The following is a 61,547-nucleotide window of genomic DNA, read 5'->3' as shown; positions in this document are numbered from 1 at the left end:
GCAGAATTATATGTACAGTTCCCCATCCTACTTCCATACAAGAATAGGCCCCAGCTGGACTGGGGTGAGACTTTTGAAAAAGCAAAAAAGACAAAATGCATTCACAGCATTGGAATCAACACTGAATTTGTTGATCCTTCACTGAATAATGAAGGACTTTGAATTACCTACAGCCCAAGAGCAATACAATAATTACAATAGCTGCAGGTATTAGTGAATGGAAGATGCAGCAATGTAGCACTTCCAAGATGTGACCATTCTTGTGTCACAATAGAAGAGAACCTTAGAATCTGCATTTAAGATGGTAAAGAACTTCAGATCAGGCTTGTCGAATGCTTTTACAGTTGAAGAGAAGACTATGCATTAAACTTCATAAAACTACTGGCTGCTTCTTTGAAAGAGTAGATTTTCCCAGAGTTCCCTGCAGGAAGTATCAAACTAAAAATTGGAAAGATTTAGAGACATGTAGAAACACCATTAACTGGTTATTAGAAATGGTATGGGTAATTTTTTAACCATGCCATAGCTTGTCGTCTTATTGCATTGCGAGATATGGGAAGCTGGACTAGATGGGCCTTTGGTCTGATGCAAGGCTCTTCTTATGTTCTTATAAATCTGGAAATGTAGCTCTTCCCTACCTCAACCATCTAAAATCATAATTACTGAAAAATTAAAACCAGTGTCAAAAGATTCAAGACCAGCCTCATCCTTGATACAGGTGTGCACCACTTAACAATGGGGATATGTTCTCCAATCCCCATTGTTATGTGATCAGGTCATTAAGTGAACATTCAGCCTAATTTGCAGTGTAACCACACTCCCTGCAGACACTCGCTGGCTGCACAGGTTGCTGGGGATAGATTGCCTCTACTTTGCATTTAAAGCCTTTTTGTTGTGTAAAAAGACACTCTGCTGCAGGCTATAGGAGACCTGGTTGCCTCATTAGAAGCCTCTTTGTTGTACTTTGACCACTGTCAAATATGCAGTCCGTCATTAAACTGAAGGTTGTTAAGCGACGTACGCCTTGTGTTTGTTTTAACAAAATGGGGTACAGGGATGTCATAATTTCCCCTTAAATCATATTGATTTGCTCTACTAGGGACCTAAATCATAATCATAGTGTGCTAAGGATTCATGTTAATTAACCTCATGTAGTTAAGCTGTGAATTTATGTGTAAAAGGTTGGTTACAAAGGGTTAGAAATTTATGACACAGCCGCATTTAGGCTGTACTTACTGTACACAAGACAATGGGAAATTAACCAAACGTGCTAAAAACCTGAAGCTGATATTCATTGTCACACTTGTTAGAAACATCTGAAGTTTGTGATAAAATATATATAAATAAGACTTGTTCTCAAGAAGCAAAAATGTGACATAACATCTACAGGGTAATTTCTCTTATTTCCATTCCTATACCCCTACCCCTGCATACTGGGTAGTATCCAGTTTCCTTACGCAGAGTAAGGAACACTGGATTCTATTGAGGATATTTCAAAAGATACCCATCCATTCTTGCCAAACCACAATCTTCTGTGATGTTTTTTGCAAAAAAAATCATGTCTCCAAACTGAAGTTGACTCTAGAATTTCCCTAAGGCTATACTGGAACTTGCAGGCTACAAAATGTAAGATATTCCCAGCAGTGCCACAAGGGCACAATAGGACTCCACTAAATGAACCAGCCTCGTGCTAGAAATAGGGCAGAAACATGACTGGACTTATTTCCCCCTATCTCAGTCTTCTTAAAAACTGAGTCAATGTGTGGGGCATATTTTGCCATAAAACTCATCAGCCTAATAATGATACTCAAATACTGAAAATCTACATGGCTGCTGAAATTCTTGGGGCAGAAAACAGCTGCCTCTGCTAATCGCTATGTAAGTAGTTTGCTGCCATCTAGTGAACAGAAGCATTAATAGGTGTGTTTAGAATAAGATGTAGTGGGTCACCTTCAGTTCTTGGTGTGTAATCTTAAGATAGTTTCATTTTCAGCACTGAATGATCTTGCATACTAGAAGGATGCACAACTTCCACAGTGTAATCATGGTTTACATTTCAAAGATGACTATAGCAAAACAGTTCTGTGCCCCAACTACAAGTTTGCTCTTAAAATTATTTTCTTTGGAGATAAACTTATCCAGTGAACTAACCAATACTGGAAAGCGAAGAACCACACAACTAATCCAATACATCCAGGGGCATGTTAGATTTGCTGTTCTCAAACACTAACTCTCCATGCCATTTGGTAAACTGCATTTGAAGTCCAGAAAATGTTCAAAAGTAGGTTGCAGTACTGTATAGTGACTCATGATCAGATTTGCACTTCGTTGTTTGAGAAGTCAGCATTCCGACTGGTCATGCTCAAGATTTGAGCATACCTAATTCCAGTTTCTAGTCAGAACGTTCATAGGGAGAAGAACAGCAATGGAAAGGATAACAGAAAGCAACAGGTGCATGATAAGAACGTTACAGAAATGCAATATTGTAGTGGAACCTTTAATGCTAGAGGTACAACAAGGGACCATGGCTGCTGCAGTGAAGTTCAAATCTTATGGAAGAGCCATTTGATACCTATGCTACTGACATTTCATGTTTTTCCTTGAGTATTTGAACAAACATGAAAAAATATTAGAACCCCTAACACAATTCTTTACTTCAGCTTTGCTTGCAGCTTCTAAGCACTTATGTCACATTTTTGTAGTATGACAGCATATCATCTAAACTTTGGTAAGTAGGCTGCTGATTTTGCAAGCCACTATCATGTGGCTGACTGTTCTGTGAGCTGCCATGATGACCCTCAGCTGAACGGGAAGAATTCCTTGTCAGATTCTGTTCCATTTGTTCACAGGAGGATCCAGGTTTATTCCAACTCTGGCTTTTGAAGTCTTGAACTCTCTTCTGACCCAAAAAATAACTGGAAGGAGGTGCAAATTCTGGGTCACGTTCGCTCCTGAGATCAGACTGTTTCTTTGACCACAATCCAAAAGTGAATTCTGTTAGAGGGAAGGGAAAAACACAAACTCAGGCTGCTTTTTCACATTTGACTGAACTGAAAAGTTAGGCAACTCAATGAAAACCAAGCACTTTAACACCAAACCTGTTTGTCCAACCTGAAGAACTCCTAAACTATGGCACATGAATTGTGATAAGATTAATCATGGTTCCTCTGCCCTCTAGTGGTATTGGGGAGAAAAAACCCATTTTCAAAGTCACCAGTGGTGGTGGTTATATTTTAATACAACAACCAGTGCTTTTTTTGTAAATAAAAAGGTGCAGGAACTCACAACTTGTTAATCTTTTATTTATTTATTTATTTATTTATTTATTTTTAAACCATTTTTATTGGAGAAATAAAATATTTTTTATGTTCTTCCCCCTTAAAGATGAACTTACTTCTGAGTAGACATGCATAGGATTGGGCTGTCAATCTCCACATCCCCTTCCCCCTAGCTACTTTTTCTACACATGGGAAAAAAATACTGTACAGGTGCACTTTTAGCGTGCAGTATGTAGTGTGGCACTACTTCAAGGAGAGGAAGCAGTGAATGGATTCCGGAAAATGGCTTACATGAGTTCCATGTAGTAAAATTACTCGAAGGAACAACGAGTCTGTAACTGTGGCCTTAGAGAGGTAGACTCTCTTTTACACATTGTTTTGCACTGTGTTGGCAATCAAGTGCCTAGAGATCAGTACCTTCTCCCATTATTAAGAACTAAAAAAGGTCTTTCTGAGAATGCTTGCCTACAATTTTTGTTAGCGGGAGATTCTAAACTCGTGACCCTTCCAGTTGCAAAATTTTTACACCTGAGTAACTTGAAGAGGGCTAATCTGCTGGTCCTAAGCAACCTGGAGTTACCGTGCAAGTAAATTGTTGTGTTTTAACCTTTATCTTTATTTGCTTTTTAACATATATTTGTATATTGGTTTGTTTAGAGATATTATGTGTTAATTTTTATGCCTAATAAAGGTTTGATTGATTGACAGTAAAATTACTCTAAGCAACTATGGGAGTAAGAACAAAAAAGGAATTCTTACATGAGAGGGGTCCTTAGGTGCACATAGAAACAGCTACGTTTGCAAACAAGCTATTAAATATGATTTAATTCAAGTATCAGAATACTCTGTGTCTTTGGGAAGGCGCTTGGCATGCAATTGTATGTTCTCTGCTGCCCTGAGCAGCTGCTGTGCATTGCTGGAGAGGAGCTGCAAACGCTGGCTGGCGGAGGGCATGCTTGTGGGGGAAGGATGAGGAGGATCTCTGGCAAGGCTGGACAGCACATTGTACACATGTAGAATCCCTTTTCACCTGCCCTTAGCATGTGAAAATGGGTGCAGATATATATCTCTGCCAGGATTTTAAGAGCCCAATCCTAGGTATGTCTACTCTGAAGTAACTCTCGTTCTAGTCAATGGAGCTTACTCCCAGAAAAGTGCCTAGGATTGCAGCCTAAGAGCCCAATCCTATGCATGTCTACTCAGAAGTCCACTTTAGTGAATGGGGCTTACTGTGGATAGGATGGCAGCCTCAGGGCCCAATCCTGTGCCTATCTACTCAGAAGTCAGTCCCATTAGAGGCAGTGGGGCTTCCTCCCAAGAAAGTGTGGTGAGGACTGCAGCCACAGAGCCCCTCCTCTGCCTGTCTACTCAGGCTGCAAGGCTATGACTTTCCTGGGAGTAAGCCCCATTGAACACAATGAAACTTACTTCTGAGTAGACATGCTTGGGCTCTCAGGCTGCAAGGCTATGCACCCTTTCCCAGGAGCAAGCCCCATTGAGCACAATGAGACATACTTCTGAGCAGACATGCCTAGGCTCGTGCTGCAGATTGGCACGGGGGCTGCACCAGCCAGCTTCCTTCCCCTCCTCCTCCACCAAGCCAGTACCTGGGAGTTCCGTGGGTGCCGCAGCTCATCTCCCTGGCTGGCTGGCTGTCCGTCCTCCTCCTCGGCATCAGCGTGTGTCCCCCACCCCCTCCACTGGCTTGGAAGCTGTGCTGGGAAGCAGAGCGTGGGGGGAGGGGAGGCGGGCTGGGCTCAGGCGAGAGCTTGGAGATGGGGGCAGGAGGGGGTTGTTGTGCGGTCAGGCAGGGGCCAGGTGTCCACCCGCCCTGCACCCTCCAGCACCCACCCAGCGAATGCCTCTATTTTGCTCCCCCCCATCCTGGAATGCCTCCAAAGGGGAGGGGCCCCTGCAAAAAGGTGCCAGAACTCCGTCCCCCCGCGTTCCATTAGAAAAAAAGCCCTGACAACAACTATCATGCAAAACCGCTGGGGGATAAGAACAGGCCCTCAGTTTGGCTGTACTTGTCATAAGAGGCAACTGAACAGCCACCGGGTAGATGGGACTCGTCAGCCTGGGAAGGCAGCTCATCTGAGAGAAGGAAAACTCTGATCCCAAACCTCCACTGCCTTGTGGCTACATCCAGTTATGGAAAAGGCTTCAGGAGTCAACCTCCAGGTAAAATCCAGAGCCGGAGTCCCTGAGGCAGTTCATGGCTGAACACAGTCACATTCTGGTAACTCCTGCGACGCCGCTGGAACCAACCATATTGGCTTCTGCCTTTCCATTGGACCATTTCAGTGACGTGGAGAGGGGGGATTTGCTGCATGGGAAACAGTCTATCCTCCATACCTACTTTACCCAGGCTTCGCGCACTGGAGAGGACCCAGAACCACCATTCAGAGCGTGATACCATAGTTTTCCAAGACTGAAGGATGCCAACAAGGCATCATGCAAGAAGACAGGGAGAATACTACCTTTCCCCCTAATTATCAGTAAACAGATGTAGCCTAGCCTTTTGCTAGTCACCCTAGCTTTGCATGTACAGGGAACATTTAATATACAAAAAGGTAGAAAAATGCAATTCCTCCACTGATAATGAAGCACAAAAAAGAGTTGTTTGAGAGGGAACATAATTGAGAAATACAAAGTTATGCAGGGGATGCATAGAGTGGATAGAGAGATGCTCTTTTCCCTTTTCCACAACACCAGAACCAGGGGACATCCATTAAAATTCTGGGTTGGAAGAGTTAGGACAGACAAAAGAAACTATTTACCCAGCATGTAATTAGTCTGTGGCACTCTTTGCCACAGGAAGTGGCGATGGCATCTTGCTTAGATGCCTTTAACAGGGGGATTGGACAAATTTCTGGAGGAAAAGTCCATCATGATTTACAAGTCATGGTAGGTATGTGCAAGCTCCTGATTTTAGAAGTAGGCTACCTCAGAATGCCAGATGCAGGGGAGGGCGCCAGGACGCAGGTTGTGTCTTGTCTTGTGTGCTCCCTAAGGCATTTGGTGGGGAACTGTGAGATGCAGGAAGCTGGACTAGATGGGCCTTTGGCCTGATTCAGCAAAATCTTCTTATGTTCTTAAGGGGCTCTTCTTATGTTCTTAAAATGGTACAGCTCAGCAACTGAGAATATATGAACAATGAACCTTGCAGTGTAACAAGTTTACAGCCCAAGGTTTTTATACCATGTTAAGCCGACACACATCATAAGTGCTTACCTTTGCCTTTATCCCACTCTCGAATGTACGGCACTCCAGGTTTGGTATCTTTCCGTTCCTGAATGACAACCTCCACTTTTCTACTTTCTGCAGATACTCTTTGCACTTCAGCAGGTATGGGTTCAGCTGGTACTGGTTCAACAACTTCTTCCACTGTTTTGACAGAAAAAAGGTCTACTACTAAAATAGATTTTACATTGAGGCCTGAGAAATGCACAAGCTACCACTATTTCACACTCAAGCACTCTCAAAGTCATCTAATCTGATCCACACACATCTCACTGGAATGTTCACTTCATACAAGAGAAAGCTATGATAGATCATCAGAAGTCAATATTGTACTCAACAGCAAATCTCAGAAAGGATACATTGCCTCATTCTCTATATTAAAAAAATGAAGTATTTTAGTATCACTTCCCTCATCTAGACTAAGTATACCCTTCCATTTTTTGTGTTCCAAAAATACTTCTTACCTTCATGATTCAACCAGGCAACAGCAGCTTTTCAGAAGCCAGTTACTTATCAATGTCAACAAGCTGCATAGAGAGTGGCCTGAAATGGGAAGAAGCATTCAAGCCTGTCTAATTGCAATTAACAGAAAGACTTCTAAATATCTGACAAATATGAAAGGCAGCTATGCAGATTAAGCACAGAAAGCATGAAGAATTCCCTATATGATTCAACTGGAAAAATAAAGTTTGTCCCAGCTGCTTCAGCACTATGTACTTATTCCCTCCAACAATCACACAACACACACACACACACACCCCTCATGTGCTCCACAGGCTGTGAATGAAAAATTTTACTCCACCTCAAAAACTATAACTATGTTACTTTAGACTAAGAATACTTTCTAAGTTCAATATAGTAGATATTCTGTTTGCCGTTTAAAATAAAATGCAAAATATATTTGACGTGGACTTAAACTCTGTGTTTCTGATCAATACAACTGGGTCCTTGGGCGTCTCAAAGAAATGTACACACATTTTATGGAACTCTAACCAATATGTACTTCTCTGCAAAAAACCTGCAACACTCAAACATCAAAGGGAAGTAATTGAAGAGATGTGCGGAACCATCCCAGGAAATATGTTGGTTGATGTCTGTGGACTCCTTAGTCAATGATGTCAGCAGTGTATACGAGTAGATACCAATGGAGAACATATTGAGCACTTGGTCTAACTCATTCACTAATTAGTTAATTAACTGGGTCAAGCAACTGCTTCTAAGTGCAGTATATATGTTAATAGTATAATAAATTTGACACTATAAAGTGTATGTACATTTTCTTGAGATGTCCTGCATTTCAATGTTTTGAAGTCTGTGCATTTACCTTCATTTTCGTCTTTGTCACCTGCTTTCAATCTCTTTTTTGCTCGTAGTTTAGACAGCCTGGCCTCTAGAGCAGCCTTGCGCTTCTCCTTTAAATGTTCACGTTTTGCTCTCTGGTCTGTAGTCTAAATAGTGAGATACAATAATCATTCATTCTGCAGCTATTCCAAACTGCAATTCTCACAACACCCCCCAACAGACACATCTACTTTTTCAGCTGTTTCTTGTGACCATTATTCCCGTATTTCAAGTCTTGTCAAAATAGCTTTGAGAAAACAAATGCTTCCCATGATATGACAAATGTCATGCACAGCTGATTAACAAAATGGAATGCAAGTAAGGAAAGAAGTTCTTCATTACTGACACACAACAGAAAAAGTCTTAGGAATCACTTCATGCATCTGCATATTCTTGTTTTGAAATAAATTAGTAAAGGTGCTATGAGATTCTGTTGCCTTAAGTATAAGCTTCAGACAAAAATAAGTATTTTAAATATAGATCTCTCCCAAGTCACAACAAAAACTTGGGTGTCTTGGACATTAGCATTTAATTTCTGAGCTTAAACCTAATGGTTCAAAAGTTTGACTGTGGTAATGCATATTCTTCAATTTGCATATGTGTATAGTTGTTATGCATGTGTGTACTAGTGATTACTATTATAGTGATTCAGGTACCATTACTACACCTCTTAGACCTTCTTCACATGTTATCTGCTATGCATTCCTATGCGCATGGAAGGGACAGGAAGAGTGTGCCAGCAAGCATTACCCCCACTTGATGATGCACAAAGCCCCATCCCCCACTATCCTGTGATCAATAATTGACTGTAATATCAAACACTGCTTGGGGGGGGGGTATGCCCCCATCATCATCAACCCTGGTATATTTGGGCATGTATTACCAATGGAGAGGGCTGCTGGAATTTTCTTCCTGCAATACAGGAAAGCATGGAAGATGATATTGGAGATAGCCTTTTGAAAAGGCTGACTGATGACATTTCAGGCTACTCTGGGTTACACAGTTCAAGAAGGATAGGAAAAAGTTTTAATACAATATTTTTTGTTTAACTTAGCAGCCTTTTTTTTATACATTGACTACACAATGATACACAGAGAGGCTCCATGCTAAAACCACATTACTGCTTTTCCAAAATAGGTTTAAGTTCTGTTTGTAGGCTTCATACCTGCTCTCTTAGCATTTCTAAAGTTTCCATTTGTTTTTTCCTCAAAGCTTGATCACGGGCAAAAGCAAAGTAACCAACACCAAGCTGCCTGGCCTCTGAAAAAAAAACAATTTTACATATTAGTCATATAGTATCGCCCAAAATGTTAGACTCTGTATCCTCACTATAACAGCCCGATCCAACATTAGGGCAGCGCCAGTGGTCTGTGCGCTGCTTGGCAACGGCTGTCACGGAAGTGCCATAAGGCACTTCGCTGCAAGAGGGCACTGAGCTGTGCCAGTGGAGAGGCCAGCGCCAGCTGCCACTGGGCTTCTGTAGCGGTGGGAAGCTGAAAAGAAGCATATAGTGGTAAGCGTCCTAGCTGTTTGGTGGGGAGGCTTTTTGGGCAATGGGAGGGGATGCTTTTTGGGGGGAAGGGCACCCTGTGGGGCAGTTCAGGCCTGGGAGGAGCAGGGATGGCAGCAGAGACTGCTGCTGGATCCTATTCCCCCTCCCCAAGCACCTGAGAGTCTGAAATGGGCTATTCAAATCTGCAACCGCCATTTTGCTGGTACAGATCCAAGTAGACCCATAGGAGTTGAAAGGACGCTACATAGGTAAAGGAACTCATGTTCCCTTAGCCTGAGGAGACCTCCGGCTGCCGCTCTAGTCCTGCAAGATACAGCAGTGGCCATTTTGGCACCACTGTAGCTCGTGGCCCCTGGCAAGCAAAAGACTGGGCCCTAAATCACCTTGCCCATCACTGCCTAAGACAGTGCTGTCACACCTCTATGTATAAATACAATTACATAAAATTTCTATATAAAAGATGGCGCAATCCTATGTGTGTGTTCAGTAGCCTTACTCACACAGAAGCATGCATAAGACTGCAGGAAAAAAAGTTGCAATCCTATGCACACTTTTCTGGGAGTAAGCCCTACTGACTTTAATGAGATTTACTTCCAAGAAAACATGCACAGGATTGTGCTGTTAGCCATCGTTTGAATATTGTAACTAAGCTTAAGTGTATGTGAAATACTTGCACATCCTTCTCCAGTCTAACCCTGCACCTACGTCTCTCTCCTTCCTGTTTTCTCTCTCATGTCTCCTTCAGATAGTGAGCCCTTTGGGACAGGGATCCATCTTCTTACTTTATATAAAATGACATATGTATGGATGGTATTAGATAACCAAAAATAATAATTTCTCACTTTCTGTGCATGCTAAGATGCAAAATTTTTGCTCTTTTTTGAGTACAAGTACAAAAAATAGCAGACATTCTGATCAAATAAACCAGGTAAAGTTCTAGTGCAAAAATATTACAGAAATACTCAATTTTAATTTTTCCCTTACTGTATTATAGCACCTTGGGAATTCTGCATGGCCAAGGCCACCCTGCCAAAAAGCAAAATACATCCTCTCACAAGGATACACTGACCAGCATCTGAAAGTAAAACTGCACCTTTTTTCTTCAGGGTAGCTACACATAAGAGAAAGGCTATATACCATTTTCTCTAATGTCCTCATAATGTATTGGTCCCATAGGTCTCTTTAGGGCTTCTTCTTCCTCTTTTTCCCACTGCTGACGCTGAAGTTCCCTTCTCATATGTTCAGACAACAGAGTCTTCTCTTCAGTGATTTGTCTAGTTAAAACAGAATGAAAATTCCTTAAGAACTGCAAAGTGATAAATGGGTTTTCCTTCTACAACTATGCAACCACCCTAACAAAACTAATACATTCCCATCTAAAAAGCACCCAGTCTAGTTTGCGGACGGGTGCCAAAGAGCCAGCTAAAAGGCCTTAAACCACTTCTGCCAAGCCACCAAGAGCACCCAAGAATGATTTTCTCTACATTATGCCAAGCCCAAAAATAAGGGTAAGAGAGCACCAGCTGGTCCAAACAATAAGCACACTACTCAGCAGCAACTTGGTTGTGACTACTTCACCAGTTATGTCCAGATTAGTTATCAAAAAGATCTATAGTTGAAAAGCAAATAGAGTAACAGTTGAAGTACTTAATAGAACATTTTGTCCTGGCCTGTATTAAGAGCCTTGCAAACCATTAATCCAAGAACAGAAAACAAAACTCATTAGGACACATTAAAATTCTATTTTATAAGAAAAGGACCATTACTTTAAAGCACTGTCAAGGTTTTGCTGGATTGCTAAGTTAATTGCTCTGCAAAGAACACATTAAGAGCCTACATTGAACATTTCAGATTTGGCCAGCATTTCCATCCTAATCTTATATAAGTGAGTTCAAAATATAACAGCAATTTTCAATATCTCGTGTAGGCAGCCGTTTATGTTCCTTCACAAAACATCCTTGTCATTCCTACAAATCTTTGTTCTTAAAATGGCATACAAAACCTTAGATCTTGACCAATTTGACAACATGCACCACGCAGGCTCTAAAATTACCACTTCTGTTACTAGAACACACAATGGAGACATTTCAGCCAACACAGATTTACAATAAGCCATTTTACTGTAGAAACCATAAGACTTCAGATGCTGATTAAGAGCACTGAAAAGGAGTCAGAAAAAGAGCCAAGTCATTTCATCCCCAACTCCTGGAAGTTCTACCCCCATCTTCTTTAGATTAAGAGCATTTTGCAGAAACCACCTACTGTCCTGTCTCCACGGCCTGAGTAGTCTTGATCAAGTGCCTCTCTATCCAGGGAAACCCGATTGCTCAAATTTCTTTGCAGGTGTTTTGACACAACAGTATGTATGGCATGGATAAGTATTGTCCAGCTTGCCAAGAACCCATTTCTTTCCTCTCCACATATGCGAAAGGTTACAAAAATCACTACCTTCATTTGGGCAAACATTACCTCTTCCCCTGAAGGTCTTTATCCATTTGAAGCAGATGAGGCAAATCTTTCTTCATGCAGCGTCTAGATCGGCCTAAGGAATCCACATAGTCAACCCTAGAATTAACAGGAATGTCAGTATGATGTTTGTCCAGACATTGAGATCACATATGAAAATACATACAGAATGTAATCCATTGTTACACTTCTATCATAGTCATTTGCAGCCCCAGATTCTTTTTTTCCTTTGTTTTCCAAAAAGGAAATGAGGTTCCCCAACGTACAACAGCTCCCCATTTGTGTAAAACCCATTCCGGTGCAGCTGTACACCTTCACAACAAGTAGTTACAAAACCATTAAGAAGTTGCAATGACACATTGCTTCCAACTAAACTATACTGGCACACAGTGTCTGCTCCCTGTGGTGAGAGTAATAACACAGCATCGACTTCCCACATAAATATTAAATTGCTACAATGTATTTCAATTATCAGGCCAAGGCGCATTCAGTGATTGCTTCTGCAATTATTCTACCATAAAGGAAAAACTGAAGACAAATGCAAAATGGGACTTCTGTCAAAGTTCTTATTATGTAAAACTGTTTCTCAACGACTTCTCCATTGAAAACTGTTACCAATCCAGAAAAGTAGCAGTGCGTGCTGTCTAATAAAACGGGCAAAGTATTCTTTAGCGCTGAGCTCTGCCAATTATTTATGATGTGCAGACACACAGTCGTCCAAACGTTGATGAGCCCAGCATGTCATACTAATTATTAACCATTAATGATTTTTGCTTCAATTACAATACATTTTACAAGATGTTAAGGACCCAGAAGTGGCAATTTCCACTCTTTTTAGCTCTTTAAAGTATGGTTTTTTTCAGGGGCTCCTGCTGATGAGCATATATTTAGGTTAAACTAAGTAATTTTGTTCAAGAGCTACTCTCATAATTGGAGAGCACACTGAGCTTGTTTTTTTCAACTTTTATTCTCATTATAATCTTCAGGCCACTCAGAAAACATGCTGTCAATTGTCAATTGAATGCCCAAATGACTGGGTAGTTGCACATACGCTTTTTACACCCTGAGATATTTAAATGGGATGATAAAAGAACACATACTCTCTTAAAACTTCCAGGTACGCCATCAGCATATCAGTTACATTGGCCTTGTGGACCAGCAAATAGTTCACAGATCATTTTGAGGAAGAATAATAAGAACCAATGTTTATTTTTAAAAAGGATGCATTTTTAAAACATGAATATTGCTGCTGAAAAGGTTAACTGGCAGTTCACCTAAGGAGTTTTGTACATAACAAATACAAGAGGGTTGAACGGAACTTTAGCTGGATGATTTAAGAGCTTCTACACACACTTCAAACTTATAAATACTGTTTAAAACTAGAATGATAGAACTGTAGTCTAAACTGAAGTTGAGAGCAAATCACGCAACAGGTACACTGGCAAACTAACACCCTTAATGTGGTAAGATGGTGGAATGCCTCATCAAAGATAGGATCTCAAAACACACAGACGAACAGGCCTTGCTGAGGGAGAGTCAGCATGGCTTCTGTAAGGGTAAGTCTTGCCTCACGAACCTTATAGAATTCTTTGAAAAGGTCAACAGGCATGTGGATGCGGGAGAACCCGTGGACATTATATATCTGGACTTTCAGAAGGCGTTTGACACGGTCCCTCACCAAAGGCTACTGAAAAAACTCCACAGTCAGGGAATTAGAGGACAAGTCCTCTCGTGGATTGAGAACTGGTTGGAGGCCAGGAAGCAGAGAGTGGGTGTCAATGGGCAATTTTCACAATGGAGAGAGGTGAAAAGCAGTGTGCCCCAAGGATCTGTCCTGGGACCAGTGCTTTTCAACCTCTTCATAAATGACCTGGAGACAGGGTTGAGCAGTGAAGTGGCTAAGTTTGCAGACGACACCAAACTTTTCCGAGTGGTAAAGACCAGAAGTGATTGTGAGGAGCTCCAGAAGGATCTCTCCAGACTGGCAGAATGGGCAGCAAAATGGCAGATGCGCTTCAATGTCAGTAAGTGTAAAGTCATGCACATTGGGGCAAAAAATCAAAACTTTAGATATAGGCTGATGGGTTCTGAGCTGTCTGTGACAGATCAGGAGAGAGATCTTGGGGTGGTGGTGGACAGGTCGATGAAAGTGTCGACCCAATGTGCGGTGGCAGTGAAGAAGGCCAATTCTATGCTTGGGATCATTAGGAAGGGTATTGAGAACAAAACGGCTAGTATTATAATGCCGTTGTACAAATCGATGGTAAGGCCACACCTGGAGTATTGTGTCCAGTTCTGGTCGCCGCATCTCAAAAAAGACATAGTGGAAATGGAAAAGGTGCAAAAGAGAGCGACTAAGATGATTACGGGGCTGGGGCACCTTCCTTATGAGGAAAGGCTACGGCGTTTGGGCCTCTTCAGCCTAGAAAAGAGACGCCTGAGGGGGGACATGATTGAGACATAAAAAATTATGCAGGGGATGGACAGAGTGGATAGGGAGATGCTCTTTACACTCTCACATAATACCAGAACCAGGGGACATCCACTAAAATTGAGTGTTGGGCGGGTTAGGACAGACAAAAGAAAATATTTCTTTACTCAGCGCGTGGTCGGTCTGTGGAACTCCTTGCCACAGGATGTGGTGCTGGCGTCTAGCCTAGACGCCTTTAAAAGGGGATTGGACGAGTTTCTGGAGGAAAAATCCATTATGGGGTACAAGCCATGATGTGTATGCGCAACCTCCTGATTTTAGGAATGGGTTAAGTCAGAATGCCAGATGTAGGGGAGAGCACCAGGATGAGGTCTCTTGTTATCTGGTGTGCTCCCTGGGGCATTTGGTGGGCCGCTGTGAGATACAGGAAGCTGGACTAGATGGGCCTATGGCCTGATCCAGTGGGGCTGTTCTTATGTTCTTATGTTCTTATGAATAGTACGTTCTACTGCAGAGGTTTCCAAACTTTTTTGACTGGTAGCTCCCTTGACCTGCTGGGCCGTTGGCTGTATCCCAGTAGGCTGTACCCCAGAAGGGCTATAATCCTGTACATTGTATATGGTGGCAGGATTTCACAGTTCCCCAGGAGCCATGACTCACAGCACGGGAACCACTATTCTACTTGAATGTTTTCTGGAAGGTTACAACACAGGACAATTTCCTGTTGGGATACATTCGTCTATCTCCTGAAAGGTAATCCCAGACAGTAAACTGGCGATGTTCAAAGAACTCTCTCATCTGGAGGCAGTGTGGTGTGTGTGTGCACTATAAGTCACTTTATGCCATGACATTTCAGAGAAATCACACACAACATAACAGCACTAGAGCACTACTACCTACCATTCTTCAGTGGGGTCCTGTGGAGGCGGAATTTCTGTTTCAGAGAGTCTTTCTTCTGCATCCTCCTTCTCCGCTTCCTTTCTAGCAGCTTCGTTTGCACACAGTTCCTGTACTTCTCTTTGTTTGTCTATGATCTTCTGAGTGAAATCCACAAGGTACAAATCCTCAGTTTCGTCATCTAAGACAGAAAATCAATGCTTAAACAATAGGCCTCAAAAGTACCCAGGTGAGAAATGAGTCCATATAAAATTGCAGCAATCAGCACTGTTGCTGCCGACACTGTCCTAGACTACAGGACAGCAGGCAAAAAAATAAAAGCATACAAACAATCCTAGTGTGTGTATTCTACTTCACTTAAACAGTTTTCAGTTTTGTAATACATTAAAAGAGCCCCAGATCCTTTGGAACATTTTTCCCCTTTGGCTCTACAACATGCAAATTCATCGCTCCAATTAACCATCTACATTTCAGGCCAGAACCAGATACTAGGGGAGATGCAGAACTTCTGCTGAAAACAGCAGTTGTGCATCTCCTTCCATGAGACATCTAGTAATAAAAAATGTGTGTTGTGGTATCATCATGTTGCAATTTCCCTTCACCTATAGTCAGTGGAGTGGGGGTAGGGAAGGAAGGTCTATGTGGGGCTGTTGCTAATGGGAGTAGCCACATAACTCTCCATACTAGCTAGTTCTGGCTTTGTTAGCCGTTTGTGCAAAGGAAGAAATGATACTTGCCATAAACTACGTGTTTGCCAGACAAGCAGTCCAATTTGTATACCTTAAAATCATCAATATTTCCTATGTAACAAGGCAACAGTCAATTACAGGCTGATGAAGAATGTTTTAAAAATATTTTTAAATTTAATGCAAACATTTTAGATTTATGCGCTTATAATGGAAGTGTGCAAGATCCCTCGAGGAGATAAGGTGTGGTGTCAACAGTGGCCCCTTGCTCTGGCAGGCAAGCATGGGGTTAACACCAAGGCTTTAGACTGCAGTGAGTGTGCTGCACAGCTGCAGTCACTTGAAGGCAATAGGGCCCTCAGGCATAAAAGCAGCACCTGAAGAAGGGAGTTTGGTGTGCGTAGGAGGAGGAAAACTTGGAGGGAGGGAGGGAGCTGAGATGGACTGGACTGAATTAAAGGATTAATGGACTGAGGAACTGATGGAGTACTGGAACTGCTGATGGACTAATTGACTAAAGGACAGATGGGTAAATGGACTTTGGAAACACTGAAGATTGGTGTGTGGCTGCCACACCCAAGACCTGCTGAGGACCAAGGTGCTGCTGTAGTAGCAGTAGGAGCTGCTGGCAGGAGAGGGGAGGAAGGAGGACTTCTGGAGTTGAACAAGCAAGCTACCCTGGTGGTGGGGTCCAGTAGTGCTGCAGGGCAGAACCAGGGCCATTGTTGGGGAACACAGGGGAGCCAACTAACTTAAAGTGGGCATAGGTTCTCTAGACGGAGTTTGGCCTTGGAATCTGGCAAAAGACCACTCAAATAACATTTTCCCACTCAGTTAATGCACTGTAGCTTCACAGGAGTACAATACAATCGGAATACCTCACATTGAGCCACTATTAATGGGTCAACAGTGGCAATGCTTTCAGGGTACTTAGTCACATTATGTTGTTCTTTATTGCTTGACATCGAACTGGATTCACTAACCCAGAGGTGTCAAATGTAAGGCTCCTGGGCCAAATGCAGCCCCTGGAAGCATTTTATCCAGGCCCCATTATAATTGTGCTCTCCCAGGGTGATAATTGGGCTCTCATATCTTGAGAATAAGATCTGCACATTTTCTTTTCTGTCAATTGCAAGTAATGAGTTTCTATTTAAGAACAAAGTGCTTGTTTCTAGCCATTATCTGATTAATGGTGTTACAGTTTGTTTAATGTTGTCACTTCAGTCTTCAGCAGGTACCATGAATACTAACTTTGCCTCTCTGTATGAAACAAGTTTGACACCCCTGTACTAGTCCATCTATCCAGAAACGTGAGCTCTGGTAAACTGCTTAAATAATAAGAAGGCCCAGAACTCCCCATTCAGTCCTCTTCCAATCTTTTCACCTCTCCCCCAACCCCCACCCCCCAAATGTGTGGAAACAAAATCTTTTCACAAGATTTATCTGACACTAGTACTATTTGGTAGGGGTTCAATTTCTTCTCAGATAAAAAAATAAAATCAACTCAGTTTAGGAAGTCATCATTCAAAAAACTGTCCAATTGTCTGCCTTTCTTCTAAAGAGGCAAGCATATCTGGAAAAAAGTATGAGGCACATCACAGGGATTAAGGGAGATTTACTTACTAAATTGGCAACAAATTTCAAGGTGATGGGCTAAAGCAGAGGTCTCCAAACACTGCCTGGGGGCCAGATGCGGCCCGCAGCAAGCCTCTATCCGGTCTGCAGCCAGGTTCTTGTCCCCTGAAAGCCTCTGGCCCACTCAACTGAAAACGACCAGAGCTGTGCTCTGGTTATGTCTGGAGGGTGTTCTGAGGGCCAGAGAGTTTGAATGAATGAGCCCATTCATTCATTTATTCACTCATCGAAGTTTCATCTCTAATTTATTTATTTAAATTTTGTATTTAAATTTTTTTCCGGCCCTCAACACCATGCCAGATATTTGATGCAGCCCTCTGGCCAAAAGTTTGGGCTAAAGAATGGAAATTACTCCATTCTAAATAAACCATTTTGATAATCCATCACGATAATCCAGTAAATGCTTTCTTGCCATTTGAATTCAGACCAAACTAGGGTTAACTAGACAGTTAACACTGCATCAAATCTGAAACATCTTGACATCCCCTTATTTGGTGGGAAAGAGAAAGCCAACCAGTCAATCCAATTCATTCCTTTGCCTCACAAGGCAGAAACAGCTGCTTCTTGTTGTAACCAGGGCTGTGGTGTTGGGGCACAAAACTCCACCCAAAATGGATTCCAACTCCATAACTGTGACACAGCCCTGATTCTGACACAGAAGCAGTTGAGCTAGAGCAATTTTGGGTGGTCAGAGGTTTTGTCTACTGACACCACAGCCCTGCTCTCTCAGGTTATCATTCAGTCAGCAATGGTACGCCAACTATTATCACTAGCAGGACTGTCAGAAAACAAAACCTCCAACTTCACCCAAAATTCTTCTGACTTTATAGCCCTGGTTATATCTGATTCTCATAATCAAAAATGTTTCTTATTGCTCAAAATGTGAAGCACAACTCCCTAGGAAAAGAGAAAAATCACTATTTTTCTAAGGCACAACCAAAACAAAGTATTTCTTCCAATGCAGTTTTGATGACATAAAAAGACTATCATTTTTATAAGAAACAATGCCTTTCTAAATGCAATGATGTAGCTAAAATTACCCTGAAATGCCATTCAAACAAATACCTTAGGGCAGAAACAATAGAAAGAATTACTTTACAAGTAAGCACATTTATTTAGAAGAAAGTCCCACCAAGTTAAATAAAATTCAATGCTTGGAAAGAGTGTTCCCAAGGTTGAAGTCTTAGATCAGTGATCATGACTGGAAGTGACATCATCAAGCAGGAAGAGTTTTCACAATCCTAGGCTGCAATCCTACCAACGCTTACTCAGGAGTTCCACTTACTATCATTGTTAAAAACGTATACATAGTAGCCTATTAGAAGTACAGATCTGTAACATTTCCCCAAATGCAGACACATACCTTGGTAGCATCAAGTCTAATATATTAAAAATAAAATATTGAAATGAATGAGGACCCACCTGAAATTGGTTCACAACCTACCTAGTGGGTCCCGACCCACAGTTTGAGAAACAATGCTTTAGATCAATTAAAATTCCATAAGCTATTTGTTCGCACCTGGAAAATCTCCTTTAGTCATCTGGTCATAGAGTTTTGCTTTTTCTTCTAGTTTCTGCCTTCAGAACATAAACATATAAAACAAGATTAACTATTACATTGAAATAATCCTTTTACCATTTTTTACAGAAGGAAGGTATTTCCTTATGGCCAATACCAACAACCAAAGTGGCTTCCACACCAGGCTGCTCAAGTGGGCCACTGTCACAAGTTTCAATTATATGGAGGACAGTGTTTGTCAAAGCTGTAGTGAACTAGCCCTTAGCAGTGATTTCTTCTATAAGAAAGTTTTTATTGTGTAAGATTGCACCATGACAGGACACCATCCAAAGCAGTACTGCTGGGCTTAAAAAAACAACAACACCTAAAGAACTTCTTGGGGCTGCAGAACTGTGACAGCAGAAACAAAGAATTCTAGGTATGAGAACAATTATGTCTCCAGTGTGCACTCCTTTAATCATGGTTACTATCTTGTTCTTTCCCCATCTATGATTCTAATACTTTTCAACCAAGCTGCCTGCATGTTCCAGGCCACTTAGTGAGACCTTTACAGGCCACTCTCGTTCTCAAACTCACAAAAGATCATTACTATTCCCATTGTAGGAATCAGAGAATGAAGCCAGCAACCCTAACCACTTAGAGGGGAATAGACCCTTTGAACTGAGCAGGGCTTCTGAACAAACATTCTTAGGATCATGTTGTATGGCTGGTAAATTTTACTGAAAAGTTTTTCATCAAGGACACATCTAAATTTGAACTCTAGTCTATCAAGTACAATAATCTGATAGGCCATGTCTTTAGCAGTGAACATCAGATGTACTATAATTAGCAAAGTGACACTGCAAGCATTCTTATTCATTTGGAATCAGAAAGGCTGTTTGTTTTAGCTACTTTTATTCCACACCATAATACTAAATCAACTGAAATAACTTGTTGCAGATGCACAGAGCAAGAACGAAAATCCACTACATAGCAACAGCTCTGAGACACATAATCCTATTTTGCATCGGATTACTTATCAAAGTTTCTCAGGACTCAAGAACTACCTTGCTTTTTCCAAAGTTTGTTGCTCTTCAATCTTCTGCTCAGCATCTTTCTCAGATCGATCCAAGACCCCTTTGTTCTGCTTATTCCAAATGCTTGGCTTCTGCAACACCATCATTTCAGAACAGAGGAGAAATATAAATCCAGAGTTCCATTTCAAAGAGTTTTTTTTAAAAAAAGCTATAGAATATCTGCTGAATCAGTGCAATCATCTTTTCTCCAGCAGCGACCAGTTCCAGGGCCTTTAGAGCAGTGACAGGTAGCTTAAGATTCCCATGCAGTATCCAGCCTACCAAGCCTCTCTCTCCTGTAGAACATTTTGACCCAAAGCTGGCAGGAAACAGCTGGCAGGACGTTTGCCAGACAGCAGCATCATACAAGGTTGCAGAATGCAAGATCCAACTACCTCCACCCACCCTCTGCTCACTTCCCCCCCTTCCCGCCTCCCCCATGCCCCCCGCTTACCTCTCCACTGCTTGACAGTTTGCAGGACCACCAAGCAGCAGAGGTTGGGTGCCCGCCCAGCACCGAGCTACCACCAGTGTTCCACCCGGTGCTGGGGCCCAAAAACGCACCTTACGGCACATTTGCAACAGTACGCACTGGTGGTGAGCTGGTGCGCTGAACCCAGGATTGGGCTCTAATGCAGTTAAAATTTAAATAATGACATACCACATTAAAACAAATGATGATCAGGTTAGATATTTTCATATTACATTCATTGTATTTTTTAGCTCACAAACCTTGACCCTAAGGAATTTCTGGATGCACTAGAAAGCCAAACACTTTTAGTAGTACTTGAATTTCACTTCAATTGCATTCAACAGACTATTTAGCCAAGTAAACAGTATTTTACTTCCTCAAAACGTGTGTTACGGACAACAGCTTTCATCAACTCCAAAGTTGGCCAGGATGATACAACTAAATTCTAGATGGATTTTTTTAAAAAGATGAAAGTGGATGAAAAATTACTTCTGACAAAAAGCTCAGTAGTTCACTCTTATATCAACCTGATGATTAACAAAAACGCCATCTAACTCTTAATACAGAACAACGTATCTGAAGTGTTTCCAGAGATGTAAAATACATAATGAGAATGATATTTTCAAATTGTAAATATTTTGGAGATTAAAGCCAAGGTACACTGGACACACAGAAGATCATCTTCAATTACACCTATCTGCACTTTAAAAAAAGTAAAAGCAATTATTTCAAGTTACATAGAACTTTCTCAGACAAAAAAATACATCCAACAACTTGAGTTTTGAGAAAGACCTATGCAATCTGAACGCTTTCACCCTTTTAAATACTATGGGTTCTAAATAAAACAATGTCTATATTTTTGAAGAAAATTACAAAACTTAAATGACATTACTGGTAAAATTTTAGCAAGTCATTGTCACCTTGTTTATCGTTTTAGGTTTTACTGGGATGCCAGCATCTTTCAGAAGCTTTTCTTTTTTGAATTCTTCCTGTTTCCGAAAAAGTTCTGCTTTCAAGTCTACCAGCTGGGATCAGAAGCAACGAAGAAGGAAAAAGGAAGAAAGAAAATCAGTGATCCACTATCAGCAAGAGACTTCAAAAAGCATTTCCATTGAATATCTTCAAATCCACCACACAGTTTTGGTTTCCATTTCACTGTGCAATATCAAAATCAATGTTTTAATGCCTGGTGTGATGCTTTTCTTTTTCCCTTTGCACTTTATTGTAAAGCTTTGTGCTTGCAAACATCCTGGGCGCCTGAGTGGGAAAGGCGGGGTAGAAGTATATTAAATAAATGCAAAACAAATAGATTCTAGGACTGAATTTCAGTGCAATTCCTGAGCGCCCGTTCAAAGTCCTGCCTTTAAAGGGTGGGGGTGGAAAGCGCTCAGGGTGGGCAGATATTATGACTGCAGGTGGTGGCGTAGCTGGAGGGGGGCAGTGCACCCAGTCTGGCAGGGAGCAGGCAGGTGGCCCCTCCCTTCGGAGCCATTCCCGGCGGGGGGGGGGTAGCAAAACAGAGACGTAAGGCTTTCTCTCTCTATCCCTTCCTCACAGCTGTTTTGCTCCCACCACTGGGAATCGCTCCAAAGGGAGGGGCTGCCTGCCAGCTCCCTGCCAGATTGGCTGCTCCATCCCCCTCCAGCTACGCCACTGGGACCAGGCACCTCAAAATGTAGGACACCCCCCAAAAATGCAGGGCAGGGCAAAGCAAAGCTGAAAACACTCCTATGCTGGTCTCACGTGCTTAGTTTAAACCCTAAAGACACAATCCTCACCAGGCCTACTCAAAAGTAAGTCCTATTTTGTTCAATGGGGCTTACTCTCAGGTAAGTGCGGTTGGGAGAGCAGCCTCTGCTGCTTGTGGAATCTGGCAGTGTGCTGCACCCAGTCCAGGGCACAGGAGGGCCCAGTGCCGCCCCAGGGGAAGAGGAGGGCCTGGCTTCTCTCCAGGGCAGGGGCTGAAGGGGAGGGCGTCGGTAACCCCGAGGGGGTCCGGTCCAGCCTGCACTGACCACCCCAGAGGCGCTTCCAGGGGGAGACTGCCAGCACCCTCACCCAGGGCAGCACCCCTGGCTGGAGAGGGAGAAGGGACTGTGACGCTCCTCCCTCCACTCACCGAGGCCACAGTCACATCCAAGGACTTCTTCTTGCGGTCCATGACGGGGACGGGCGCCTACAGGACTCCCCTCAACAGAACTACCACTCGCCAGGACTTCCGGCTTCCGACGCCAAGCGCCGCCGTCCACACCGACTTCCGGAGCCCTACAGCGCCGCAAAGCGCACAAGGAGCGGCGGTCGTTGGGGCATCCTGCGCCTGCGCAGTAAAAACAGGGAAGCTACGCTGGTGCCCGTTCCAGGTGTGAAGGGCCCGGGAGAGAATCATCCGGGTCTCTGTTAAATAGAGAACTCTCGCGTAGCGCATGCTCACTAGGAGGCACGCTGTGGGTTGCAGCCCAGAACGCATTGGCTGGGGAGTGAGAGCCCAAGCCTGTGCATGTCTACTCAGAAGTAAGTCCCCTTGTAGTCAGTGGGGCTTACTCCCAGGTAAGTGTGTGGCCAGGACTGCAACTTAACAGCCCAATCCTATCCACACTTTCCTTGAAGTATGCCCCACTGACTCTAAGGGGACTTACTTCTGAGTAGACAGGCCTGGGACTGGGCTGTGAGGCTGCACTCCTATCCGCACTTCCCTGGGAGTAAGCCCCACTGACTCTAGGGGGACTTACTTCTGAGTAGACAGGGATAGGATTGGGCCAGTAAACATACTATAAGGTACTTTGTTTACCCTGCAGTCCTAGCTACGCTTTCCTGGCTTGTGCTCTGAGAGCCCCAGCTGCTTGACCAGGCATGCACTGCTTCCTGGGTTGGGGAGGCAGTCACAGAGGCCACCTCAAGGTATGGGAGCATTTGTTCCCTTACTTCTGGGCTGCATTATAGCTGCACTGGTGATGGAAAGTTAGATAGGATTAGGCCCACAATCAGGCCCCAGCTGTTTGACCAGGGCTTCTGGTCAGCAGTCTTGCAATTAAATCTTGTATTCCCTAGAACAGTGTTTCTCAAACTGTGGGTCAGGACCCACTAGGTGGATCATGAGCCCATTTCAGGTGGGTCACCATTCATTTCAATATTTTATTTTTAATATAACAAACTTGATGCTACCCTGGTATGTGACTGCATTTGGGGAAATGTGACAGACGTGCACTTTTAACAAGCTACCATGTATAGTCTTTTAACGATGATACCCAATGGGACTTCCTCCTGGGTAAGTGTGGGCAGGATTGCAGCCTAGGATTGTGAAAAATTGTCCTGTTTGATGATGTCACTTCCGGTCATGACATCATTTCCATTGGGCCCTGACAGATTCTCATTTTAAAAAGTGGGTCCCGGGTCTAAATGTGAGAGAACCGCTGCCCTAGAAAGTTAGACTTCTTTATAAAACATGGTTAGGACTGTACTTGTATCCACATACGCAATGAATTAATTGGTATTCCTTTCCAGTTCTATTGTTCTGAAGTCAATGTCATATTTCACTGAAATTACTCCCATTCAAGAGTTAGGATTCCCATTTAAGTGCCCTTGTTCAGAAGCTAATGAACACTGAATTAAAAGTACAGGAGTGAAGTGTCACATGCTATTACTAATCATATTTTCTTGGAAGCAAGCCCATTGATTTCAAGGGTTCTTCAAACAAGTGTGGTGAAGGTCACAGTCTTGCTTGGAAATAAAATATATACTGGAAGGTCTGTTGCTAAGTGGTAAGCCACATGCTTTGTGGGTAGAAGATCCCTGATTGTGGGCCTAATCCTATCTAACTTTCCAGCACCAGTGCAGCTACAATGCAGCCCAGAAGTAAGGGAACAAATGCTCCCATACCTTGAGGTGGCCTCTGTGGCTGCCTCCCCAACACAGGAAGCAGTGCATGCCCCATTGGCACAGCAACACCAGCACTGGAAAATTGGATAGGATTGGGCCCTAAATCCCTGGCATCTTTAGGTAGACAGGAAAAAAAATCCTCCCAGAAATCTGCTCCAGTTTAACCTACATGGATGAATGGTCTTATTCAGTATAAGGCAGCTTCCTATGATATTAAAATTAGTGGGACTTGCTACCACTAAATGATAAGGAGAGTTTGAGGCCAGTACGATGATGAGAGTTCTTTTACTAACTAAGATTGGTTTTTAGCAGTATTTGTATTCCTTGTTTCTGTTAACTGTCATAACTCACTTAAGCCTTTGGTTATTAAAAATTGAAATAAATGTCAAAATGAATTATCTCAATGGTGCTTTGTTTTCTTATAGAAATCTATGAGCATTTGAAACCTGTTAAATAAATAAATATAAAAGAATGCATGGGTTGCCAAGCAGCAATTCAGGCAAAGGGGGTGGTGGGGAGCATGAAAAATGATAAATGTTACCCTAAGAAGATAATTCATCACATAGATCCTTCTGGAGCCAATTAGGGAGGACAATGCTTCCGGCTCTCACTGTTAGGGATTGCTAAATAAAAATATATATGGCAGCTGGGAGGACCATAGGAAGTGCTACCAGCTGCCTGGACCATGAAAACACAGCAGAATGAAGTATGCTGGAGAAGTGTTGCAGACAAACTTTTTCTCCCCTGTTGTTAGCCCTCAACCTTGAGCAAAATGTTATTTAAGTACTTTAAATTCATACACAAATGCTAACATGGGTACAGATGAAGTATCCTTTATCTGACGTGTTTAGGACCAGAAATATTTTGGATTTTTTTTAAATTTTGTAATATTTGCATGAGAGATCTTGGAAATGTCTCAACACAAAATTCATTTATGTTTCACATACGCCTTACACACAAAGTCTGAAGGTAATTTATATAAAATATTTTTAATAATACTATGCATGAAACAAAGTTTTGAGTGCCACCTGTCACATAAGTTCAGGTGTGGCATTTTCCACTTGTGGCATCACATTAGTGCTCAAAAAGTTTGGGATTTTGGAGCATTTCAGATTAGGGATGCTCAACCTGTACGGGGTACATAAAATGATGAGAGAAGCTCAACTTTTAAACATTTTATTTTTTTTACCTGGTGTAGTGTAGTGGCTAAGAGACTGACAGTCCAATCCTAACCAACTTTCCAGCACCAATGCAGCCATGTCAACTGGGTGTATACTGTATTCTGGGGGGAGAAGGCAGTCATGGAGACCTCCTCAGGGTAAGGGAATGTTCGTAACCTTATCTTGGAGTTGCATTGCAGGTGCAGTGATATTGGGAAATTGGTTAGGATTGGATTGTGAGCTATTTATCAGGATATCACTGGTTCATAGCTCATGTTTTCTACTATGAGTTCGGGCACAATCCTAACCCCTTATGTCAGTTCTCTCCAGCACTGACATGAGGGCAATGCAGCTCTGAGGTAAGGGAACAAACATTCCCTTACTTTGAGGAGGCCTCCGTGAGTGACACCCAACTGTAGGGTGTGGATGCAGCACACAAGCACTGACATAAGGTGTTAGGATCGCGCCCTTCATTAGGCAGCCTTAGAAGAACCACTCTGGCTCTATGCTGCCATCTGTCATAGGGGGTTAATAGGGTTATTGTAAGACTTGTAACAAGATAACGCACATGAAGCCCACTTTGAAGATGCAAAAGCACTATCCAAATTTTATTACAAAATATGTTTCCAAATTATATGGCTTCATTCGCTTCCTCTTGAATTTTTGTAGGCAGCAGCTGCTAGGCATAGCTGTTACTTTCCACAAAAGCCCAAATCTCAGGTGAAAACCTGCCTCCCTTTTCCCCCCACGAAGAGTGAGGAGGAAAGGAGTGGTAGTTCCTGTCCATTAAGTTGAATGATTGCAGAAACTAGAAGCTGTACTTCACTGTTTTGTCCTGCAAAAAACCTAGTTGGTTTTTTTCTCTCCAGTTTCTTCTCTCCAGGGATCAGGACCACTGTGGAGCAGCTAGATGATAAGGAAGAATTGTGTGTGTGTCTGTGTCTCTGTCTGTCTGTGTCTGTGATGGGAGAATGCAGAAAATATTTGCATGTAGCTTTAGAGACTGTTAGGTGTGGGGCTCTTTGTTGCATGCATGAATTCGTAGTGGCAGCGTGTTGAATCCAAACTTAGGGCGCAATCCTAACCAACTTTCCAGCACTGGCATAGCTGTGCCAGTGAAGTATGTGCTGAATCCTACAACTGGAGGGCAGTCACAGAGGCCTCCTCAAGGTAAGGCAATGTTTGTTCCCTTGGAGTTGCATTGCCCTTATGTCAGTGCTGGTTAGGATTGCAGCCTCAGTAAGTCAAGAAGCTTGGCACAAGCAAAATTGAGATTTGCGGGTGTGCCTAATACCTGCTGAAACCTCAGAAGAAAGTAGAGGTCAGAATGGGATCTGAGTAGGATGTTCAGGAGGTGAGGCTTCTATTTCCTGCATAGATCCTCAAAATACTTCCCTGCAACTAGGAGAAATATAATGTGAAGAAAAATCAGAGCATTCTATGCAGTTAGGACTGGAGGCAAATGCTAAACACACTTCAATATTGGGAGCCTCCCTGCCAACCCTGGAGTTCTAGCGGACACCTTGAAACCTGGCTAATAACAGATCATTTAATAGGGTAGGTAAGAGAGAGGTTTGCAGTCTCCCTATGGTGGGGCACAAGAACAGGATCCAAAAAGGGTAGCAAACAAAATCTTCAACTGGGCCTCTGGGGCTGTCAGGAGAACAGCAGGCTTCACAGGTGCAACAGCATAGCAGGCCCCTGTTTCCCAGGACTTCTGCAGCACAGCCTGTGTAGTAACAGAGCCAGGGCTCCTTTGCTCCAGTTCTTCACTGGACCTTCAGCAGCCCTCCACAGATCTGCTCCCAGCTCCAGATCACAGCAGGGGCTGTTAGGAAATGTAGTCCCATTACAAATATATATTTTACCAAATAAATGCAGAATGTGGGTTGTCCTGGACAGAGCCGTATTATTCATAAGGCTCACTAGGCTAAAGCCTGCGGACTCCGCAGGGACTAGAGGCTTGTCTTTTTTTTACTGAGACACTGTTATCTGCGCTTAGGGCTCCAGTGGGTAAAGATATTTTGCACTTGCACCATAGCAATACTTGTATATATGTGTATTGACAACCTTCAGTCTCGAAAGACTATGGTATCGCGCTTGAATGGTGGTTCTGGAACAGCGTCTAGTGTGGCTGAAAAGGCCGATTCAGGAGTAACAATCTTTTCCACACCGGGAGCAAGTGCAGTCTGTCCCTGGTCTGTCTCCCTGGCTATGGGCCTTCCTTCTTTGCCTCTTTGCCTCAGTCTGTTGGGCAAGTGCCTCTTCAAATTGGGAGAGGCCATGCTGCACAGCCTGCCTCCAAGCGCGCTGCTCAGAGGCCAGGGTTTCCCACCTGTTGAGGTCCACTCCTAAGGCCTTCAGATCCCTCTTGCAGATGTCCTTGTATCGCAACTTGTATGGTATATTTATCCATATGTATCGTGTATACTGACATATATACTGTCAGCTGTAGTGGTGTGAAAGGCTGAAGTGCTGGAGCGGGCCCAAAATACCTGAAAGGGGTCCAGCCATGGATTAATACAGCCCTGGTCCTGGAGCTATTTTGTTCTCTTTATTGAACAGTCCACACAATTCCAGCTAACAGTCATACTGCTAGGCTGAACTAGTACAGCATATTAGTAATGAGATTGCTTGGAGGTCTTGGATCCAAATATTACCTCTGTACTAACTACCTGGGCAGCTGTAAGAACAAAAGAACAGCCCCTCTGGATCAGGCCATAGGCCCATCTAGTTCAGCTTCCTGTATCTCATAGTGGCCCACCAAATGAAGACAAGCTACTCTCTCTTCCTCAGGCCAGTGTATGGGGAAGCCATGTTGCACAGATGCCATTTTGCAAGGGAGGGTCAAAAAACCGTGCTAGGATTAATAGCATCATATCAGTTGCTTCCAAAACTAATTTGACTTGGAAGGATTCCACATTGGCTCAACCTCACGCTTGTATTCTTTTGAAAATTTATGAGTGTTTCTAATAAAGGAGAAAGGAACCTTGGTTTGACATCTTTGAAATATGTGTAACCAGTCAGTTTTAAATGATGATATTGTGTAATTTATGGACTGGAGCCATGTGAACAGCCTCCGGCTGGCATCCCACTGCTCAGCTAGTAGCAGGCAGGAGTGAAAGACCAGTAGGCAGGAGTGAATATGTATATACCTCCTACAGACTAAGCAGTAGTAGTTTGCATTAGGAGGTAGGCAGGAAAGTCAACCAATTTTTGTACACATTTGGTCCTTGTTGCTATATGCACCATTGGGCAGAAGTGGCTTAAAAACACTTAGAGCCCCATCCTATGCATGTCTACTCAGAATTAAGTCCCATTATAGTCAATGGGCTTTACTCCCAGGTAATTGTGGATAGGATTGTAACCTTAGGGCCCCATCCTATGCATGTCTACTCAGGAGTACGTCCCATTATAGTCAATGGGGCTTACTCCCAGGTAGGTGCACAGAGAACTGCAGCCTGAAAGCATTCTGGGCTTTTGCCAAGGGGTGACTACAGGAGACATGCTCTTAAGGAGCAGAGGTCATGTGACTGCAGGGCAGGGGGCCAGTGGCACCAGGGGAGCAGGTGGTGGAAGCACAGCCCCCCCTCACGGGGGGCGCAGAGAAGGAGGAGAGCACCAGGCACGTGGGTGGGTGGCGCACTCTGTAGGGAACCTCAGCTGAAGGGGCTCAGTCGTAACTGCAGTGGCAGTGGCATAGCTGGAGGGGGGCAGAGCACTCTGTAGGGAGCTTCAGCTGGTGGGGCTGCAGTGGCGTAACTGCAGGGGGGCCAGAGCACTCAGTCTGTAGGGAGCCTCAGCTGGAGGGACTGCAGTGGCATAGCTGGAGGGGGGCAGAACACTCAGTCTACAGGGACTCTCAGCTGAAGGGGCTCAGGTGTAGCTGCAGTGGCATAGCTGAAGGGGTGTAGGGCACTCTGTAAGGAGCCTCAGCTGAAGGGGTTCAGGCGTAGCTGCAGTGGCATAGCTGAAGGGGGGTAGGGCACTCTGGAGGGAGCCTCAGCTGGAGGGGCTGCAGTGGCATAGCTGGAGGGGAGGACAGAGCACTCTGTAAGGAGCCTCAGCTGAAGGGGCTCAGGAGTAGCTGCAGTGGCATAGCTGGAGGAGGGGCAGAGCACTCAGGGTTCAATCCTATCCAATTTTCCAGTGTCGGTACAGCCATGCCAATAGGGTATGCACTGCATCCTGTGGTGGGGAGGTAGTCACAGAAGCCTCCAGAATACCTATGCAACTGATAAACAAATGGGGCTATGAAAAACAGTCTCAACACCTTAGCTCTTATCTAAGCACACTGGGATGTGATTCAGCATTAGAAGAGCATGCAGGGGCAGGCAGATTTCAAAGGCCCTTTGTGAATATTCAATGCTCTGATCCTCACTGTCTCTAAGAATGTCAAGTTTTTAACAGCCAGCCAGTTTAATCAAGGAAGAGCAGATCTGAACATAATTACTGAAGCTGCCTTTCAAGTATTTTAACTATGAAATTATGAAATTCTGGAATAGCTCCCTAGGTATAGCTGACTGGTGACAGGAAGGGATACCCTCCTCTAGCATATGATGTTAAATACTACCCTGCTTCATCTGGGGCATTAGTTATTGTCATATCCAACTTGAATTAAGGATAGGTAGCATGGTGTTGGCCTGAAATGTAGTTCCCCCTCCCCTCCACCCTAATCCCCAGGATTTACAGTTGGCTGATTCACACATGCATGATATACATCTCTTGGACAGTGGTGATTTGCCTGCATGAATATTTGAGTCATGAGGTGGAATCCCAGAGCTAAGGTTTCATATCACATCATATTTTACATCATACTGAATGTAACAGTTCCTATCAGGGATCTGTAAGTGCAAACAAACCTTTTTTTCCCTAATCTAATGTGACTAATAACCACAAACCACCTGGGAATACTTGATTCAGTATTTCCCATTAGTAAGCTTTTGGCTTTTGTACAAAACTGTCTAGATGCATTTACTTCCATGTGCAGTAGTTTCATTAAATCACCCACTGAAGCTAGTTGATCATTTTCTAGAATTTAAGCAAGGAAATGCATTTATATGTCAGCAAAGGGGGAGGAGTTGGGTAAGGTTCTTCTCTTTAGATAGATCTTAGGGGAAAAAAATCTGGTACATTATTTCTCCAAATGAATGTGAAAAATCACACATACATATACCCTTTTGCTTCCTGCAGCTCCCTTCTAAAACTGTACATTTGGAACAGGCAGCTTTAAAGTCATAACTTTTGAAAACTATAATCTGATGGACCATGAGCATGCTATTTTGAGAACAATGCTTGTCATGTCATGTCCAAGAAAAAGCCTATCAATAGAGCCTCTTCTCATGCTTTTAATGTATGAGTACTGCAGAGAGATGATACTATATAGCAGGCATGTTCAACTTCGAACAGGTCGTGTTCTACTTTTTCCAGCCAAAAGTGCCGGTGATCTACCACCATGATAATTAAGTTTCAAATTCGTTTCAAATTAAATTTTAACCCAATAATGTTGGAGGATCCCCCCATTTTTAATGAACTGTCTGTCAGTTACTTGGATGTGATCAGCTGTTAAGCAAATTAAGCAAAAACAAAACAGAGAGACGAAGATCCAGTAAGAACTGCGAGGGGAAATGGAAAGTACATTTTTTCTTAAAGTTTTATTGAGTAATAACTTTCTTTAACTGTCTTAATAACTTTCTTTAACTTTTACTGAGTCATTTGTGTTAAATTTAGGTCGAGTATTGATCCAGGCTGATCTTGCGCAATCTTTAATATTTCGCTCTTGCTCATTAGGGAGATGTCTGAGCCTGCATTTCATCCACCAGCTTTTTGAAGTTTAGTGAATATTGCGTGAAGGTCAGTCTCAGGGAATCCTGGAGATGTTCATCTGTCATGTTGGAACATTGTGTACTCTTTGTCATTTTCAGATGGGAAAACACAGATTCACACAAATAAGTTGAACCGAAACAGGAGTGTACAGCTTCACTGCATCTTCTCAAGTTGGGAAATTTGTCTCTAGGCTAGGCACTAGCTTCCAAAACGATTCTTGCTCAGCACGGGTCTTGAGAAAAATGTCATTTTTAATGGTTAATATTTCGTTTTCAAGAGATGGCTTGTTCAATGAGTAATTTTTACTGATAGCAGCTGCAGTTTCTTTAATGTCCACATCTACTTTGAATGGGTATGACAAGTACTCCACAACTGTTCCAATTTTTTGGGAAGTCACAGAATCTATTTTCGAATTCCTGGATAACAGAACAGATTTCTGTCACATACTTCTCATTCTGAAAAACAAACTTTGGATATTGTCCCAGATGGTCCTGCGTATTAGGAAAATGATCAAAAATGTTGTTTGCAAGGTCACTCATCATTAGCTCAAATTTGCTCTTGTAGGATGAAACTGTACTCATCATCTCGCCAATGCATTTGTTTTTACCTTGTAGTTTAAGGTTCATATCACTTAGTTCGTCTGTAAAGTCAGCGAGAAATGCCAGATCACATAACCACTCCTCATCTTCCAACTCTGCTTGGTCATCTCCCCTCTCCTTCAAAAAACTTCTTATTTCATTCAGCAAATCATGAAATCTTTGCAGAAATTTGTGCCTACTTAGCCACCTTACATCTGTGTGCAAAATGATTTCCGCTGCCCCTTCATCAAGAGTAAGATTGAAAAGCCGTCCTTGAAGTGATCTTCCACAAACTGAATTTACAATTTTGAAAGTGATGTCCATGACAGTCTTTGTATTGAGTCTCTTGCTTGCCAAAACTTGTTGGTGAATGATGCAGTGGTAAGAAAGGAAATCTGGGAAGTCATCGTGCTGTCTACAGAGGGCTATGAAACCGTTAACCTCACCTGTCATTGCTCTTGCTCCATCAATAGTAATGGAAACAAGTCTATGCAATGGAAGACTTGGTCACAAAAGAATGGAAAGAACTGAATATTTCCTGACCGGTAGTTCTCCCTTTTAAAGAAATCATTCCAAGTAGTTCTTTAACACTGAAGTCTTCAAAAACCATCCGGATAAAGACTAGTAACTGGGCTATGTCTCTTATGTCCGTAGATTCATCCAGTTGGAGTGAGAAAGCAACACAATTTGAAACATCTTCCAACAATTGTTCAGTTGTGTCTCCACACATCTTTTCTATTCGCTGCATAACGGTGTTTCTTGACAATTGTACATCTTGAATAGCAGCTATGATCTCTTTCTTATTTTTAAATCCTTCAAAAAGATTGTCAGCTGCTTCAAGAAAACAATCTTTTACAAATTCCCCTTCAGTGAAAGGTTTGCATTTCTTTGCGATCAGGTTGCTGACCTTGAAGGATGCTATGGTTGCATTGACTGAATGTGACCTTGGCTTCGCCATCAACTGTTGCTGACTAGCCAATTTCGATTTAAGTTCTTTGAGCTTCAGTTTACGAATTTCACTTTTGGGTGGAAAATCAGCATCAAACTTATTGCTTTGCAGAGCCTTATAATGATGTTCCAGATTACCCTTTTTGGGCAAGGATACTGGGGCGTTACAAATTAGACAACAGCACTTGTCTTTCACCATGTTGAAGAAGTAGTTCATTTCCCATTCATCATAAAAGTGGTAGGTTTTGCTCTTCTTTGGAACACTCATCTTCGTTATACTGGGTTGGCTGGACGTAAGAAGGCTAAATCTGCTAAGTTAGTTTATACTAAGTTAGTTTATACACTGGCTGAATCTGGTTCAAAACTGTCACTGTCCCAAAGTATTAAAGATCAACAGGAAAAGACCTCTGGATGATGTGCAATACAAGGACTGGAGATACCAAAACCACACATGCAGTTCTAAAAGTAAAAATAAGAATTCTTCATACTGGCACCAATAATCAAATATCACCAAACAATCATCAAAAAAACTCGAATACCTGTCCAGCAAACCAGATAAAATCAAATACCGCCAAACAAGATCAAATACCATCACATGCGATTTAATAAATTCTGCAAACAGTGTAGAATCAACGCAAAGTCAAGGTGAAATAAAATTGCAGTGTAGAGTCAACGCAAAGGCTAGGCAAAATAAAATTGCAGAGGCAAGCAAAAGTCACAGTGGTTTGAACCAATTCGAAGGCAAGGCATAGGCAAGTTAGAACAAAATTGGAAAAGCCCACCAAAATCACCAAATTCTTGACACTTTGTTGTGTCTGCCCGAAAACGTTTAATGAAAGCGAACTATAAAGTGACCAGTGACCAGCACACAACATAACTAATACGGTAAGTGTATTGAGTTAAAGCCCAGTCGAATGGATATCGCCCGGTATATAACACACTTCTAAGGGGTGTTGGGGCGGGGGCAGGAATGGGCGATTCTGAGGAGACCAGGTATGATGGTCTCCTGTGGTGCCTCCAGGTATGATGGTCTCCTGTGGTCTCCTGTGGTGCCTGTGGTGCCTCGTCGCGGGGCGCGGGTGGCGGCCCCTGGGGTACCCACAAACTATTGGCACGAAAACAACAAGCGCCCCCAATACACCCGCAGGCAAGATTCCCGCAGGCAGGGAAAAAAAGGCAGGCAAAGGATCAGCAGCGGCGGCAAGCCCTGCTGGCATGAGCTCTCTCCTAGCGGCGGGGTGAGCTGCTGGAGAGATGGAGCCAAGTGGGGCTGGCGATCTACCTCTGACCCCTCCGCGATCTACAGGTAGATCACGATCTACCTGTTGGACATGCCTGCTATATAGAAATGTTTCAGCCTTACTATTCCAACAGGCTGTGGCCTGTCACACTACCCCTTGAAACAAGTATTTTTCATATCTTGCTTCTCAGGAAGGGAAGGGCTGCGCTTTATCTACCTTGTTAACTTTTTATCTCAAAGATGTTCCCATGATGCCCTGTGTGTCAGTGGCAAATGCTGGCATGCCAGTTGTTATGAGCAGAAATTAAAAATGATTTCCTTTTCTGTTTATGTGAAATCAAATTCAAACGACAGGTTTCCCTCCAAAATTGTTTAAGGGCACTGTCTTAAAGTCCCTTGAGCCAGCCCAGCCCAGGAGGGTCCCAAACATGTCGTAAAGCATGTTTGTGCCTCCTCGGGAGTTGCCTGGGCTTGTGCAGGGATGCGCGCCGGCCTGTGGAGGATGAATCTAGTCTCCGCGTTGTGGAGTCTTGTGTCTGCCGATGCAAGGCTCTGGGGTGGGCAGGGAGGAGGCAGGAGGGAGTCGTTCCGGGGCAGATGCCAAAAAAAAGTGTGGGAAGGAAACAGCTTAAATAACTGAAAAATATCTCTGAATTTTGGCTTGAAATTTTCTCCCAAATGCCCAACAGGTGGTGGTAGCAGCTCCAAAGTGCATATAAGGGCAAGGTCCCCACCATTCAGTGTGGGAAGTGGAGTTGAAGCTGAAATATTGAGCTGCGTTACTGCTGAATCACATTGCTGAACTATGTGTGAGAGAGATTGCAATTGAAGTACTTTTTGTAAATAAATGCAGTTTCATTAGAAGAGGTATTATCTCTAGTTTAAATCAGCACTAAGTTCTGACAGAGCACTGGGTTACTGGAGGGTAAGCTGGACTTGGGTTGAGAACCTGAAAGGGAACAACCCTAAGCCCTCAAGGTTTTTCAGAGACTGAGGCCCTGGCAAGTAAGGGACTGATGGTAGCAGAAAAATGACCAAATGAGTTGGTATCAGGTGTCTCATATACTAAAATATGAAAGAGAACTACAAGAATTTTGCACAACTCTGAATGCAGGTTAATAGATCATAAACACTGGAAGGAATAAAAATGTATTCCAAATATCTCCTTCAAAGCAGGACCAACTGAACACCAGCCCCATATGAAATGGGCAGTCATATCCTATTAGGCTGAACCACTGTTGGAACAAGCATTCTACCAGCATTTACTGCCTTTTGGCAGTTGTAAAATCAGGGATGTGCCAATCCACTGTGGTCAGACTTGAGTTGAGTTCTGAGTCCTCACCCCCTTTGACTTAACTTGTGCACAAGTCTTAATGGGCAGCCTTTGGGACTCAGCCAGAACCTTTTTGGGACTCTGTTTGACTCGAGTCAGAATCTTTTTGACAAACATGGCTGAGTCAGGCATGGCTTAGCAGAAAAAATGGAGCTGCTGGTGCTGTGTGTGTGTTGGAGTTCTCATTTGACACTTCCCTGATGTCCCATTCCATCTGTAAACAAAACTCTGCTGTTCTTTGAGTGAGTGCAGAAGTGCAGAAAGTGCCAAGTTTCTGAGTCTACACTTATTCCTGAGAAAAACTTCTAAGTCCCAAGTCACTTCTTGTTTCAAAACACGTGTCTTAAGTCTGCACAAGTCAGGGAAATGCATGTTTGGTGCCTTGAGTCCAGGTCTTACGAGTTCAGTCACCCATCCCTGCGTAAAATGCATTCTAGTAGCATGTGAAGCAGCCAGCGGGATGTCATTGGGAAGGCTGGATCCCATTGGGAAGGCTGGACCCCTTGTGCCTGCGAACTCACAAAGGCCCAAAGTTATTGGGGGAGCTGGAAAAGTGTGGGCTATAGTAAAGGGGATGGGGTTGCAGGAGGGGGTTGGGTTTGGCATTAGGAACATCTGTCAAATTCAAGCTCCCTTCCTGGACCTGATCCCCAACCTGGGCCCACATGGAATTGCACCAATGTTTTTGCTGGCATAGATTCGAGTAGATTAGGCTGGACCTGTCTTATCTCTGGGCAAGGGAACAAGTGTTAAGGGGAAACTTCTGCAATTGCCCTGCCCTGCAGTATGCAGCACAAGCCTTTTTGGTGTGACTGCATTATTGGGGGGGGGGGGGGAGATAGGATAGGGCCCTTAGGGCCCAATCCTATCCAACTTTCCAGCATCGGTGCAGCCGCAATGCAGCCCTGAGGTAAGGGAACAAATGTTCCCATACCTTGAGGAAGCCTCTGTGGCTGCCTCCCCACCAAGGATGCAGTGCAAACCCCATTGGCACAACTGCATCTGCACTGGAAAATTGGTTAGGATTGGGCCCTTAGTGTGAATTGCTGTCACATCAATGCACTTCCTCCCATTGGCCTGAAAGGAGAGAAGTTGAAGTTGTGTATCAGCATATGCTTTGCAACAGTGTAATTCGTTGCAACAATATTAATTTACAACTGTCTTAAAAGCAACTAATTCATTCTGAAAAAGAAAATGCTGCAATTCTTCCAGTAGAAAAAATTCCTTGCACAAATTTTAGGATTTTTCTCTTGATTATTTTTCTTTTCTTTCTCCATTCCTTTGTTGCAGGGTTCTACTCTGGCGCTAGATTGTTTCTGGTCATTCAATAGTAGGCAACCATGTGACACCCCCAAGTCCCACTTCCTGAGTGCTGTATTAGGTTTGGGAGTGCCTCCAACCTGGCAACCACTAATAAGGTTGCATTATAACTACCTCTGATTTTGCTTTTTTCGACAGTTGGTAAAGTCCTGCTGCAGCTCTTCCTATCCTTCCTTGTTTCTTTGCATTGATCAACTTTTAACAAACTTGCTGATAGCACAATAGATGATGCTTGTGTGTACTGTAATCTTTCGTAGCTAGACACAGTGCATGACAAAAGGATCAACTTCCATTACCCTTGATGATGCTTCCATTATATTTACAACTGTCTCCGAGGTCAATGAAGAGAACATTGGAAAATTATTTGTGTGTATGTTACATGTTAGGAATGTTCAGTTTCAACAACAAAGGAATATGAAGAAAAGGGTGAATGAAAGAAAGAAGGATTAGAGATTTATGTAGTTGATGGGTCATAAACATCTCATGCCATCTCTCCTTGACTGTAGATAACCAGAATTTACTACTTTTTATTTTTGTTGGGTGAAGATAGCTTGTCAAGAACCTTTCTGAATAAAAACAATGAAATATTTTCCTTTCCTTGGGGCTTTACTTTATAGAAGAAGAAATTGTTGATTTATTTAAAAAAAAAAAAAAAAAGGATTATAAAGCAAGAACAAAAAACATTCCAGGAGAACATACAGTCAGTTTAGGAAGAAGGAAGACTATGTGTCTATTATACAAACCTCTTGTTTATTGATTCTGGGCAGAAAGTCAAAATTTCTCTTCAGAATTTCCCTTGGGCAATGGCTGCCTTATTTCTCAGGGGTCAGACTGTTGTGTCTGAGAGACAAATCTGTCCCCCTGAGATTTGTTACTTCACACACTCAACTTTCATTGCCAACTATGGAGTCTAGGAATGAAAGAAAGCTGTGAAGGGCAACAGAAATTGCCCTTTGATGTTGGAGGTTGGGGCAGCTTGGCCCATCACTCTCCTCCCTCCAAAAAATGAACTTCAGAAAGCTAGTTGCTGACCAATTGATTAGTAAGAAACTTTCTAGTCTAACCTAGTCTCCTAAACCAGAGGCTCCCGTACCTTTCCAACTGGTGGCACCCTTGACCTACAGAACCACTGGCCGTGGCTCCCCATTAGGGCTACAATTCTACACATTGTAAAGGGAGGCAGGTTTTTGTGAGGATTCCACAGCTTCCCTGGCTGGTTTCTGCAGTTTTCCAGGGAGCCAAGGCTCAAAGTTTAGGAACCACTGGTCTAGAGACCATCAACTGCAAGGCCAGACAGTCATCTTTGGAATGTTTTGCAATTTCCATGGAGATAATTGGTGAAGGAAAAGGCATATGTTACATATCTCAACTTGAATAATCCAAAATTGAAATGAGACTCTTTAGCCCTGTGTGGTTCTCTGATATTAGGAATGATTTCATTACCGGGTACTTGTTCTGTAGTGCACTCAGCTGACATAAGTGCCATATATCAGTAAAAATATATATGTACAGAACTGTCATATTTTGATTGCAGGTGGATGTTTTGTCTTAAAGAAGCCTAAAGCATTCTACAAACCACAGACACAGTGTCTGGTAAGTGCTGTAAAGCAGTCAGTGCAAGCCAGAAAAGGCACACTGGCAGCACGTGCACTCCCGAGTTCCTGGAGCGCCAGTGAGAAGTCTGGAGCCTTCCCACATGCTCCAGAACACATAGAAAATGCCGATGATGGAGACAAGGTGGCGGGGGAGGAAAGATGAGGTGGGGGAAAGGTGGAACGAGACAGTGATGGTGGTGGTGGGGACAGAACAGGGCGGTGATGGGGTGCATAGGGTCTGGGAAGGGGGGTGGGTTTAGTGGCAGTAGCAGCTGCCAAATTCCAACCCTGTTCCTGGGCCCAATGCTGTGGCTTGGACCTAGCAATTTTGCTAGTGCAGACCCCTCCCCCCTGCACCACAGAGGTTTATACCTGGGTAAGGGAATAGTTGTCCTCTTAATCAGAGAAGACCTCCACAACTGTCCCTCCCATAGGATGCAGTGGTAGCCATTTCAGTGCTGCTGCACCAGTGGGGCACTGCACCATAGGTAGGCTTGGGTGCATCAAGTACAAAAACTAAATCTAAAGATATACTTTATGTGCTTTGTGAAATGCAGGGCATCATTTTATTTATGTACAGTTGGCCCTTCTCAACTGCAAGTTCAGCACTTGCAGATTTGACCTGATGGGGGTGCCTACCCCACGGAAGGGCCTTGAAACCTCCTGGGAGCCCTCTGCATCCACAGAATCTCTATTCGTGGACAGTCTGGGAACAGATCTCCTGCAGATACCAAGGGCCAACAATACTTACATTTTAAAATATTCATATTGGTCTATAACTTTTACAAATATCCTCCCATTTGTGTGAATGCTCTCCTACCTGTAGGGATGAATTCTCCCATATCTGCCTGGCCAATTGACTGAGATCCAGACACCAGGCAGAAGAAGGCTTTTTCAGTGATAGCTCCCATCCACTGTTGTGGAACTCCCTTCTTTAGAGAGACACATAAAGTTCCCACACTTGCAGTTTTTAAGAAGAAACGAAAAATGGTTTTGTTTGGCAAGGCCTTCTGTATTCTTTAATTGTTTATTGGTTTTTCACGTTACCTGAATATTTTGAGATAATCTAATTAGGATTTGGATTGCTATTCCAACAACTTTTGTGTAAAGTACTTTGAACGTTTGGAAAAATGAGAACATAAATATAAAAAGAGAACATAAAACAGAACATAAATGAATGTTCTCTGTCACATCTCTCCGTAATCATCCCTAATGTTTAGAAAACATTTTTTTTTACATTTTGAAACAAATCACCTTTAATACTTTCTTCATCTTTTCCATGTGATAAAATGCAAGTCAAAAATGCATTTGTCATTTGCCTGTCATAGTGCAAGTCTAGGTGTGTTTGCTCAGAAGTAAGTCAGAGTGTTCAATGGAACTTACTCCAGGTAACTGTGCACTGCAGCCTCAGGACTGCATATTATTATAGTCCTGGCTCAGGACTCAGCCTCAGCCCAAACCATATTATTGTGATTTTCTGCAAACCTGTATACCGAACAGAACTTTTACATGTATTTCAGATACTATAGTAGATACTATGCACAATACATTATGTAAGTATAAGCTATATTAATTGGTTGTTATTGTACCTCTGTGCCATAGGAATGAAGAAAAGGTAAGCCAGCTCTTTAAGGAATATGTAGTACCTTGCCTTGCAATTTGCCCTTTCCATCTCTCTCTCTCTCTCCCTTCTAGTCTCAGCCATCTGTTTCTTTTTGATGTGGACATGTGAAATTGCTCCACCCTGACAGCAAAATTAGGTCCTGATGGATGCTTTCCAATGAGCTTTTCACATACTGTAAACCAGAGTGGAATTTTTCAGCCTTTGCAGGCATTTATGGAACTACTTGAAGTGTCTAGATAGAACTGTCTAGCCCTATAAGCCAGGGTGGATTACAGTTTCAGCTGCACATCTACAACCCTTCTCAGAACAACGGACGGTTTGCAGCTCTTCATTTTCCCAGTGCCAGAATGTCATGTTGGAGGAAGAGCCTTGCTTTTTGTCTGAACAGAATGCAGGATGGAGGTAAGACTGGAAGCAAATGCTGCGAAGGAGCGGTGGATGAAAATGCTTTATAATCATGGAGTTACCTCACACTAAATTTTTCCATTTCCCCTTCATCCATAGCTAGAGTGAAAGGGGCAACAGCACCCAACCTTTCCCTTTTTTCTTTACCTGAGGTGAAAGGGATGCTAGTACTTTTAACGTTAGAAGTACAGAATGTTAGAACACTAATTAAATTTTGTGGACCTATTTAAGAGAAGAGTAGAATTGTAGTGAGGAAGCCAACATATGAGTCATTGCCACAGAGTCCAAATATTTGTCTAAATGGAGAGCCCAACATTGGGCAATCCCCTTTTAGCCTCCTCCCCTGTTGATGAGAACGATGGAGGAGATAGGGCACTGGCTATAAAAATAGTAGGCAAGGCATTTGTGGGGTAGGTTTTGGGATATTGGTCCATCCATCTCTGCCTCCTCTTGGAACGGCCCTCCAGCAAAAACAGTTAGTGATCAGAGGTCCATAATATTCCTAAATACCAAATGCAGTAGCAAGCTTGTGAGATCTGTTTCAAACCAAGTCAGATGTTAATGTGCTAGCAGGTACATTTGACATACAAGCTACAATACTACTCTATATATTCAAAACGCAACACCCCAGCAACCAGTACTCATAAGTGAAAGAGAAGATGCTATGTTAAGTATTTATTATACACAGAGCAAGTAACTGTAGCTAGGATTGTAAAATGGAATAGTCTTAAATTCAGAACCTTATTTATTGAAACTCCATTCTCTCTGTGGGTGTATGTGTGTTTTCTCACAATTGTGTTTTCAATGACATTGTGCCTGAAGGGCTTAATTTTTATCTTGACAAAGTGGTTATTTTCTTCTCTCACAACATCTAAACTTAGCCATTTGTGTTCCTTCAGTGTAAGACTGACATTACAAAACTGTACATGTCATTAGCACTGTTTGTGATGTTATGTCATGTAAATTCCGCTGTGTTTGAGATGAATTATTTTTAAAACTGCAGGCCAAGGGCAGCTGCACTACAGCTCAAGAAAATCCTTCTAAAATGGTGGAAATATTTGACTGGTATTTAGCTCCTCATACAAAGGAACAGCCTACAAATTTAATCATGAGAAATGCTGGAAATGTGGGAATACGGGAGGTGACTTTACTCAGTTTGGAGGAATGATTCATATATAGAAGTTAACGCTTGAAAAAAATTGGAAATGTAAAGTTCCACCTGAGTGTCTTGAATGAAACAGGATTTAAAATGCCTGTATAGTGCCAAAGACAGAATTGCTCCAAATAACCCTGAGGACACTTACTTGAAAGCTAGCCTGATTTAAACAAAATAGAGAAAACTTCTAAGCAAATATGGCTCCATTGAGGTGTAATTTTGGGAAAGTGAGACTGCAATCTTATACTGGGGGGGGGCAGGTTTTGCGGCACTGTATCTAAACCTCCTTCCTGGGCCTGATTCACCTGCACAGCACCTTCCCAGGCCTGCATGGGTTAATACACACTTGGCCAGCAAAATTGCTGGTGCAGGTCTGAGTCCCATAGCAGTTGCTGGGGCTTTCCCAGGAGACAGCCAGCAGCCAAAATCCCCCACAGGATTCATCAAAAACTGCGTTGGTGCTGCTGCATCATCATGCATGGAGTTAGATAGGACTGGGCTATAAGTGCTATTTAGGGCACAATCCTAACCCCTTATGTAAGTGCTTTCTAGCACTGGCATAGCTGTGCCAATGGGACATGTGCTGCATCCTGCAGTATTGTGTCACTCAAGGAGGCCTCCTCAAAGGAGGGGAATGTTTGTTCCCTTACCTCAGAGCTGCATTGCCCTTATGTCAGTGCTGGAAATCACTGACATAAAGGGTTAGGATTGCACCCTTAGTTTCATAACTACTGTACTGATATTCTAGGTTGTGTGACATAGGCTGCAATCCTAACCACACTTTCCTGAGAGTAAGCCCCATTGAACAAAATAGGACTTACTTCTGAGTAGACCTGGTTAGGATTGTGCCCATTGTGGTTTTTGTTTTGTTTTGGTTTGTTGAATAATTCACATTGTGCCAGTTTGTAGAAAAAGTGGGATAGAATTTTTTTAAGAAGGCGAGTGCATATATACATACATAGTGCTGTAGCTGAGACAGATCAGTACTGTATCTCTTGTCTCTGTATGACAGGACACTCCAAAGGTTGTTAGAGGTTTGTATGACTGTTATTTTTCACAGAGGGGATATGGCTGGGCAAGTGGAATTCCTGCTGCATACTGTGCTGCTTCTTTGAGTGGAATACTGTGCTGCTTCTTTGAGTTTTATATATTTAAAAACGGTATTTCAGGATGTCTGTGTGAACAACCAAGTTTAGATAATGGTAATTCAACAAAACAAAGCAGAAAATTCTGTTTCTGGAAATGAGGCCAACTAGTACTACAATTTCAAGGTGTTGTTGTTTTGACAGTGGAAATGCCTGAGATTCTTCAGTGTGTTTTTAAAATCATCACACGTGTATTCAACTCTTTTAAAACCACGAGGGAAAGCAATGGTTAATGTCATTCACTTATCCCCAAAGCAAAGTCTGCCAGGTGGTGCAGACACTCAGAGCCCAATCCTAACCAACTTTCCAGCACCAGTGCAGCCGCAATGCAGCCCTGAGGTAAGGGAACAAATGTTCCCAAGAGGAGCCTTGAGGAGGCCTCTGTGACTGCCTCCCCACCACAGGATGCAGTGCACACCCCATTGGCACAGCTCTACCAGCACTGGAAAATTGGATAGGATTGGAACCTCAGTCATTCCTCAGTCATGTTTATCACAGGCTAATTCAGTTGTTGTTCAGTGAGCAGGAGGAGGGTTGGCATAATTAATCAAGCAGTGTGCAACTTGATTAGTTGATGCTCAAGAACAGTTAAGAGCTCAAAACAGACTGTCTTGGCACTGTACCTTTGCTTTCTCAGCATGAATGTGCATGGGATGTTTTTAGTTAAACATGATGCTTGAGGAAGGTAGAAATACAAAACAAATCCCTAGCCAAAGAGACACCCTTTAAAGAGTGGGTTTTCTTATGTTTCACAGGGGGAGAGCAACTGCCCCATTTGCCCCAGCATGGCATCTTTTCCAGTGGCTATTTTCTAATGTCTCATATATGTCTTTTTAGATTGTGTGTTCCTGTGAGATAGGGATTTGCTTCGTACTTCTTTTGCTATGGAAACAGCTTGTGAACTTTTTTTGTTGAAAAGCGGGATATAAATATTCTTCATAATTAATGTGTGCTAGACATAATATTGGGAGATGATTTAACTCAACTAACTGCACCTGGACAAAGAGCAATTAACTTCTAAATTTATAAAAGATTGTGAGCGGTGCCCCGTGAAGGGGGTCTGGGGGGGTCACCTTGCGGGGTGCCAAGTGTCAGCTAGTTGGTCTCTTGGGATCCCCTGGGTGGGTGTGTCCACCTCCCTGGGGTTCTCTGCAGGGAGAGCCTCAGACCAAGTCAGGGGGAGGGGGTTCACAACATCCTTGTCCTCCTCTCTGGAGGCAGGACCCGAGGCCCTTGGTCTTCAGGCAGGGGTTCCAGCTTTTCGTCACAGTCATCACAGTCTTCCCTGCTTTTATGCTCCCCAGTCACACCCTCGGCTCCTCCTCTTCCTCCCTCCCTAAGCTTAAAGGGGCCCTGACCCTAGCCTGCTTCCCTCCTCTCTGGTGGTTAATGGTGATCCTGCCCTGCTCCAGTTAGGTGAGCTCTGGGGGAGACTGTCTCTTCCACCCAGCTGCCCTGCGTCTTGCCTGGTCAGTTGGAGAGGGGATGGTGGCGGCGGCTCTGTGGCCAGGCGGTTCTGTCCCTGGACCACAGCCAGGTAAGGTGGGGGTCGGACAAGGGCTCGACCCCTGACAAAGATGATAAAGAGCCATGACAAACCATAATTGCAGTAGCACAAGCAAAAAGAAGGGAGCTCAGAGAGCCACGGACACCATAGTTATCAATAGGAGACTCAGTGTAATACAGTCAAAGTATTGGTTTTCATTTATATATTGTGCCTGAACTGCATTCTATCAACTCTGTCATGGTGCTGTCATCACTAGGTGTGTGCAGAGTGAAGTCCTTGATAGACCAGCTTCTCTAGTTGCTAAGCAACTATAAGCAATTAACACCTTCACAAATTGCTTAGCAAGTGGGTGGAGAAAGGCCCTTTAGATAGAGGCATTTGAAAATAATGTTATTTAGTTTACTCAGAAGTAAGCTCATTGTGTTCAGTAAGGCATAGGCTGTAATCCTCTTACTGGAAACAAACATCTCTGCCTTTATGCCTTTGGTAACCATCCTCAACAACCTGTAGGGTCATAGATGATGATCACCAAGGGCCTACAAAATGCATAACACTTACAAGACAGACTAGTAAACAGGAGTTTCAAGTTATTTTCACATTCAACTTTTTAAAAAAGTCATGCTCCATGTCCACATGATGATGACCTCATGCCTACCTGCATGATGCACACTCAGATTTTTACACTCTTACCCACATGCTCTTACCTACTTTGGCCCTGCGGCAAAGCCCTGCACTGAACCCTCTCATGGCGCCCCACCCCCTGATGACACATTGGGCACTACCACTGCCATTGGTACTGAATGTTTATGATTGGATGTGACAGTGCTCAGCTTGGCCAACCGCTGATGCAACCTTTTCTCACTTACCTAGATTGCAAGATCTGGAAGTGCTAAGATCTCACCCAGTTATTCGGCATCTTGCATTAAGGAAGTGTAGGAGGCATATTCTTCCTGTTTCTTTCTTACACTTTAATCTGGATAAGCTTTATTACCTTGAATTGGTTTTCTCTCAGTAGATGGCAGTAAAAGACTATTGTTGTAGATTTGCCATTGCACACAGCTCAGCAGGGCAGTGATCATTTAGCAAAATGTACATGTTATTAATGAGAACATCTCTCCACTTGTGCAGCCTATCTTCTCTCTCGAATTGCTATCCTGTATTGTGAGGAATAAATTGATTTTGCAGTTTTATTTTCAGATTGCCATAGGTAGAGTTTAACTTTGCATGAAAATGGAAAACTCCCAAATACAGATGGGACCAAAGGCTTGAGCGATTGCATATAAGAACAGGAATGGCTTGTCTTGCAAGGGTTTTCTTCTGGCTTCAGTTGTGAATTCAGTGGGTGGGATAAGGTGAACCTGAAAACATCACCTTCTGATGTTTCTATGTATATCAAGCAAAAGGCAAGAATGCAAAAGACTTCTTTCTTCCTCAAAAGAACCTAGCTGAAGAAAAATAACTAAGGATGGAATTCTGAAGACATTGGATGGTATCCAAAGTAACTGATAACAGACACATATTAGTTGTGACTAACTGAAGTCTCAATAATTTCAATGATGCTTAGTCAAGATTCTTTTTTTTTTTTTAATGCAACCCACTTACAAGGGACCAAGTGCCATTGGACTGTGGTACACTTCTTAGTAATCATGTGTAGGGGAGTGCCATAGGAGTGTGGCAGGCAGCAAAGTTCTGCTTCCTCAACCATTCCTGAGTTTTGGCATTCTCTTTCTGAACAGCTTCTTTAGTATTGCCAGAGCTTGACTTGGAAGACTCCTGTAGCTTTAAATGTTGCATGCGGAAAAACAAATTATCAGCTGTGGCAACTCCTGTCACTGCTGATCTGTGATGGGAACAGCAAAACTAGGAAAAATGTTCAGCTTAATGTGATGCAGAGGCAAATCTGAGCTTGCTACTGAAGGAGTACACAACAGGGATCTGTGGATACTCCCTGCCTCCTACATATCTATAAATTTTATTTATGTAGAATGCAAACAATATGATATACATTTCATATTCATGTTGCATTTTAAGGTGTACAATCTTAAGTGTAAACCTAAAAGTGCACATACAAAATGGATTTTCAAGCTATATTAGCACCTCAAGGTCAAGGCCAGAAGGCATGGAGCTCTTTCAGTGCATACACTTCATTTCTAATAAAATTCCAATGTGCTGTTGGCTTTCTTTGAGAATTAGAAGACAAAGTTAGCACAATTGTTCAGAATGGGACTGGGATGGGATAGCTTACTTAAGTACATTGTTTCCCCATTGTCATCATTTCTAAGAGTGAGAAAATGGTATACTAGTTGGAAAGCTTTTCAGGGACACAAAACATGTAGAACTGATAAGGAGAGTATTATTTGTATTGGCAACCTTCAGTCTCGAAAGACTATGGTATCGCGCTCTGAAAGGTGGTTCTGGCACAGTGTCTAGCGTGGCTGAAAAGGCCAATCCGGGAGTGACAATCCCTTCCACACCGGGAGCAAGTGCAGTCTGTCCCTGGTCTGTCTCCCTGGCTATGGGCCTTCCTTCTTTGCCTCTTAGCCTCAGACTGTTGGCAAAGTGTCTCTTCAAACTGGGAAAGGCCATGCTGCACAGCCTGCCTCCAAGCGGGCCGCTCAGAGGCCAGGGTTTCCCACTTGTTGAGGTCCATCCCTAAGGCCTTCAGATCCCTCTTGCAGATGTCTTTGTATCGCAGCTGTGGTCTACCTGTAGGGCGCTTTCCTTGCACGAGTTCTCCATAGAGGAGATCCTTTGGGATCCGGCCATCATCTATTCTCACGACATGACCGAGCCAACGCAGGCGTCTCTGTTTCAGCAGTGAATACATGCTAGGGATTCTAGCACGTTCCAGGACTGTGTTGTTTGGAACTTTGTCCTGCCAGGTGATGCCGAGGATGCTTCGGAGGCAGCGCATGTGGAAAGCGCTCAGTTTCCTCTCCTGTTGTGAGCGAAGAGTCCATGACTCGCTGCAGTACAGAAGTGTACTCAGGACGCAAGCTCTGTAGACCTGGATCTTGGTATGTTCCGTCAGCTTCTTGTTGGACCAGACTCTCTTTGTGAGTCTGGAAAACGTGGTAGCTGCTTTACCGATGTGCTTGTTTAGCTCGGTATCGAGAGAAAGAGTGTCGGAGATCGTTGAGCCACGGTACACAAAGTCATGGACAACCTCCAGTTCATGCACAGAGATTGTAATGCAGGGAGGTGAGTCCACATCCTGAACCATGACCTGTGTTTTCTTCAGGCTGATTGTCAGTCCAAAATCTTGGCAGGCCTTGCTAAAACGATCCATGAGCTGCTGGAGATCTTTGGCAGAGTGGGTAGTGACAGCTGCATCGTCGGCAAAGAGGAAGTCACGCAGACATTTCAGCTGGACTTTGGATTTTGCTCTCAGTCTGGAGAGGTTGAAGAGCTTTCCGTCTGATCTGGTCCAGAGATAGATGCCTTCTGTTGCAGTTCCAAAGGCCTGCTTCAGCAGGACAGCGAAGAAAATCCCAAACAAGGTTGGTGCAAGAACACAGCCCTGCTTCACTCCGCTTCGGATGTCAAAAGGGTCTGATGTGGAGCCATCGAAGACAACAGTGCCCTTCATGTCCTTGTGGAAGGATCTGATGATGCTGAGGAGCCTGGGTGGACATCCGATCTTGGGGAGAATCTTGAAGAGGCCGTCTCTGCTGATCAGGTCAAAAGCCTTTGTGAGATCTATTAAGGCTATAAAGAGTGGCTGTCGTTGTTCCCTGCATTTCTCCTGCAGTTGTCTAAGGGAGAATACCATATCAGTGGTGGACCTGTTGGCTCGGAATCCACATTGCGATTCTGGATAGACGCTCTCTGCAAGTACCTGGAGCCTCTTTAGTGCAACTCGGGCAAACAGCTTTCCTACAACGCTAAGGACAGAGATGCCATGGTAGTTGTTGCAGTCACCCCTGTCACCTTTGTTCTTGTACAGTGTGATGATGTTTGCATCCCTCATGTCTTGAGGTATTCCACCTTCTCTCCAGCAGAGACAGAGGATTTCATGCAGCTCAGTGACGATGATCTCTTTGCAGCATTTCTGTATCACTGTATCACACTGTATCACTGTATCACACGAAAAAGGAAGGAAGACCTCGCATTGATACCAGCAAGACCCGGGATCAGAGAAAAGTGGAGGAATTTGCACAAGCGCTTGAGGAATCTCTTCCAGGCCCGGCCGACGCAAACACATCCAACAGATGGGAACATTTCAAGAATACCGTTTACAACACCGCCTTGTCCATATTCGGCAAGAAGACCAACAAGGCGGCAGACACCAGTCATTGAGGAAAAGAGGAGAGCTCAAGCAGCATACAAGGCCTGTCCCAGTGAGCGCAACCTGCAGGTCCTCCGAACTGCTCGCAGCAAAGTCCAACAGACTGCCAGGAGATGTGCTAATGACTACTGGCTCCAGCTCTGTTCCGAGATACAGATAGCAGCTGACACGGGCAACATCAAGGGGATGTATGACGGTATGAAGCAGGCCCTAGGTCCAACACAGAGGAAAATTGCCCCTCTGAAGTCTGCCACAGGCGAGGTCATCCAGGATTGGGCGCAGCAGATGGAACGCTGGGTGCAGCACTACTCTGAGCTATATTCCAGAGAAATTGTAGTCACTGAAGAAGCACTGAACAACATTGAGTGCCTGCCTGTGCTGGAAGAGCTTGACAGTGAACCAACCCTAGAAGAACTTCATGTGGCCCTGGACTCCCTTGCCTTTGGCAAGGCACCTGGAAAAGACAGCATCCCTGCTGAAGTCCTAAAATGCTGCAAAGAGATCATCGTCACTGAGCTGCATGAAATCCTCTAAGGAGAGTAGACGGAAGCAAATAGTAAAAGCACCACTTCAGATCTCAGTAGGCAGTTCATGTTCAAATCTACAACCCTGAAAAATAATTCCAGTGCATAGAGAGCTAACATATTAGGAGAAGACTAGGCTTTGACTCTTGTCTTTGTGAATGAGGGGCATTCACATGTGCAATCCTTCATTCTGCAGCCTGAAGTTTTAAAACTCAGAGACAGCTTTATTGAAGTATGGGTGTGCAGTAAAAGAACAAAGCACCTTGCTTAATGCAAGCAATGGCCTCTTTAGTCCAACTTCTTGTTTGCCACAGCAATCAATTAGAAGCTTCTAGGAAGCCCACAAGCAGGGTATGAATGCAATACCCATCTTCTGCCATTGCTTTCCAGCAAATGTTATTCAGAGGCATACTGCCACTGAACCTGGAGGTAGCATATAGTCATCATGACCAGTAGCAATTGATAACACTCATTCTCCATCAGTTGGACTAATTCCCCTTTAAAGTAATTTTTGTGGCCATCACATCTTTTTTTTTTATCTGCCCTGAATCTTGCACTGATCAATTTCATTGGATGATCCAAAATCCCAAAATTATGCAAAAAAGGTATCCCCACCGTTATCTACAGTATGCATGATTTTCTTAAGCCTCTCCCATGTCCCCATGGAACTGCATTTCTTCTTAGCTACAGAGCCCCAAGCTGTTACTCACAGGGAAGAGGATTCAACCCTGAAAATTTTGGTTGCCCTTTTTTGAACTGCTTCCAGTTCTAATGTATCCATTAGATGTCTATTTTGTCCTGAGAAAGGCACACAATTCATTACAATTTCAACAGTGATCTTGTAAGGTGCAGTATTTGTTTAATGCACATCATCGGGTTTAATGAAGTCCCCAGTGCAAGTTTGTACCCACAATGGACACAAAAGGACTTTTTCATATTTATTTATTTAGATACATTTTTTTATCCATCCCTTCAACACAAGTGCTCCTAGTATGGCTGACAATAACTCAGAAAATAAAAACAATCAGACAAGAAAAAAGACAGTAAAAAGTAAAGATTAAAAAACAATGTATATAAAAACATAAAGCACAGAAAGATAGCAAACTGAATAAAATCAACTAGACAGACAGACACAGATCAGTCTTGACTATCATAACATAGCAATGTCACCATCATTTAAAACAACAGTCACGTGGCATCTCAAAGAGGAATGCATTTATCCTAGCATAACTATAATATGCAGGTATTCAAATCTTACCATCATTTAAGCAACCACTGGGGGAGGGGCTACACTTTCAAGGCTGCCCTGACTATGTGCAAAAAACACAAGAGGTTAGTCACAAGAAAGCAGAAGAGAAAAAGTCAGCCAAGACTAGTCAGAAAATTTTGAAGAGATTTGGTATAGAAACTGGCGGGGGGGGGGGGGACACCTCCTAAATTTCCTGTGAGATTGTTCTCATTTGTTGAAAAATTCTGTGCAATTTCATTCCTTCGATTTTTAATTTTTCACCTTATGTTCCATGATTCCAGGGTCAGGATGTCCAACAGTTCAACAGTGTGGCAGATTGAAATGTGGAGGATAGGAGAGTGGTGGGCCAGAGTGTCTGCAACAGTCTAGCTGATCATTCTTCTTTCCTTCTCACTTCCTCTTCCATCTTTTCAAGTTTAGGGAGCAGGAGAAGGCATGGCAGTGGCTAGCACCCTGATAGGTAAGAGGCTTCATCTGGTATGCTGCTAGAAGATTTTGGGCTTGCCCTGCATAACTCTAGTTTCATTTCAAAGGGAACACAATTGAACATGAGAGGTATTTCCTGTTCAGAGAAAATATAGATGTGTATGCATGCATACGGTTCCAGCTCAGGAACCTAGACATGAAACCTTGTAAGAAATATTGCTATCCATATATAATTTTGCAAGAAACTCAAGGCGGGCTGCAGTGAGGGACGATACATAAACTGGATTTGCTTTCCTTGAAACTGGAATATTCAATGGTCCAGTTAGTGGACCAACATTCATTGAGTTTAAAGGGAAATGCACAGAGATGCTCAAATGTTTATTTGCAGATTTGCACATTTGGCCCCACACATCTCAAAACATTTAAAAACTTGCAAAAATTGTCAAATGTTCTGAAACAGCTTCAGTTTACGTGGCTGAATAAATCTGAGCTAAATTAGCTGTGGAAGATATTGCATCACATCTGTGGTATACCAATGACTGAGATGCCAACTGCCAAGATTGGAACTCAAATTGATCCTGTCAGGATGAATGGAGGGAGAGCTGTCGTCTCCTGCATCATACCATAACAAACAAATGTTAGTTGCACTAGAGCTCCCGACACTTTGCTGACGACTTGGAATTGGAGACTTTACATGGTGACGCAGTCAGTCACACCAGGATATTGCATTACGAGGCAGAGTTTCCATAAGCAGATCAGAAATCAATATGTAGCAGTCACAGTGGAATTTGTAAGCAATACTGTTAGAAATAGTAGAATGCTAGAGACAGAGAATGAGACTCTATGCGCACTGTGCATCTTGGTTGTGGAAACATACCAAGGGATATGCCAGCAATCGTATTGGGGGATGCAACATCTGGCCAAATGTAACAGGGGGAAGTGAGAGGTGATCCAAAGCACAGTAACAGCTTATTAATTATTGGGGATAACATTACAAATGTTTTCCAAGGCAGTTAAAAGGATTATAAGAAGATACACATGTATTTGTAACATATTACACATCCATATTATCATACTCTCAAAACACCCAAAAGATGTCCCACAGTAAAATACTGAAGCATACATATCTTCTGGTGAATAAGTCTCACTGGAATCAACAGGGCTTACTTCAGAGTACGCAGAACCTAGATCACACTGTTAGGTTGCAGGCACTGGGCTGAAGTCTTCCGTACTGAACAGGCAATACTTTTCCCTGTCTCTTTGTTTCAAATCTTCTGATTTTTATCCTCTCTGTTTCCAGTCTGGCCAGAAGCGGATCCAGTGTTTGTGTTTGGGAGACGGGAAGCCATGAGCACTACCAGCTCTAAAGCCCAGGTCAACCAGAAGGGTAGACCTGAGCTCCAGACTGAACTTTATGTCGTCTATGGCCAAGGTTCGCTGGGTGGGTAACTTGCTCTGTGGCCTGGACTTGGAGTCCAGATCTATCTGCTGGGTAGACCTGGATTCCTGATTGAACTGGTTTCCGTGGCTCGTTTGCTGGGTGGGTAGATTTGGGCACCTGCCCAGACTTGGAACCCAAATCTACCTGCTTGGTAGACCTGGGCTCCCATTCCACCTCTTCCAGGCAGGTAAATGTGGGCTCCCAGACATGCTTGGGCTGTTTCCTGTCCCGGTAGATGCTCTTCCCCTCTGGTGTCGGTTTGGGGGGGGCACACACCCACGGCCCCCCCTTGGCTCTGCCCCCGATTTGGCCTCTCCACCTTTCTTTCAAAAAGTTAGCCATTAAACACAGTTCAAAATCTTGCCAGTAAAATGTTGAAAATGAAACCAACCGCCCAATCCTATCCTTCCACCCCCCCCAGCCTGTAGGTGCATCCATGTAAAAATGCGCGTGTTTTATCCAACGAGGGAGGCAAAGTGGGAAGTTGTGGAAGAGAAAGGGGCTTAAATTCCCTTTTCCCTCCATAATTGCTGGTGCATGTCTAAGGAGAGAATGGGGATGGGGAGGCTACACTAGAAGGGTTAGGATCTGGCACAGGCGGTTGCCACCAGATCCACCCCCTCCTGCTCCCTGTTCCTTCCCCTCCCTGTCCAGCTTTTCCCATTCTCCACCTCCATGCTGCCCTCCCCTGCTTCCTCCCCCACAACCTTACCTTCCTTGTGGGCTGCTAGCGCTCTGTTGACATGTGGGAAGTCTCCAGCTTTCCCACTGGCACTTCAGCACTGCCCGAGTGTACTTTATGGCTGTTTGTCAACAGACGCCACTAGCAGAACATGTGTTCTGCTGGCAGCGAGGCCCAATAAGATTAGGCTATAAAAGTACTTTCCCATGTGGTAGGAAGTGATCCTTAGATTTCCCACCTGGTAGGAAGTGATCCTTAGAATCTAATCCTCAGATTTCACTGAAAGTAAAGTGAAACTGCATATTTCTGGAGTTCAGTGACTAGGCAGAAATCTTCTTTTTCTTTCTGGGTAGTCCTCTTTAGCCTACATAGGGGTGGGGGACTTTAGAAATATATAGAAAATCAACACTTAATCCTTTAGATGGAAAACTAAAGGGTGGTCACAAAGTTCCTACGCATGGCATTGTGTGGATTTTGGACTGAAGCCATTTAAGCCTGCATAGGGACATTGTGGCCTACCTTGTAGAAAAAGGTATCCAGAGCAATGTACTCACTTTCTTGCAAGGCCATGATTTCTTGAGGAAATATTCCTCAGGATAGCTGGGCATATGTCACGGATAGCCCGATCCTGTGCTTCATGGCGCCCGCTGGGGTAGTGGCATCGAAGTGGTTACTGCTCTATCCAGTGAGTGTTGGCAAACCACTAGGAATCTCCTCAAGGGGAAGCCCCAGCCCTGGCAATGAGTCTTCTCATGTCTGTGCCGGCTATTTTGTCAGTGCAGATGCGAGAGCGTCCATGTAAGGCCTTCCAGCCCACCACAGAGTTCAGGATTCCGTGAAGCAGGTCTCCACCAGTCCCACCCCCCTCCAGTCCTGAGTCCTCTCCCCACCCTCCCCTCATTCCACCCTCCCTCCGTCTTCCAGAGGCCACACCACCCCCTAGCAGTCTCACCCATGGTAGCGATGCATCCTCCTCCTGCTGGTACTAGGCCTGGCACCTGAATGGCGTGGGCCCAGCACCACAGCACTCCCTGTTCTCCAGGTGCCATAAATGTGCTTTATGGCACCCAGCGCTGGTGCTCGGTAAGTATAAGATTGGGCCCTAGGTTAGCAGGTTTTTAAAATTTGTGTATTTATTTTAAACATAGAGCCTTAAGTGGTGTCCAAAGTGGTTCACAGCAATATTTACAAAAATATTTTTAGCAGAATTTAAAAAAAATGACTATTAGTCAACAACAACAGTTCACAATTCCACACAGATATTCTTATCCAGTATTGTCAGAAAAGGGCTGCCAAAATAGAAGTGTCTTCAACTATCACCAAAACAGTAGCAGTAACTGAAAAAGCTTATACTGAAATAAACTGCATAGTCTTTGAGGTGCTGTTATTGCTGCAACAGACTAACATGGCTATGCCTCTGGCTGTTTGCAAAAGGCCTATTTTAATCCTGATTGCTTTTTTGCATGCAACAGCTCCCCAAATAGTCTATTGTCCTAAGAAGTGTAACCTTAGAGGAAGGAGCTACATCTCATCTGATTGTTTGTGGAATAAAGCCATAGTCTCATGTACTGTCAGACATGAGGCAGGCATGCCAGATGGGCAGGAAGAGAAGGTGCCCTGTCACTCCCTGCCGTGCAATGGCAAGTGGTCAAGGAATGTATCATGAGCTCTGTCTGTGTCTGCAAGAGCCAAAATGTGTCCCAGGCACACTTTCTGGGCCAAACAGGCCTCAGAGTTTCTTTAAAATTCAAAACATGCATTGTTGTGTGACTGTCCTCCTATTGAAGAGAATATGTGATGTTGTTGCTGGAAATGCTTGGCAGCTCTTTGCTATCGGTAACATCTGTCACAGAAAATGTGGTCCTTCTGTCCTGATACAATCTCTTACCCAACCCAACTACATGCATGGAATCTGAACTTCACCATAAGAGACCACAGTTTTTTTTTATTCCTGCTCCTTTGAACTTTACCATATGAACGAGAACCAGATATATTTATCTTCCCTCTCTCTCAGGGCTCACAGGAGACCTCTCGTCACCATGCAAGTCAAAGACAGCCTTGCTGATTCTGCATGTGTGAAGATGTTTTAGACCCTAACTTTTTAGTCATGTCTTGTTCATTTTCCATAATTCACAGAATAATAATGCAGGCATCGCCCCATATCCACGGGGGTTATGTCCCCACCTCCTGCTGATACCAAAACCATGGATAAAAAGGGATCCTATACTTACTGTGGTGCCAAGCACTCATGTCTCTTCCTTTGCAGCCTGCTGTAGAATACCAGGGGAGGAACATGAGAAGCAATCAGCCAGGAAGCAGACTAAGAGAACACTAATAGGAAGCAGGAAACTTCCTGATAGTTTCCTAGCATTCTAAAGGAAGACAGATAAGCAATGGGCACACAGGAGAGTGGAGAACCATGGATAAGTGAATTCGTGGATATGGGATTCCTGGATACGGCAGGATACTGGTAATGCTGTAATAGTACTGTTTTATTTTTGTTTCAAGAATGATAGCCTGGACAATAAAAGGGACAGCAGGAGCAGATTTTAATAAGGATTGAAATACACAAAATCAATTGTAAGATCCCATGTCTTCCACAAAAGTAGTAGTTGGCAACCTTTAGTCTTGAAAGACTATGGTATCACGCTCTGAATGGTGGTTCTGGAACAGCATCTAGCATGGCTGAAAAGGCCAATTTGGGAGTGACAATCCCTTCCACACTGGGAGCAAGTGTAGTCTGTCCCTGATCTGTCTCCCTGGCTATGGGCCTTCCTTCTTTGCCTCAGTCTGTTGGGCAAGTGCCTCTTCAAATTGGGAGAGGTCATGCTACACAGCCTGCCTCCAAGCGGCCTGCTCAGAGGTCAGGGTTTCCCACCTGTTGAGGTCCACTCCTAAGGCCTTCAGATCCCTCTTGCAGATGTCCTTGTATCACAGCTGTGGTCTACCTGTAGGGCGCTTTTCTTGCATGAGTTATTCATAGAGGAGATCCTTTGGGATCCGGCCATCATCTATTCTCACAACATGACCGAGCCAACGCAGGCGTCTCTGTTTCAGCAGTGCATACATGCTAGGGATTCCAGCTCGTTCCAGGACTGTGTTGTTAGGAACTTTGTCCTGCCAGGTGATGCCGAGGATGCGTTGGAGGCAGCGCATGTGGAAAACATTCAGTTTCCTCTCCTGTTGTGAGCGAAGAGTCCATGACTCGCTGCAGTACAGAAGTGTACTCAGGACGCAAGCTCTGTAGACCTGGATCTTGGTATGTTGCATCAACTTCTTGTTGGACCAGACCCTCTTTGTGAGTCTGGAAAACGTGGTAGCTGCTTTACCGATGCATTTGTTTAGCTCTGTATCGAGAGAAAGAGTGTCGGAGATCGTTGAGCCAAGGTACACAAAGTCATAGACAACCTCCAGTTCATGCGCAGAGATTGTAATGCAGGGAGGTGAGTCCACATCCTGAACCATGACCTGTGTTTTCTTCAGGCTGATTGTCAGTCCAAAATCTTGGCAGGCCTTGCTAAAACAATCCATGAGCTGCTGGAGATCTTTGGCAGAGTGGGTAGTGACAGCTGCATCATTGGCAAAGAGGAAGTCATGCAGACATTTCAGTTGGACTTTGGACTTTGCTCTCAGTCTGGAGAGGTTGAAGAGCTCTCCGTCTGATCTGGTCCAGAGATAGATGCCTTCTGTTGCAGTTCCAAAGGCATGCTTCAGCCAGACAGTGAAGAAAATCCCAAATAAGGTTGGCGCAAGAACACAGCCCTGCTTCACTCCACTTCAGATGTCAAAGGCATCTGACGTGGAGCCACTGAAGACAACAGTGCCCTTCACATCCTTGTGGAAAGATCTGATGATGCTGAGGAGCCTGGGTGGACATCCGATCTTGGGGAGAATCTTGAAGAGGCCGTCCCTGCTGACCAGGTCGAAAGCCTTTGTGAGATCTATGAAGGCTATAAAGAGTGGCTGTCGTTGTTCCTTGCATTTCTCCTGCAGTTGTCTAAGGGAGAATACCAAATTCCAATAAAATAATAAGCATTCAAACATTGGGTTACTTTATCCCAAATGGTGCAAGCAGGGTAATAGGGCTTCATATGTGCCTGTTACAAACAAGACTGAATTCCATTCAAACTAAAGAACTAGTTCAAACGAAAGAATCAGTGCAGATTATTTTCTATACTTATTATACCACCTTTAAAAGAGATGGATGAAGACTTGCGATTCGCATCTGTGTTTGGAGATCCATGAAAATGAATGGAAACTCCTAGGCTACATATTAAGAGAAAAAAACATGAAAAAAACTGGCTGAATCAGGACAAAAGCTCATCTAGCTGAGCACTGTTTGTCACAGTGACCCACCAGCTGACTTTGGGAAACCCATGAGCAGGAGAAAAAGGCACTTCTCTCCTGTCACTACACTCCTGCAACTGGTATTCAATGGTAAACTGCTGCTGAACCTGGAGTTAGCATATAGCCATCACTGGTATTACCTAAAAGAAACCTTCTTTCCTTATGTTTGCTCATGCAGGGACAAAAATACTTGCTACACTTGTATTATGGGAACCGAATGAGGGCCAGTGTAATGGGTCTGTACGATAGTTCCTTCTGGCATCCAAAAGATGTTAAAGAAAACTTAGGAATTTCATACTGTGGAAAGCATAGCAGGCTGCTGCTTTCAGACTCCCATTTCCGAACCACAAACTATACACATCTTTCAGGCATGCTGTGGTGTAGCGAATGATCATGTAGTCCGGTGCCAAGCTCAAAATGATGCCCTGGAAGTGATGTCACAACTGGAAGTGATGTCACACCCAGGCTTTTTAAAAAGTGAAAATTGAGGGAAAACCTGCCTCCTCCCCTCAGAAGTTTGCCACCTACTTACTCTGCCCCACTCCCCAGTCAGTGGCATAATGTATCTGCCTGCCACCTGGGATCAAAGAAAATTTTATACCCCCCCCAACAAAATAAAATGTAATTAAGTAAATTAAAAGTGTGCCCCTTATTGGTTAGAGACACTGTGCTGGGCTGAAGATGGACAGTTATTCTACCCCTACTAAATATAAGATGAGCACCCCTGGAAAAATGTGCCTCTTTACCCAGTTAGCAGGGTAATTGTATTATGATACATGGAAATGAGAGCGGACTTATATTAACACCTTATTCATTCCATGCTGTATCATAATAACATCTCATTGGCCCTCAGAACAATCAGTCTCATAGGTCAGTTTTAAGTTAAGAAAACTTCCTTTTCCATAAGGCAGTTGTGTTTTCATTTTCTGGTTAATTGGCTATAACTTTTGATAGAATACAGATATTCCAATTTGTTTAATTGCATTCTGCGTTAAAATAACTTTCCAATGATATATAACATAATGGTATTATTTGTACATATCAATTTTTTAACAATTTTGGATACTAGTGTCAAGCTCCGCTTGTTGCCCCCCTAAACCTTGTTGCCCGGTGCAGCTGCTACCCCCTGCACCCCCTTAACTACGCCACTGGAGGTATGAGGTATTGTCAGCTAAAATAAGTGGGTGGGATTGGTCTGATTTGGAAAGCAACCTAGTGAGCAACTTCTTTCTTTCCATTTTCCCCCTTAAATAGACAAGGGGAAAAATATCTTTTGGGAAAGTTTACAAACTGAAAGGGTGACACTTAGAGTATATATTGGGAAAACAGATGTCCTTGCCACCATATTTAGTCAGGGAATGTGTCTAAACTTGACAGGGTGCAGCTGCTGGGAAATGAGGAAGCCAGAGAATTTCATGGGCATGATGATGATGAAAAGCTGGACATGGAACCTGCAAGAGTGTTACCCTAACACCCATCTTCATTAGTTCAGCTGTAGTTCCAACCTTGATTATTGGCAATATTATTATCAGTTTCCCTCCTCAGGCAAATAGCAGATTCAAGATTAAGAGATGATTTTTGTTGTGAATGTAGTAAAGCGAGGGGAGAAAGGTTAAATTTCCCTCCCTGTAGTCCCAATCTGGGGGAAAACACGTACACAAGAGGGAGATAACGAGTTTAACATAATTCTAGTTTGATCATAACTCAAGCTGAAAAAGCATGGAGGCATATGTGAGGTTGGGCAGGGGGTTCCAAGGGGTGTGGAAAGGTGATGGCCCTTCTGGAACTGAATCAGGCATGACAGAAAGAGCCCTTCCTTGGCTAGAGGGAACAAACCTTACCTAAGCCAACAGTCTCTTCAGAGCCCCTTTTATCCTATGGCAGTCATAATTTTTAATCAGTCTATACTGACCTTTAGCCATGCCATTGTTGTGTGCAGGCTGAAGCCACATGAAGCAATCAGCATAGACTGGCTTTTCAAAAGCTGACAACATGCACACAACCAACTCTGCCTGGGGCAGTGTGCCTTTTAAAGTAGCATCCTCTTATATTTGGCAGAGGGAGAGCTACTGTTCCTCTTCACCCCAGTATGGTGTCTTTTCCAGTGATTGCTGTTGCTGTCTTTTCTGCATCTTTTTTTTTTTAATTTTTATTGTGAGCCCTTTGGGGACAGAAAATCATTTATTGATTTAGTTTGTTATGTAACCGCTTTGTTAACTACTCTTGTTGAAAAGTGGTATATATTCATAGTTTGATGATGATTCCCAAGATCTTAGCTAGACCCCAAATTGCAGAACACAACCAGTCTAGCATACTTACTTAGGCTACATTGACGTATCATAATAACAGTCAACATGGACTGGCTAAAACTACTGCTGAAATGGTTGTAGGAAGGGGGTCTGAGCCTCCCACGGCTGCTTCTGAAGAACAGCTCTGTGTCTTAAAAACTGCCCTGCTGGGTTAGACCAATTAGGCTGAAATCCTATACACACTTTCCTGGGAGTAAGCCCTGTTGAACACAATGGAGCTTACTTCTGAGAAGATAGGCATAGGATCACGCTGTTAGGGTGCAATCCTGAAGTGCCCATGGGCCGACGCAAGTCCATTGATGCATGGCCCAGGAGAGTCGCAGATGTGCCATGAGGCACGTTTGTGCCTCCTTGAGAGGAAGCCGGGCTGGCACTCAGAGGACTGCTGGCCTGCAGAGGCTGATCCAAGGCTTCCTTACTGAGGCTTGTGTTGGCCCGTTCCTGGGTGGGGAGAGGGCGGGCAGTGGGCGGCCCTAGGGGTGGGCAGGTGGGGAGTGGGAGGCGGGGCTGGGATCCAGCAGTTATGATGGATCTCAACCCCCATTCCTGGGGAGATTGGAGTGGCTTGAAGCTGCTCTGCTCTCCTTGGACTTGTGCCACCTCAGGAGGCACATTGGGGAGACCCATTGAGGCAAGGACGCCTTACCCAGAGGTAAGGGGAAAAGTTTCGCCTTGCCTCTAGCTGAGCCATCTTGGGCCCCTATCCTGTGCTGGATACAGTACAAGCCTCTTGGCTTGCCTGTTCCAACACAGGGTAGGATTGCGCCCATAGTTAGTTAGCTCATAATTTTAGACGAACAGTGATTAACAAACTAATAACAAAAGAAGGCTTCAGATAAATGGAGAATATTGGTCTCAGTGCCATCTCTTTCCACGAGTCTGCACATTTGCATTCATCTCTTTATGATCCTTATCAAGTAATTGACTTGATTCCCAAAATGACACAAGCAGGCTGGTACTTTCTTTGGTAACCAGATGTCTGCCTACAACTGTAGGATCAAAATCACATGAAAACATTTTCACATAAAAATATCTGGTAGTTGTATGGCCAAATGCATGATTCATGCTTAGCAAAAGTTTAGGAGGGGTTTTCACCTAGACATCCTGAAATGGCATGAAATGTGAAACACACACACACACAAAACTATGTTAAAATATGTTGAATCTGGTCCACAACATTGGGAGACATCACTGCTGCATGGTACAGACCAGTATTTATATGAGTGACATTCACATAAAGAATTCATGGCCACCTCTGGTTACCTACCCAATGGCAAAAAAGATGGGTGGGTCTACCTGGAATGCCCCTTTGTATTGATGACTGTAGAAGGTTGATGTTTCCACTTCCTTAATAAAGCAGTCATGTGAGCCAACTAGTTGTTAACCAAGGGCCTCAATGTTCAGCTGTCCAAAGGTGAAAGAGAAAGAGAGGTGTTTGCAATAAAACTCCACCAGTACACTGAATTCTTTTCACTGGCATGAGAAAGTGAGTTTGTTCCGTAACCTTGCAAAGGTTATCTGTCACCACACACAATGTAATCACTACTACAATGGGAAACAGATCCATATTGAGACCTACCAGTCTGTTAATAAAGGCCTAGCAAAGTACAGAAAGATCTGCCAGTCACTGCTAAGAAATTTTGCCCCCAGGAAATTAAAAACACGAATATTGTGGCATGCACAATAACTGTCTTCTTTGTTATGCCTACGTTAAGGCTCAAGCAGAATGCTATGAAATCACTGAAATATTTGCGTGGTCAAAGGCACAAATTTTTATCTCTTTCAGCACAACTATAAAAAAAAGAAAATTACAAAGCTATGGCCCAGTTCTATAACCTTATTCACACAAATGTGAATGTGTGTGTGTATTTCATTGGGGCTCTAGAGTCAAGATAGTGAACTCAAAGGCTACAGTCTTGACTATGTACTTGACTGTATATTAAAGAATAACCATTCTTTAATACATTCAGTGAGTGAATCTTTATGCTCTTTTATCTTTCCCACAATAGTATGTGTTTCTTTTAGCTCAAAC

General features: G+C 43.5%; 1 protein-coding gene across 1 annotated transcript; it reads right to left on the bottom strand.

Annotated features, from left to right (window-relative positions):
* Window positions 1-2,029: 2,029 nt before the first annotated feature.
* On the bottom strand, window positions 2,030-22,759 carry CCDC174 (coiled-coil domain containing 174). The gene is made up of 11 exons (XM_066616153.1): window positions 22,656-22,759; window positions 21,457-21,561; window positions 20,056-20,156; window positions 19,010-19,068; window positions 15,173-15,350; window positions 11,845-11,940; window positions 10,513-10,649; window positions 9,028-9,122; window positions 7,846-7,969; window positions 6,513-6,665; window positions 2,030-2,994 (listed from the first exon to the last, which is right to left on the bottom strand). Exons 1-11 carry the CDS (start codon window positions 22,695-22,697, stop codon window positions 2,684-2,686), a joined length of 1,401 nt encoding a protein of 466 aa, XP_066472250.1. The 5' UTR covers window positions 22,698-22,759; the 3' UTR covers window positions 2,030-2,683.
* Window positions 22,760-61,547: the final 38,788 nt, after the last annotated feature.

This window comes from Tiliqua scincoides, chromosome 2, assembly GCF_035046505.1.
Source record: "Tiliqua scincoides isolate rTilSci1 chromosome 2, rTilSci1.hap2, whole genome shotgun sequence".
Lineage (NCBI taxonomy): Eukaryota > Metazoa > Chordata > Lepidosauria > Squamata > Scincidae > Tiliqua > Tiliqua scincoides.
Note: the sequence above shows the minus strand (reverse complement) of the source record. Positions and strands in the feature narration are given on the sequence as shown.

Coding starts and splice junctions, on each gene's coding strand:
- CCDC174 (XM_066616153.1), bottom strand. CDS start 22,697: ATGGACCGCAAGAAGAAGTCCTTGGATGTGACTGTGGCCTCG. Junction 15,351..19,009: donor GACTAAAGGAGATTTTCCAG/GTGCGAACAAAT, acceptor TTTCTGTCTTAG/ATGACGAAACTGAGGATTTG. Junction 11,941..15,172: donor CAGGACCCCACTGAAGAATG/GTAGGTAGTAGT, acceptor TGTTAATTCTAG/GGTTGACTATGTGGATTCCT.